Source organism: Vulpes vulpes, chromosome 5 (genome assembly GCF_048418805.1).
Source record: "Vulpes vulpes isolate BD-2025 chromosome 5, VulVul3, whole genome shotgun sequence".
NCBI classification, from domain to species: domain Eukaryota; kingdom Metazoa; phylum Chordata; class Mammalia; order Carnivora; family Canidae; genus Vulpes; species Vulpes vulpes.
In genome coordinates this window covers 97517412-97589500 of record NC_132784.1, presented here as the reverse complement: position 1 = coordinate 97589500, position 72089 = coordinate 97517412, and the positions used below count along the sequence as shown (strand labels likewise).

The 72089-nt window shown below is 36.5% G+C and overlaps 1 protein-coding gene across 1 annotated transcript; it reads left to right on the top strand.

Annotated features, from left to right (window-relative positions):
* The first annotated feature begins 27664 nt into the window (after positions 1–27664).
* On the top strand, positions 27665–45651 carry RGS13 (regulator of G protein signaling 13). Its single transcript, XM_025991683.2, has 4 exons — positions 27665–27729; positions 31247–31308; positions 43390–43556; positions 44772–45651. Exons 1-4 carry the CDS (start codon positions 27665–27667, stop codon positions 44955–44957), a joined length of 480 nt encoding a protein of 159 aa, XP_025847468.1. The 3' UTR covers positions 44958–45651.
* Positions 45652–72089: the final 26438 nt, after the last annotated feature.

The following is a 72089-nucleotide window of genomic DNA, read 5'->3' as shown; positions in this document are numbered from 1 at the left end:
ACACATACACAACCTAACCTTACACCTAATGGAGCTGAAAAAAGAACAGCCAAAAAAAAAAAAAGCCTAACACCAGCAGAAGGGAAATAATAAAGATTAGAGCTAAAATGAATTATATAGAAGTAAAAGAAACAGAAGAGCAGATCAACAAAACTAGGGTATGGTTGTTTGAAAAATTAACAAACTGATAAACCCCTAGCCAGACTTATCAAAAAGAAAAGAGAAAGGACCCAAATAAATAAAACTAGGCCTCAAAGAGGAGAGATCACAATCAACACCACAGAAATACAATTGTAAGAGAATATTATGAGCAATTATATGCCAACAAATTAGGTAATCTGGAAGAAATGGATAAATTCCTAGAAACATATAAATTACCAAAACTGAAACAGGAAGAAATAGAAAATTTGAAAAGACCTGTAATTAGCAAAGAAATTGAATCAGTAATCAAAAATGTCCCAACAAATAAGAGTCCAAGGCCAGATGGCTTCCCAAGGGAATTGTACCAAATCAATACCTACTCTTCTGAAGCTGTTCCAAAAAAAAAAAAAGAATTGGAGGGAAAACTTCCAAACTCATCCGATGAGGCCATCATTGCCTTGACTCCAAAACCAGACAAAGACTCCACTAAAAAGGAGAATTACAGACCAAAATTCCTGATGAACACGGTTGTAAAAATTCTCAAGAAGATACTAGCTAATCAAATCCAACAATATGTTAAAGGATTATTCATCATGATCAAGGGAGATTTATTCCTGAGTGTTAGGGGTGGTTTAATATCCACAAATCAATCAATGTGATGCACCACATTAATAAAAGAAAAGATAAAAACCATATGGTCCTCTCAATAGATGAAGAAAAATCATTTGACAAAATAGAGCATCCTTTCTTCATAAAAACTCTCAAGAGAGTATAACTAGAAGGAACATACTTCAACATCCTAAAGGTCATATATGAAAGACCCACAGCTAATATTATCCTCAATGAGAAAATAATGAGAGCTTTTCCCCTAAGGTCAGGAACATGACAGGCATATCTACTCTCATTACCGCTATTTGACTTAGTGCTGAAGGTCTTAACCTTAGCAGTCAGACAATAAAAAGAAATAAAAGGCATCCAAATCAGTATGTCACTCTTAGCAGACAACATGATACTGTATCTAGAAAACTCAAAAGACTCCACCAAAAATATTGCTAGAACTGATATATGAATTCAGCAAAGTCCCAGGATATAAAATCAACATACAGAAGTCTGTTGCAGTTCTACGCACAAATAATGAAGCAGCAGAAGGAGAAAATAGGGAATTGATCCCATTTACAATTGCACCAAAAATCTTAAGATACCTAGAAATAAATCTAACCAAAGAGGTGAAATATCTGTACACTGAAAACTATAGAACGCTTATGAGAGAAATTGAAGAAGATACAAAGAAATGGAAAATCATTCCATGCTCTTGGATTGGAAGATCAAACACTGTTAAAATATCTATACTACCCAGAGCAATCTACACAGTCAGTGTAATCCTTATCAAAATAACACACCATTTTTCACAGAGCTAAAACAAACAATTTTAAAATTTGTATGGAGCCAAAAAAGATTCTGAATAGCCAAAGTATGTTGAAAAAGAAGAGAAAAGCAGTAGGTATCATAATTCTGGGCTTCATACTGTATTACAAAGCTATAATCATTAGACAGAATAGTACTGGCACAAAAACAGACACATAGATCAATGGCAATGGACTCATAACTGTATGGCCAACTAATCTTTGGCAAAGCAGAAAAGAGGATTCAATGGAAAAAAGACAGTCTCTTCAATAAATGGTGTTGGGAAGATGAACAGCGACATGCAGAAGAATGAAATTGGACCACTTTCTTACATGATACACAATTCAAAATGGATGAAAGAACTAAATATAAGACAGGAAAACATCAAAATACTAGAGGAGAACACAGGCAGAAACCTCTTTGATCTTGGCCACAGCAACTTCTTACTAGACACATCTCAGGGCGAAAGGGAAACAAAAGCAAAAATGAACTATTGGGATCTCATCAATATAAAAAGGAAACTTTTGCTCAGTGAAGGAAATAATCAACAAAACAAAAAGGCAATGGACAGAATGGGAGAAGATATAAGCAAATGATATATCAGATAAAGGATTAGTATCCAAAATCCATAAAGAACTTATCAAACTCAACACCTCAAAAAGAAAAAAATCCAGTCAAGAAATGGGCAGAAGACATGACCAGACATTTCTCCAAAGAACACATATGAATGGCTAACAGACACATGAAAAATGTTCAGCATCACTCATCATTGGGGAAATACAAATCAAAACCACAATGAGACACCACTTCAAACCTGTCAGAATGGCTAAAATTAACAACTCAGGAAACAGCAGATGTTGGTGAGGATGCAGAGAAAGGGGAACTGTTTTTGCAGTTGGTGGGAATGCAAATTGGCGCGCTCTGGAAAATAGTATGGAGGTTCCTCAAAAAGTTAAAAGTAGAACTAGTCTATGACCCAGCAATTGTATTGCTAGGTATTTATCCAAAGGATACAAAAGTAATGATTTGAGGGGGCATGTGCACCTCAATGTTTATAGCAGCAGTATCAACAATAGCCAAAATTATGGAAAGAGCCTAAATGTCCATCAACTGAGAAGATGTTATATATATATCGTGGAATATTATTTGGAGATCAAAAAGAATGAAATCATGCCATTTGCCACAACATGGATGGAACTAGAATGTATTATGCTAAGCAAAATAAGTCAGCCAGATAAAGACAAATATTATATAATTTCATTCATATGTGGAACATTTTTTTGAGAATCACAGAATGAAGTGTTTATTTGGATGATCTAGAATATGACTACAATAATTTTTAGATTGTCATCAAAATAAAAATACAAAATTTAAAAATTCTCGCAGAACTTCTAGATCTCCATGAATGTAGTGATTGCTATAATTTGCAAAAAATTTATCTGCATAAATAATAATTAATATTACAAGTTATCTAAATTTTTGTGGACCATCTTGGAAACTAACCCTTCATATAAAAAGATTTGTCTAGGCAGCCCGGGTGGCTCAGCGGTTTAGCACCCTCTTCAGCCCCGGGTGTGATCCTGGAGACCGAAGATCGAGTCCCGCGTCTGGATCCCTGCATGGAGCCTGCTTCTCCCTCTGCCTGCGTCTCTGCCTCTGTGTGTGTGTGTGTGTGTCTCTCATGAATAAGTAAATAAAATCTTTTTTTAAAAAAGATTTGTCTGAAGATGTGCCAAATCCAAAATAATGGACTTGCAAGTAGGCCTTTAAATACGACCTACTGATGAATTTTCACTTCTAGATACTTTTTGGATAGTCAGTCGGATAAAAAGAAAAAAAAAATGTTCTAAAATAACTTTCTCAGACTATTCTAAAATCTACAGTGTCTCTTTGTCATCTATCAAAAAACAACATATGTGGAATTTAAGAAACAAAACAGATGAACATAAGGGAAAAGAAAGAAAAATAAAATAAGATAAAACCGACTCTTAAATATAGAGAACAAACCGGGTTGCTGAAGGGGAGGTGGGAGGAGGGATGTACTAATGGATGATGGGTATTAAGGGGGGCAGTTGTTGGGATGAGCACTGGGTGTTATATGTAAATGATTAATCACTAAATTCCATTCCTGAAGCCAATACTACACTAACTTGAATTTATAAATAAATAAATAAATAAATAAATAAATAAATAAATAAATATCAGTCAACAAATGCAAGTGTGCAAAAAACTTCATTTCTCCAAAAGTAAATTCTCCAAAGTAAATTTACTGTCTACACAAGTAAGTTTAGACTTAACTATGAAATAAGCCAATGAAATTTATTACCACAACATAGAGCATGTGGTCCCAGAACTATCTTGCTCTTTTCCACAGCACTAACTAAAAAATAGGACATAATTCTATCATCCTGTTAACCTCTTCCGGGATTGGCCCTGAGCAGATAGGCACAGCCTCTGCCCAGTAAATGACCCTCATTTCTTGCTGCTACTCAGACTTTTTTCCTTCTACAATAGAGTCTTTATTTATTTTATTATTTTTTAAGATTTTATCTATTTATTCATGAGAGACACAGAGAGAAAGGCAAAGACATAGGCAGAGAGAGAAGCAGGCTCTATGCAGGGAGCCCAATGTGGGACTTGATCCCAGAACTCCAGGATCACACCCTGAGCTGAAGGCAGGTACTCAACTGCTGAGCCACCCAGACGTCCATAGAATCTTTATTTAATCTAGGGACAGAGGTAGCATCTCTATTGCCCTCAAAATCTATATTTTATATTCTGATTTATGTGTTTGAACCTCAAAAGCCAAAAATCATATTTTTGTTGCTGTTTTTTTTTTCTGTGTTATGTAACATTCTTTTCTGAAGCGAAGAAAGCCACCAGTCTGACTTCTTAAATGTTTGAGACAGGTTGGGGTGGACAGCAAGGGTAAAAGAATTTCCCAAGAAATGAGATGATTTGCCTGCTTTATCAACAAAGAAGCGATAAGTCTTAGAAACCAACAAAAGTTGGCTTTAAGTATGAATAGAGATACTAGCTTGAATCACATAAAATTATTAATTTGCTGCCATCTTTTACCTCATAAAAAGAATTTCAGGGCACCTGGGTAGCTCAGTCTGTTAAATGTCCAACTCTTGATTTTGGCTCAGTTCATGATCTCAGAGTTGTGAGATTGAGCCCCATGTCAGGTTCCTCACTGGGTGTAGAGTCTGCTTAAGATTTTCTCTCTCACCCTCTCCCTCTGTCCCATACCTCCTCTCTCTTCCTCTCTCTAAAAAAAAATGCAATTCATACGGCTTAACCTAATATATATATATTAGGTTATATATATATATATATATAAAGAAAGGGTAATATATATATTATATATTAGTAAGGGTAATATAGATATTAATATATTAATATTAATATATTATTAATATATTAATTATATTAATATATTAATTTATATTATATTATATTAATGCATTAATATGTTAATATATTATTAATATAATAATTAATATATTAATAATTAATAATATAGAAAGGGTAAATATATATATATATATATATAAAGAAAGGGTAAATGTGAACACAGGGACAGACATGCACTCAGGAAGAACATTTTGTGAGGATGAAGGCAAAGATGTGGTATTGTTTCTTTAAGTCAAAAAATGGCAAAGATTGCCAGTAAACCACCAGAAGCTGAGTGAAAAGGCATGGAACAGATTCTTCCTCACACCCTCTGAAGGAGCCAGCTCCGCTGACAGCTTGATCTTGGATATCCAGCCTCCAGAACTGTGAGACAATATATTTCTGTTGTGTTAGCCACCCAGACTGTGGTATTTTGTTACAACAGCCCTCAGAAGCTATTAGATAAAACACGCTTGTCTAGAAATGTGATCAAGAAGCCTGAAAATAAATTTCCTTTATCTTTTATAAGACACCCTCTTTCCTTAAACATAGTACTGTTTGACAGAGAGTATCCTACCCAAGTATTGAGCACAGCAAGGGAGAATTCTGGCCTTGAACAGAGTGGATAACATACTCGGAGAGTGTAGTAGGACACTGGCAGCCTATGAATTCTCAATATTTGCTAAGCAGGTTTTCTACACTCATACGTACGGCCAGGATAGGTTTCACTGTGATATGTGTCGTATGCTCTCCCAACCCAGAAAATACCTGAGCCAACATGTCCAATACTGATTGATTGATTGATTGATTGATTGACTGAAGGAGCATGTGGGCAGGGGGAGGGGCACAAGGAGAGGAAGGGAGAGAACCTTAAGCAGGCTCCACATCCAGCCTGGAGCCCAATGCAGGACTTGATCTCAAAACTCTAAGATGATGATCTGAGCTAAAATCAAGAGTCAGATGCTTAACTGACTGAGCCACCCAGGCACCTCATCATGTCCAATATTTAAATTCAAGATCATGATGTTTGGGTGGCTCCACGGTTAAGCATCAGCCTTTGGCTCAGGTCGTGATCCTGGGGTCCCGGGATCAAGTCCCACATTGGGCTCCCCGCATGAAGCTTGCTTCTCCCTCTGCCTCTGTCTCTGCCTCTCTCTGTCTGTGTCTCTCATGAATAAATACATAAAATCTTTTAAAATAAATAAATAGATAAATTCAAGATCAACTACAACTCAAGGTTAACTTAAAATTATCATAATATATATTTCTTTCCTCATTGAAAAACGAAGAAGTGAAAGGACTATCACATTATTCAATCAAACACTTTCATCCAAACAAATGAGATATTTCTGGTGAAATGTCTTGATATCTAATTTATTTGTTTCATTTCTCATCTCTCTACACGTATGGCTCTTGTCCCGTTGTAGTTCTGTATCGGTGAGCCCCATACAGAATTTAACCCTTACCTTTATCATTCACCTCTAAAAAAGTAAGATATTAATATCACCTTTCCTAGTTATTTGTCAGGTTTTTGAAAACAGGAAACATGCTTTACTTTAAAAAAAAATACCCATTACAGTCACCAATTCATAGAAATTATTCAAGAATAAATTATTGTGAAATGTCCAGAAAAGTCAAATCTATAGAGACAGAAAGTAGACATACTGTCAGGAGCTGTGGATAGAATGCAAATATGCACAAAGAATCTTTTGGGAGTGATGGATATGTTCTAAAATTAGATTGTGGTGAAGGCTGCACAACTGCACATTTTTATGAAATCATTAAATCTTACAATCAAAATTGAGTGAACTTAATAGCATGTAAATTATTCCTCAACAAAGCTATTAAAAATAATAAGTTGTTGATCACTTTGAATAAAAATATTTCTCTATACTAGTTGTATATTCATAGCTAGCAAATGGAGCTGTACACATGAGAGATGAATGGAGAAGCTTAGGGTTGTAGAAAAAGCAGTTGCCACAGCACAGCTATGAACATCTTTAACATCCATTCCATTTTCCTTCTATTAGCAAAAGTGTCTCTCATCATCCTTACCATGAGAACAATCCTAGTGCTTGATTATGTGTGTTGCTTTATTATGTTTTACAGTCTTAACCTAAGGAAAAGCTAGTTGATCCCAAAAGGAACTGACTGCCGAATATTTAGGCAGCACGCACTATATTTTACATTCAAACTATTGTCATTTGAGAAAGATTATTTACCATGACAAATCTTAAATGGGAAATGAAACAACATTTAACTAGAAAAACGTTTCTGTGCCAGAGTCATATGTTCATTGTAAGAGGGAAAACAAACTTCTCTTTCAAGTGGTTTTAATTATTCAGTCTTTGACGTGATTTCAGTATAATCCAACCCAAATGCTGCCTGATTCTTCTTTGCCAACTTTGATGAGTAGTACATCCACAAACTCCACTGTTTAAAGAAGAATCCTTTCCCTTTCCAGACCTTGTGGATTCCATACTCAAAGCATTCTGACTTCCCAAGAAAACTGAGTCATTGAACCAGAACTTACGTTAACTGAGTTTCATACGTCTCTAAAAGCCCCTCTTAGATCCATTTTTAGAACAAATATTCAAGATCCAGATCAACATAACCTTAAGTCCCAGATTCCCAGGCCACCAACTACCCCTATTGGAAGTCTTTACTATACCCCTAGAAAAACACAAAATCTCACATTATTTTTTCAATGTTATCTTGCATAATTATTTAATTGCATTTTCCAGTTCACTGCTCTCTGGCCTATTGATACTCACTCAGTACTCATTTCCACCAAGGAGCCTTGGTTGCTCTTAAAGGCAGAGACCATGTCCTTATTCATATTCAAATGTCCAATACATGAAACTGTTCAATACCATCCATTTTTTAAGAGCCATCCCAATGCTACCCCTTCCATAATATATTTCTGTCACACCCAGATATAATTACCTACTCCTTTTATATCATCTCTATATTGCACCACTTTTACTACATATATTATGTTCTCTTTTGTTATGTTGAATTTTGATGATCCTTCTTATTCCCATCACACTGTAATCTTATAAAAATAAAAGGCTTATTTACTAACTTGGATTTTCCATTCTGCCTCCAAACACAATCTCACTCAGTGTCATTCTCAGAATTAGAAAGTGCTCAATAATATCAATTAAATCAAATAGTTTTGGTATGCCATTCTCACTTATAATATCCATGAGCATAGATTCAAATGGCAGAAACAATGAACAAACATGCTTTATCTAGTTTATTGTCTAAAGAGCAAGAAATATTTGTGGGTTTTTTTTAAAGATTTATTTATTTTCTTTAGAGAGAGAGAAAGAAAATATGCAAGTCAGGGGAGGGACAGGGGGAGAAGAAAGAGAGAATCTGAAGCATACCCTACATTGAGTGCAGAGCCCAACTTGGGGCTCGATCCCAAGACCGATGAGATCATGACCTGAGTTGAAATCAAGAATCAGACAATTAGCTGACTGAGTCACCCAGGTGCCTGGGGCAAGAAATATTTGTATTCTGTGAAAGGAACTCTGTAAAAAGTTTAAAGGGACTACATCTCTACCAATGTTTCTTTGCCAGAGCATCTTACAAAGCTCTCTATCTCTCTCATACTTTGCAAGTTTCCATTAGCATCTGAGATAATTTTTATATCACTCTACATTGTGATATAGAAAGCATTGTGGTGTAGTAAATAAGATGTGTTCTTGGCATTCATACAGATCCAGTTCCAAACCATATAGCTTAGCTGTATACGCCCAGAGCACATTACTTACCCTGAATTTCAGATTACTTATCTGTAATATGATAATATTCCCAAAAGAACAGCCTCATGTGGTTATTGTGAGGACTCTATGTGTTTTAGGCACTCTTTACCATGCTTGGCATAATAAAGATATTAAAAAATATTGAATGAAAAGTACCAATTCAATTAAATACCTATTGAGTACCTGATGAGGGCCATGCATTAATTTTTTCTGAGGACTCAATAGTGAATAAGACTGGCATAGGCTCTACTCTCCCAGAGCTTAGAGTCCAGTGAAGGAGACAGACACATGAACATGCAAATGTAGGCCTGTGACAAGCTCAGTAAAGCAGAAGCAAAGACAGTGCTTTAAGGCCCAAATGAGGGACACCTATGGAATCATAGCTGACTTTTTTTCACTCTTCTGACATCTTCAAATCTCAGTAGGAACTCTATACCTACCAAGTATAGTCATTATTAACAATAAAATCTATTTGATAGTCCAGTGCTGGGGCTCAGAGTAGTGCCAAGAACCTTACACCACATTCTAGAATCCACAAGCACAATCTCATGGAGAAACAGGAATCAAATCTACACGCAAACATCCATCCTTTAGATTTATAGAAGAGCCTCAAGACAAAAGCATAATCAATACACATGTCTTCCATTTGCATATTTTCCTATCTTGGGTAATAACTTCAAACTCAAAGTGAAGAGACAGGGACTCTGCAAAGCAGATGCCCTTGTTATGCTTCTAAAACCTTTATTTTCTAAAATAGCATGCTAATTTTAAAAGGCAAAATAATAAAAGACATACAGGGTGGTGAATGGAAAAGTTTCAAAGCTCACAAGACCAATTTCTCATTATAAGTGGCCCCTGGGGAGTGATGAGAAACTTGCACTCCACTTGTCAAACAGGAACCTGTGTGGCTATTTTACACTTCACTGTACTTACAGCGATGCCACCTGACCACGAATGTTCTGAGGAAGAAACAACACGAGTTTAGGTAAATGCAGTCTAGAGGCTTTGCTGTTTAATACAAATGACAGCTGTGATAGGAGGCTTCATTTCCAGGGGCCATGTCCTCTGCCTCTGAACAGGGTTGCAAAGGGCTTCAGGAAGGAGGGCATACCACCTCTACGAGCTCTTCCCCAGCCTGGCATCTACCACACTCTTCTCAATTCCGTCCACTCTCCCCTGCACCCAGTAGAGGGGCAAATGTGCACCTTCTGACCTGTAGCCTAATTCTAAATGTCTTGAGCAAGCACAGCCTGAGAAAACCTTGCACTTCCCTAGTCTCCTTCGATTTCAAAAATTGTTCTTTCTTATAATCAAAATGCTTTACTTGACTATGTCTTCCAGAGAGTTACAAATACACACAAGTCATCATTACGTTTCCATAAAGTGCCACATTCAGAACTCTTAGTCACCCCCATTTCTTTCAACTAGATTCTATGTAAAAATGAATATGCTTTCTAACTCAGAGGTTGGACAATGAAGAAAAATTTAAAGCTTCTATTTCATCAGCTGGAGAAAAAAAAACAGTGAAATGAAACATCATGAATTAATAATTTATGTAACAAAAGACTAAATACTGTAAGATAAACAAACATCCTTGTAATCAGTGCTCCGGTTCTTGCCTGGCAGTGAGAAATAGAATGGAAGATCTCCCACTAAATGCAGTGAAGTCTGAGACAAACAGCTTCTGAAAACTGCTTGAAGGTTGATGAAGTCCTAAAACCGATCTAATTAAGAGCCATGAGATACTGAGTCTCAATTTCCTCTTCTTGTGAAAATAGTAAAATCTGTCTCTTAAGGTTGTTAAAAGAATTAGGTCAAGTCCTGAGCTCACTATGCCCATTGCAGGACCTATATAACTGGTACTTACTAGTAGTAGCATTACCCTGATTAACAAACATCCCATAATAACCCTGCAACATCCATAAACACAGACTGCAACAGAGCTCCTCAAATATACCCATAATGGACCTGACTGCCTGCAAGATGTATGTGTTACAAGCGAAAAGCCCTAAACTAGAAGCTACAAGATCTAGTCACTATAGATCTACACACTTAGCTCTGAGACCTGAGATTTTCATACCCCTTTCTCTTTCAAGTTTGTCATTTAGAAATTCAAGGAGTCATCCTAAATTGTTTGTAATGCCCCTGACAGCTCACGGACTATCATTTTAATGGATCCTCTAGATTAAGCAAGGCCCACCTACAATATCTGAGAGATCTCTTGGTCTGACCCCATCCTTAACTTTATGAGGAAATATATATTAACTAGATAATATACTGGAGGTGTATATGGGGAGGTGGATGGCTATTACCTATAAGATATCTCCCTAGAGCACCTCAGTGGCTCAGTTGGTTAAACATCAGACTCCTGGTTTCTGCTCAGGTCGTGATCTCAGAGTCGTGAGATTGAGCCCTGCTTCTGGCTCCACACTCAGCACAGAGTGTACTTATGTTCCTTTCTTCCTCTCTTTCTGCCCCTCCCCACCTCTAGATCTCTCTCCTCTCTCTTTTTCTCTCCCTCTCAAATAAATTTATCAAAAAAGATATATATATTTATATATATATATATATATCCCTAGAGAACTGCTGACTAGAACAATTGAACTCCTAAATTTCTTTAAACCACATCCTCCTAGGCAACTCTACTAGACCCCAAATTTATTTCTGTTAGGAACAAGCTGCTGTGCTGATTGATAAAGAGCCTATCTCTCAGGAGCTTGGAGTGCTTGACAGATACTATCACATTAAAACTGTTAGTTGTTGCGGGACAGCTAGTATGAAAACTCATCCTACTGATAAGGAATCTGAAACACAGAAAGTCAAGTGACTTTCCCTTAAGCACCAAATGAGTCAAGGCACTCTAACTCTCCAAATTCTATGTACTCAACTGCAATTGCCCAGGCAACTGTGATGTCTCCTGTTATGGATCTCTTACGTATCAGCCACTGCTGTGCTTTTCCCTCTGAGACCCCAGCCCTGGCCCTGTTACCTTCCTACCCTTACCACTTCCCCCTGTACTCTGCCAGAAACATCACTATTGGCTCCACTAGCATCGCCTCTCCATTCTCAGCAACTCCGTGGTCAAATGCTCTCCTGATGCTTATCCAGCCATAACATTAGGAGGATCATTTAAATGCCTTCCCTCTAAACCCCATTAGAGAGAATAGAATTTTCCATAGCTCAAATTGAAATTTACATGAAATCTGCCTTTGGCATCTATTCCCCGGCCATGTTTGTGCCCTTAGCAAGATGAGCTAAATAATTTGTGTGCCCCAGTGCAAAATGAAAATGAAAGAACTTTTGTTAAAAAATAATTATTAGCAGAGCATTTAAACAAGGTTCCCAGGGAACTGTGGGCCATGTATCTCCTCTTGAGTTCTAAACATCTCCACAGATGCATTCTCCAGTATCTTCATCAACTCTGAACTATTTCCTCTCTCCTCACAGCAACCTCAAGCTTTTTTTTTTTTTTTTTTTTTTTTTTGCCAATCCCTCAGCTCCACAGGTTTCTCTTGTGCACCATTGACATTGCTATTCTCCTTTCTCAATCCCTCAGGGAGATTGTCAACTAATTAATTTACTAGATGAATAGCGTTATCTGGAAAATCATCCTCATGCTATCATTTCAAACATGGCTTCCAAAATCCTGGCTGCATTTTTATTGACTAATCCATCACTAATTGGCCAAAGGAAACTTGGGGTATGGACAGTGTGAGTCTCAGTCTCTGTCAGGTAACTTTGAATATGGTACACTTAGGAACAGGGCTTGACACCAGAGAAAGTTTCTTCAGTAGAATAATGGTGTCTTCTCTCAAGGATAACAGACAAAACATTTAATTTCCCATTATCTAAAGCCAATAAAGCATCTGTAGGCTAAGAGCAGCTCTGTCAATTAGCAGAGGCCACAGCCCGACTCAATAAACTGCAGCCTAAAAATAAAGCCACACAGTCCCTTTGGAACGCTGCTTGACTTAAAACAGACCTAAGTGGAATATTCCTTAATTACCAATGTTTCATAATACTTTTTTTTTGACCCTCTTTTCTCAGGCATGTTTGATTCTCCAGGGTATTTCTAGGCATTGCAATTTAGCATTTTAAATCTGTTTCCAATCTGCAGATAGGATCATTCAGCCAACCAAACAACCCTGGATCTTGGCAAAAAAGTAAAAATAAAATAATAAGAAATATATTAGTAAGCCTATTATAGTTTGCATTATCAGATGTAATCAGCATTTGAACGCTAGAGTTATTTAGAAAAGTTTGGGTGTTTTTCATTTATCATCAAAATTTAAAGACATGTTGCTTTATGTTATGTTCCTAAAATACTGGGCATCAACTAAATTTCAGAAATTCAAACCAGAGGAATTCACTAAAGGAATCCTTATGGAATTCTTTTGTGAAATAAATCACTATTCTCAGTATGATTAATAATTCCTCCTCAATCTATATTTTTCTGCCAGATATTTTATCATATTCTGGTGGCCGGCAGTGTAGACTCTGTTTCTTTAGAGAATGATCCCCAAACTGCATCACTTGAGACCAATAAATTAGACTTATTCAACTCAATAGAAACCATGTTAATAACAATCAAGTGGCAAGACCATCTTCTCAATATGAAATTAATTCATTATAATGACCATCATGTAGCAAGAATGGGGCAGAGTTGTGTAACTACAGCATCTGTGTCACATGTCCTTCTGGTAAAGAAAGAAAACAGCATAGATACGCAGACACATGTGCCTAAAAACTCGTGGTTGTTACATAATTTGAAATGAGACTGTAAGATATATATAATTGGTTGGTTTCCAAAGAAGCAAATCAGAAAGGGAATCAGAGATATTATAGTAAAAAGAGCACAAAATTTATGGGCCAGGGTTTTAGCCTCAATATCTCAGTTAGCTCTGATTTGGGGGGCAATGCACAGGAGATAAATGGAAATGCACAGTAAAATGGAAAAAGTTTTTCTTAATAAAATGAAATTTTTAATCTAGATTACCTCTAAAATTCCTTTAAACTTTACATTTCTCTGATAGGACTTCTATTTTAAAATGGGGTTGGAGAAGTGTGTCTCTGACACAAGTTTTTCAACTTCTTGCAGAGACCACCAAGATTTAAATATAGAAATACTTCCCTTATTGTAAAAGTCTCTTTCAGAAAGCTCTTCAGCCACGGTATTAAAAAAACAACTGACATAAATCTCATGCTCCTATTTATCTTTTGCCTACTCACTTAGAAAGGCAGTAAGATGGGATAAGTGCCTATCAACCTGGAAAAAAATCCTCAAAATGCTCTTTACTCTAAATTGCTATATTTGAAATTTTTCAGTAGACTTAAACAAGTTTCATGGTTTATTAAATACTATTTTCTGTCCTATTTGAACATGTATTTGGGGTTCCTGGGGGCTCTGTTGGTTAAGTGCCCAACTTTGGTTCGGGTAATGATCCCTGGGTCTTAGGATCGAGCCCTACCTCAAGCTCCATACTCAGCGTGGAGTCTGTCCTTCTCTCTCGACCCCTCCCCCTGCTTGTGCACTCTCTCTCTCTCTCTCTCTCTCTCAAATAAATAAATAAATAAAATATTTTTTTTTAGATTTTATTTATTTATTCATAAGAGACACACAGAGAGAGAGAGGCAGAGACACAGGCAGAGGGAGAAGCAGGCTCCATGCAGGGAGCCCTATGTGGACTCAATCCTGGGACCCCAGGATCACGCCCTGGGCTGAAGGCGGCGCCAACCACTGGGCCATGGGGGCTGCCCAATAAATAAAATCTTTAAAAAAGAAAATGTGATTGGGGAAAAGAACAATATTTGTAATTACTGCTCAGAAATGTTTCTTTTTAAAAATAAAGTCATACTTCTTGTGTCTTGGTCCCCTTCTGCTTCCTATCCTGCCCCTTTCCTTGGCTTCATCCATAAAAATAACTTAGACAATCTCTATTGGTCTGATGTCCTGCATTTAGGATGCCTTACAGGATTCTAGGCCCCCAAAATTATAACTCTCATAATGGCAATTACTTTCATTTCCCTTTTAATTTTCTTTGAGCCAAACTACTTTTCCTCTATGTAAAAAATGTTTTCAATATACGTTTTCAATTTCTGAAAAAAATTATTTGTTGTACTAGTTTTACAGATATGAAGGTGACCACCAGGTACTCAAACCTGAGGAGGAAATTTGAGTGTGTGTGTGTGTGTGTGTGTGTGTGTGTGTGTGTGTTTTATGTTGGAAACAATATTAAAGTGTATTTCTAAAGCTCTAGGATTACATTTTTTAAAATTCTTTGCCTTTCCTAAAATTTAACGTGTTTTAACTAGTCTTATTTACATATCATGTCCTTCCAAAGGTTCTACGGTATAGTTCTATTATGTTATTCTCAGATCCTAAAGACAAACGTTTGCTTTGTTTTATTCCAGTTCCTTATTCAATAGAAACACAAGGACTCCATTGTTCAAATTTGCATGCTTCATAAAAATATGTATTTCTGCAAATTATACTTACAAAGCTTGGCATTTCCAGATATATCTCATTAATTACTATACTAATTAGGGATTATAAAAAAAGCAGAGACACAGAACTATCTCTAATTTTGCAATGTGGGAAAACTTATACAATATGCTCCCTCCTCCAAGCTCCACTGAATGATTTTTGTATTAATGAAAATTGGTTAAAGGGACACTGAGGGTTCTTTTTATTTTGGATGAATCTTGTTATAAAGAGGATATATTCATTAATTGTTTAAATATTTATTGAGCATCCACTATGCCAGTCTCAGTATTATGCTCCCCCCCCCCATATGCTTGAAGCATGCATGAGAAAAATGGGAGATTCCCTTGGTAAAGGAGGGAGAAGCCATGACCGTGGAAGCCAACCCTAAGTTCTCTACCCTTTCTTATACCACCTACCAACTGACAGAAGGATCTACTCTTAAACTGCCTTGCATTGGAGCCACTACCTAGCCATCCAATTCCCTGAGTCCCTGGTTATCACTTAGACCTCCACCATGAATGGGTCAGATGGGACTATACATCACAATTGGCCTGGGGACAGATTTATTTCAAGATTGTTAACAAGTTTTTATTTTTTAATTTTTTAAATTTAATTTTTTTTAGATTTTAAGATTTTATTTATTTACTCATGAGAGACACACAAAGAGAAGCAGAAACATAGGCAGAGGGAGAAGCAGGCTCCCCATGGGGACCCTCATATGGGGATGTATCCCAGGATCCCAGGATCCCAGGATCATGACCTGAGCCAAAGGCAAACTCAGGAGCCACCCAGGTGCCCTTGTTAACAGGTTTTTAAATAATGATCTGCAGCAGAGCCATTTTAATCTCTGTGAAAGAAGAAACAAGACAAAACAGGAAACATTACCACGACACAGGTATGTTTGTTCTATCCTTCCACAGCAGGAAATTCAGATATCTTGCAGAAAGTAACACTCTCATATAAAGAATGGGGCAGTGACTTGTTTGGATGATGAGAAACCAGACAGACCTCAGATTTGCAACCACATGCCAGGAGGCCCAGTATATTTAAGGCAAACACTGTGCCTTAAAGGAACAAATAATGGTGCTTTACATCTGTGATAATAAAGAAATACTGAAGCTCCAGTTTCCTTGATACTTTATTACATTTGGTCTTCTTAAAAAAATGAATATAGCATATTATTTCATATAAAAGAAAGTATAGATTATGGTAGATAAGACATATCTTGAAATATCCTCTCACTACCAGAAACCTGGAAATGCTAGGAAAAATGTACAACAAATACCTCCCCATCCAATTTAAATGTACACTTAAGATCAAAAAAAGACAGGAAAGAAAATGGTCAAGGAAAAACAGAGAATCCTAAACCAGAGGATTTAACATATAGTTGGGCTCAGCATTTGCTAATATCAGTTAGCAAATATCAGAGTGCTGGTTTTTAGTTCTTTCCAAGTCAGAAAAAGAGCTCTTGGGCTGTACTAGGTAGCAATAATTTAAATTTATTCTATCTGTGTGGTCCAGGAACCACCCTCCCCCTCCTTCCCCATGCCAATAAGCCAAGAAAATAATAAAGTAGTACTGGGTTGAAGTGGTTGGGTTGCCTGACAAAGCCAATGCACATCTTCTTCTAAGGAGTGTACCCTCAACCTTGTTCTCAGAGGGTTCCACAGATAAACAACATGAACGTACAATAAAGCTGAAAGACATGTCCCAGTTCAAATTAAACAACTTGAGCTGTCTTCTCTTTTCCAGGAAAAGAACATCACTTTTCTACTTACCAATGTTGCCTTAAATACACTTACAAGGATGTGGGGAAGTGAAAATGAGATTTTAACTATTCCCCTAGAATCTATTTGGTTAAGACAGAATACGACCAACCACTAAGTGCTCAGGAGAAAATGGAAACCAAGTAGGGCTGCTGTTCCTTTTCAATTACACACAAGAGATCAGAAACCTAAAAGCATTACTGATTTCCTGGGAAAGCCAAGAGAATGGATTTAGAGCCACTCACCACCAAGTGGAGAAGCTATAATGATTGGGAATTAGTGACTGGACTTTATAGACTGGAGGAACCACAACTGTAATAAAAGCATCTTTAGAGCAATTCATTTGAACAAATGCAGACAAAATTGGTAGCTAGTTTTAACAGTTATTTAAGTGCATTTTTGTGCTGGCAGCAGTGTGGGGTGCTCAGTAATCTGTTTCTAATTTATGTTGTCACTATGTTTCTGGTTTACACAAGGCAAAAGCCAAAGTTAGATTGTTTTTAGTTGGCAGCAAGCCCAAGAAGACAAAAGGAAGGGATGAGTCAAGTCTGGGTTGCAGAATGTTCGATCACACTCTAAGATATGGACCTTGAGTCCAAAAGAGGTTGCTTTGCAAAGATACGACACGGGAAGGAAATGCAAGCTGAAGGGACAGAGTGGAAAGGCTAAGGAGGGTCAGATCCAGAGTTCAAGAAAAGCAGGGGCGACTTCCATTATTTGATGCAAAGGATGGATGTGGAACATGGGGAAGCGCACTAGATGGATATCTCAGGATCTGGGAAAGGCAATTGGGCCCCCACAAAAGACAGATCATGCCTATCTGCTCCCTCCAGGAGAAGGGTGATATCTCTTACTTGATGATAAAACAAGGAGTCTGGTTTAAAAAAAAATGCAAAACTAGTACTTTGAGTGGTTTCTTGAAGCAAGGTAGTATCTACAAATAGCACAGAACTCAAATGTTCCTTAACTTTTTATTAAAAACTCTGTATCGTTGTAAATAAAAACTCGAATAACATATTTTTTAAAAATGCTTTAAGGAATGTAGAGCTAGAATAATTGCTTTTTTAAAAAAACTTCTGTTAAAGACTAAGGAGGCAACATCTGACATATTCACAGCACACGTGGTCTTTAACAGATTGTTCCAGTATATATTTCTTGGCTTTTTTTCTCCTCTTAAATTTGTAAGCAGAAACTAACATTTTCATACTGTACTTCAGTCTGAAGCACTATAGTAAATGTTTTCATAATTTGTTATCTGAGTAATTTTCAGTTTATTTAAAGGATACAAAAATTTATTCTGAATTAGTTCACTTAAGTATCAGATGTACAGAGCCAGAAATAGTTCCTGAATACCATTATAAAATCTAGTTTGAAAGGAAATTCACTTCTGCAAGTGGGTAGAAAGTAAAACTATAAAGTCTGTGCTTCCATCTAAATAGAAAACTCTCCACAGGAGTTAAAGTAGTAGCTATTGGTCTCAGTGCAGATATTTGTACTTATGGACATATCAGATTGTCTCTCCTATGTGGGAATGAAGAACATTGGCACAACCTGCTGCCTATTGGGTACATTTAACTGAAGAACTCACCAGTGTCTATGAGTGAATTTACCAGTGGTTTATTTTGCTTCTAGAATATATTTTAAAGTATTATATAATAATTATATATTAAATATTTTATTATGATGTTAAAGTGTTATGTGTTAGTTATATATTTTAAGTACTGTATTATTAAAATATATAGAATATATTAACAAGTTCATAGGATACTGTGAACAAATGGCAACAACTGTAGAAGCTAACAGGATGCACTGTGAATATCTGATTTCTTAAACCACCACCAATAATGAATTTCTAACAGTTCATTCATGTAAAGAAGTTCATGGAGAATTTTAACCATACAAAATGAGTAAATATATTTTTAACTTTGCACATTTGAACTTGTGTTACTTCGGTCTTAGTTGGGCTGAAACAGAGTAAAAACGCACAAGAGTAAATAAATAGATCACAGTTTATCAAAGACCACCTTTTACAGGAAAGGGCTTTCCCACACTGCACCAGTGAAAGCTCCGTGATCCTGTTACCAGCCCTTCCCTGACATCTCTGAATCTGTCGGGTCCACCTACGTACTGAGGATTACATTACTCTGACCCCATTAATTCCTAGCCTGCCTTTTCCCAGAGAAGCCAAAAAAGCTTAGATATCTGCCACAAACATCTTGTTCTGGAATTCTTCTAGGACTGCCTTTTGCCCAACTATTGTGTGACTCTTCACTCTGTGGCTTTTTTGCTCTTCAGCCCTGTTGATACCCAATTTTCACTCCGTAAAAGATGCTCATGTTTTATTCTGTTCAGCAATCTTTCCACTGGCACGCTTACCGGGGGTGACTTTCAGAATCGTCCCTCCAGCTCCTTGTACCCAAACCAAGAGAAAGAGGAAGCATCCCTGAATCTCAGGCACAATGCACACAATGCCCGGAGAAACTCCCAAATGTCTCGACATAGGAAAGGAATTGGAGAACTAGAAGTCAATGAAAATGACTTCTATCAGCAACCAACCAACCTAGATCTTTCACAACTACTCCAAACCTCGCCCTCCACTTCCTTCAGCATTGCTGTATCTACTTAGCTTCTGATTTTCTGAAGCTTTTCTCATCCTAGACTTGGCCTTTTCTCATCCTAGACTTGGCCTCTAGATTTGATAGATTCAATTTCTCTGGGTTTGGATCTCAAAATCATGAAATACAAGTAAAAATAATCTACCTTATTAGGCTCTTAAATACTTTCAGAAATACTCTACCAACCATATTCTGATCCCCTTTCTTGCTGTTTTATTCTAGCTTTTCTTAATTCCCACCACTCTGTTTCTCTCTCTGTCTCTGTATGTGTGTGTGTGTGTGTTTGTGTGTGTGTGTGTCTCTCTCTCTCACACACACACACAGAAGTTAGATTAAACATAGGACAAGGGTATTAATCTCACCATACTCTGCATTCATTAATCCTCATCTGGAGCTCTGTGTTCAGTTCAGATTTGAACAGGTATATTAACTGAAGAAGAGTGGTGAATCCAGCAATCATCCTATGAGGATCAACTAAAGGAACTAGAAAGGTTTAACTAGAAAGGACACCTCTTTAGAACCTTCAGTTATTACAAGACTTAGGAATTTGACTAATCTAAACAGATTGATTTTAATAGTTCTCAAGAATTTAATAACAAGTACTTTCAGGCTTAGCTTGCTCCTTGATTTTCAGTTCTCTGTTTTGTAAAAGGCAGATTTTACTTTAAGCTAAACTAGAAAAAAAATTTTTCTAGTACCAGGAAAATTGATTATTTTGGAAAAAAATGTAATATTACATTGAAAATATCATGGAGCTACTGCTTCCAATCATCTGATCACTTTAGATGGGCTGATAGTGTTAGATAAAACCTCTATATCAGCAATGTGTTGGAGTCTCACAGCACTACTTTACATATTCAACAAAACCTCTCTTTGCATAGATACGTGTGTAAAAACAGAACATTCATAGAGAGGGCAGGGTGCCATCAAAGGTGATTATAGGGACAGTAAAGTTCTTTTATGCCAGGAAAAATAAAATACTGGGTGTCTAATGGAGTTTCAGAACCTGATATCAAAAGGATCATACAGATAGAAAATAAAATTTAGCATGCTGGATCGTTCTACAGAATATATTTGTAAGTATGAGATTCTATAGAAGAGTGGATGAATAACAATAATGTTGACTTGATATAAATGACTAGAGGATGTTTACTTTAAGAAAGGGGCTGCTAGAAGTGTTAGATTTCTTCTAAGGAAAACAAACTACTAAACACATGTTTGCCTGGCCTAGACTCTCTATACTTTAAAAATACTACAGTCATACATGCATAAATGAAACTTCTAAATTGTGCAGCAAAAGAAATATTACAGATTTAGAGTATGGTCTTTCATTTTATGTGGTTTTTGTGTGTGTGTGTGTGTATGAAAATGGATGTATATGTTTAGATAAGGATATATTATAAAATCAGATGTCTCAGAATTGTTTGCTTCAAAATCATGCATTTTCAAATAATTAGTTCCATCATTTAATTAGCTGTACTGATTCCGGGTATGGATTGTTGCAAGGCTTACATGAAGCAATGTGAATTTTGATTTTACAGAATTTCTTCATTCCTTAATGTTATGCCTAAGAACAACTACACACAAATTACTTGCTTTTTAAAAGGTAAGAATTTTACGTGTTTTGGCAAACAAAACCTCACTAAAATGTAAATTGCTCTAGGTTTTTCTAAATTTTATGTGCCATTCTATATAATAAATACATTTAAATGCAGATGTTATATTGAACAGAATGAATTTATCAACTCTTGTAAGAAAATAAAAACGTTTAAATATGTGGAAAGATGAAATTTAAGAAAATCCATTTATTTTCACATTGCTTTGAGAAAGATTTCATTTAAATGCTAGAGAAAATGTGGATCTATTCTGGCACAATATGTATCTAACTCAATTCATCACTAAAGCATTTATAATCACTCTAAAAATTAGTATAGATGAAATTATGGTTTCTTTAAAATAATCAAGAAAACATTGGAGGCAAAATCATTTTGGAGACCTAACTGTTCTAAATACTCTAAGCTTAGAGTATAAAGGTGCATTCTAGTTTTATCAAGAGGATATGGAGAAAATTTAAAAGGTAGGCAAATTAATGCATAATGCTAACATAAGATAAAAAATATTTAAAGAAAAACCAATGGAAAATACAAATAAGAAACAGGAATTTTTTACAATATCAACCCATGAAATTAATAAAATTTAGATAGGAAGTTAAACTAAAAATAAGGATAACCGTAATCCAGCACTTACAAAGTGAAAAAATTATTTACTTAGTATATAAGACAAAGTATTTATAGACATATTTTGCCAAATATGCATTCTCTGGGAAGTACACAGTAATATTTTTGGCTTTGTTATTATTTTCTTTTTAGGTCAATGGAATTTTTCCATAATCATACCACTAACATGAGAAAAAAATGATTACTATTGATTTGAAACTTGGTGAGTTTCTCCAACTTAAATCAATTCTATATCAAATCTATATCATTCTTCCCCAGAGAACTCTCTTTTTGCCAAAACAGAATTTTAATTCTGTGGAATATTTTGGGCTAATTTTTATTTTTGCCAGTAAATGACCACACATGATCTAATTCCAAGTAAATTTGTTAATTTACTTTTTTTTTGGAATTACCAAAAACATTTCTTAAAACTTCTCAATTATAAATGTGAAAATAATTCATTCTGCCACTCTAAATTTTGGTATTTTGATGCAGATCTATTACTTAATGATATATTCTGTTGAATGAAAGATTGCAGATATTTCTTTTCAAACCACTAGTTATTTTTGGAAACTCTTTGTCCTCAGACTTAAGTTTATTTTCTCCATTTTGCCAGACAAAATTCCAAAGGCTATCTTTTCTCTTTTCATTTTAGAGGCATAAGAATTTTAATTTCTATTCCTTCATCTACTTTCCATATTCCAAAATTAGTTTAAAAGATTTTGTTGGGTTTTGTCTCCTTGTTTAATTTCCTTTTTTTCTTCATGTTTAAGCCTTAACTATAATTTTCAGAAGTGTTTTGGCTAGAAGTCATAAGCTCAAGGGGCCAATCTGGTTTATTAGGAGCTAAGTTAAATATTTGTGAATTTATCTCTTGGTTTCAGTGTAGAAGGAAGCATTATGAGGACATGGAGAGTGTTCTGTGGTATTTTAACAAAGAGGTGGTGTATGGTGATAACGAATCCTGGAGTAAACAGAGAAGAGAGGTGCAGTGGACACTCGGTTTCTAAAATATTAGAAGATGGGTAATAGGGCTCCAGCCAGTGTGCAGGGACATGGATCAGAACTCCAGCACTGGGACAGCCCCCCAACAAGTTCCTTTTCTTTAATGGACTAGAAAACCAAAAAACTTTGTGAAACAAGACTGCTCTGTGATCTGGTTTCTGCATAATACATCCTTTACATAATTCTATCACTAAATACTTTATTTCATATTTTATGTCATCACAATCTATTGGCATTCTACAATTTAATCAATTTGTAAATGTTTGACTTAGAATAGTAAACAACAATTTACACATGATTATCAAATAGCATTGGAACATAACACTTCAAGGAATTTATTATCTACTAGGATTATAGAAGTCAGAAATATAAATAACATTATTTTCAGACATTTATATTTATATTATCCTCTTTTTCCAATCTCACTCAACTAAAGAGCCACTCGGGCTAGAGAACCTCCCTCAAAACCAGTCATGCTGCTGGACACAGGGCTGCTATTGGTCTATACAGAGCCTTTGCTGGAATTCTAAAAGATAGCCTTTCCACCACATGGATGAAGCCCCACTTGGAGGCTGACAGCTTGGCAAGGGCATTGTGGGTAGATCTAAGCCCCTTCTCTCCTCCAGACCAGATGTGTCCATAGAGGAGACAGCCTGCATACTCTAAGGAATAGCTCTGGCTGGGCTGTCCTCTCAGAGCTCTTCTGGTCAAACAAATCCTTGCTGGCAGCCTTGTCCCTTCAAAATGATACACACATCCAAAAGTGTCTGACTTGCTATAGGCGATCCAGCTACTTCTAAAGTTGGCAACTCAGCTATTAATATAATGTGTGAACAATAGAAATGTAGGAACACACAGTACAAATGAAAAGAAGGAAGATTTGCAGGAGAGCATGAGAACACACTGAAGAATGGATAAGGTGAATTGGAAGGCTTCTGACGTCTGAGTTGAAATTTAAAAAGAGGAAGGAATGCAGTCTGACAGAATGTGTGTTTCCTGTGCATACAAAAGAGTTTAGGAAATATTTCCTGAGTGACAGAGTGCAAGAAGCTGAAGGAAGATCAGATTATAACTAGAACAGAAAGGTTTTACATACAAGCATTTTTCTAATCCTTACAATTCCATTTGAGAGACAAGGTAATTAAGAATCTAAGAATATATTGACTATGCCCAAGGTCACGCAGCTAATAAGACCCTGTACTCACGGCCCTGTTTGTTTGGCTTCAGAGCCTAGAATGATTAATAAAATACTCGGTCACCTGTCAAGAGCTACGGGAACCCCCTAGACGCTAGTGCATCTGGAAATTACTTTACCTTTCTCATGCTTCTGACCTCAGTGGGTGTTGCATACTAAGACTGTCCTGCCTTTGCCAAAGAATTCCATCAGAGCTGTTTAAAAGTATTTATGATACCTTGTCAATAGACATGGATTGTAGTTACAGAAATCATTCATGTGTGCATGTAGCTCTAATATATTAAGAGAGTAGGTAATGAGATATAAAAAAAATAGTGTTAAATATAGTAGGGAGGGAAAAAGTCAAGCTACAGTGGAAGACAGGGATGACTAAACTGACACATGATGAAAGGGACTTCTTTACCAGCCTCCTACTTAGAAGAGAAGGGAGCCATTGGGTAACTGCATCTTAGAAGTGATTATAGGCATAAAGAATCTTACATTTTAATTCAGGGTCTAATTATGCACAAGATCAGTTATGAACAGCTAGTCAACATAAGAGGTTTCTTAGCTTCAATTATTTCAGTGTTAATCATCTTTGGTCAGATTTATCTTTCTAACAAAATATATGATTTTCATCACACTATTATTTAAAGACCACAGTGAATTATTATTACTACAACAGAATAGAATCCAACATTTAAAACCATCCAGATTCTAACTGCTCACATAGTTATTCTTATAATCAACTCTCTTTTTTGCTTAAATTAGTTTGAATCTATATTCGTAATCACAAGTGTCCTAACTTTTTTTTCCTGTAGATAGATAGACTTAACTACTCTGTCCTTTGTTCCTCCTTACAGTAAAGACTCATACAGAAAATGAAGTCCATCAGACCACAACACCCATAAATTCTTATACCCAAACCTGCAAATGTACTTATATCTACACCCATTCCAGTCACAAGGAAACATCCATTTCTTCCTCTATTTACACTTCTCTAACATTCTATCCCCCATAATCTGAATTCTAGTTCCTTTAAAAAAATTTTTTTTTCAAAAACCTGAGAATCTATCGATTTTCCTCCTTTCTCCTATTTCTGTAACATCCTCCCAAGGACACTCACACTGTAGACTTTATGAACCATACACTTAGAGATGTGCAGGTCAGAATGGCCAGAGAGCATAGTCCTGTCTCTCTGTTACACTGTTTGGTTCATGGCTTTCATCAGAAGGGAAGAAGGCAGGGATGAAGGGAGGGAAAAGTGGAGAAAGTGCAGGTAGCCCCACATTTGTCCAGGTCTCCATTTCCTCTTGTTTCCTTCCCTCTTGCTTCTGCCCAACCTGTTCCACCAAAACCCCTCTCACTGTTCTTGAATGGCCTTCTTGTTAGCAAATATGACAGATATTTTTCAGTCCTTTGTTCTCTCTCTCTCTGTCTCTTTCTTTTGAGAGGGAGAGTGCGTGCATGTGCATGGAGTGGGCATGAGGGTAGGGAGAGGGGCAAAGGGAGAAGGAGAGAGTGAGAGAGAGAGAGAGAGAGAGAGAGAACCTTAAGCAGGCTTCATTGCCCAGCATGGGATTCGATCTCATGACCCTGAGATCATGACAAACTGAAATCAAAAGTAGGAAGCTTAGCCTACTGATCCACTCAAATGCCTCCCCCCACTGCCTCCCCCATCCTTTTTTCCCTTCATCTCTTCCCAGAATTTTTGGGTTTTGTTTTGTTTTGTTTTTAAGATTTTATTTATTTATTCATGAGGGACACAGCGAGAGAGGCAGAGGGAGAAGCAGGCTCCATGCAGGGAGCCCAATGCGGGACTCGATCCCAGTACTCCGGGACCATGCCCTGAGCCAAAGGCAGATGCTCAACCACTGAGCCACCCAGGTGCCCCCATCTCTTCTTGGCTCTTAACACTCAATTGACTAGTCTTTGCTTTTGGAGAACTCATTCCTTGGTTTCTGTGATACCACATCACTCTGATTGTCCTCCTGCAGGCTCCACTTTTTCAGTGTGTCTCTGAGTCATCTGTCTTGGGCCATCTGCTTTTCTCAGTTCATATCCTCTTCCTGGACCATCTTATCTTTTCTTTTGGTTTCTCCTATGTGTTTTATAAAAACTGCCACCTTTATCTTGAGGTCAAATCTTTCATCCGAACTCGTTTCCTTCTTTTCTCCCACCTTTCATATCCAGTACATCAAGCTCTCCCCCACATCTGCAGTCTGTCCTGTTCCCTCCATCTCTCATGCCACCTTCCTAATCTAAACCTGTAACACCCTCACCTGCACTCCTGGAGGTATCCTGGAGGCTGTCTCCTAATTACTCTTCTGAAATCCATCCTTGCATCATTACAATCAATTCTCCTCACAAAACCAATCTCAAATGTTAGCATGTCTATTCCATATTTTAAAATCCTCGATGATTTTCCAGCTCCTAACTATGAAATTGATGATGTGTATGGCCTAACATGTTCAGCTTTTGCTATCTTCCAACTTCATCTCTCATCGCTTTCTTGTTGCCGTAAGCATTTTTTAACATGATTACTGGTCCTGTCTTAACTTTCTAGCCTATTCTCTCAGTTTCTCCCTGCCATATTCTAGATTCTTGTGATGACTACATTCCTTTCATTTCCTCAATTAGGACATGACCCATTGCCCAAGCTGCCCTTCATCCCCTTTGCTCAGCACATTCCTGCATGTCCTATAGGTTCCAACTCAGCTATTACTCTACTGGGATGACATCTTTAGCCACCCCCAAGTCTGGCTAGGTTCTCCTCCTGTGTGTACTTATGGGCCACTGAACTTCCTGTCTCAAAGTCCCCATCACATGGATTTTAACTGCTTGCTAATGAGGACAGGAAGAGGAAAAAGACAGGATCTACATAGATCACTGGCAGCCAGAACTTGACACATAACAAATGTTCAACAGATGTTTTGATTGAATCAATAAAGACTGATATAAAAACTCAGTTATCCTTAATAGTTCATTATGTGTAAGTGTGCATATATGTTTAGCAAAATATTTCCAGCTCTCATTATAAATTGAAGATTTAATTATTAATACATTTTTGAGTCATTTTCTCAAAATCCTGAAATTAAAACCTCTGTAATGTATATTGTTATATAAAGCCTGGGCTGAGTAAACTGTACCTGAATTTTAAGCCACGGTTATACTGCCAAGAGTGGAGAAAACCAGGTAAACAACACCCTTCTCAGAGCTCACCTTTACGGAATCTTATTCTTTATATAGCTACTTAGGCCATTGTGACTAATTACAAAGAAGTAAATTCTTGTTCGATATATTGAGAGATCTTTCTAAAACTAAGAATTACCCAAAAAAGAGAAGACTCAGGAGTTGAATTCATTGTCAGTAGGCCTTAAAGAGGAAGGTCTTTCTCAGTAAGCTGTATTTTTTTAAATACCACTTAAATGCCATGAATAAGTGGCCCAGATGGGTTCTAAAGTCATAACTCTAAGTACTTATATTTCCAGAAAATCTTTACAAGATGAGTTATTTTATTTTTCTCTCTCCTCCCCCACCCCCATGAGTGATAATATTCCATTAATTTCAAAAACCCAAGCTTATTTTTTCATGACTTATAATTTTGTGTGTTCCTGAGACATTGCTCTACCACATAATTATTTTAAATTATTAAATTATACTAAGATTATTCTGTATTGCTTTAGAAAAATGAGCAGGCAAAATTGTTGGATTTGCAAGATGTGCGGAGATGAATCTAAGAGGCTTCCTTCAAAGTAAGTAGCATTTACATTCTACAGCCATTCTCATGCATATTTATCACATGATAAATAGGTGTACATTTATGCAACTGTTAATTTAATATATTTTGTTCAGAGAGTAAAATTTGCATTTACACATGAGTAATTCCACCAGAAGAGCAATCATGTATTATGCTAAGGTTTCATTTTCATTATTTATGGTTTACACTTGAGAATTAAACAAGTTTAATGCTCGTACAGGGTCTATTCTGAATAACTACTGTTAAATTTTTTTTGAGGTTTTATATTTTTATGCTAAAATGAGATTCCTTATCCAAAATATTTTTGTGATTCAAACCCTCTGTCTACAAAGTGCCAGAAACTTCATGTCTAGTTGGAAGAAGGGAGATTGGTAGGGTCACTAAATGCTTACCAAGCTCCCGAGTTTCTTGGATATTTTGCCAAACTAAAAACGTAGCCATTTGGATGGGAACAGTGACTGCTAAAATGGAAAGCGTAATGCCTAAGAAGGGTAATAAACCATTTGATTGGTTTTTCCACCTCAAGGATTCCCCCACTGGGGATTGCTGTCTGTTGGCTTAACCAGACCTGGATTAACCAGGTCCATGTCAGAGTGCTCAATCCTGGCCACATCTCCCTTGCTCTGGTCAGAGCTGGATGCCAGCAGTACTAAAATGTCCAAAAATACTTACAAGCATTTGTGCGAGGTGGGGAGGTGGCTGCATTGGTGGTAGAAGAGACAGTAAGACCCAAAGTTCACCATTCTAAACAGGGGAAGCTGCTGTACTGAACGGGTGTGTGCAGGAAGGGAGATGAAACAGAATAATTTGGGAATAGCTTCTATCTCTTCTGCTGATGACTCCCAAGGAGAATCACCACTGGGGCTTGCATTTCTTTCTACTTGCCTTGCAGACCCACCATCAGGGAAAGGGGAAGCCAAGGAAAAAGAGAATTCACATTCATGGAAATCTGGTCATTTTATAGGTGCTTTACATTCATGACCTTCTCTAATTTTCAAGATAATTTTGAGAGATGGGTCTTATTCCCATTTTATGTATAATACAACTAGGGCTCAAAGATTTTAGGTAAAACCAAAAGCTATTAAATGCAGCACTGGAATTCAAACTCAGGACTATCAGACTCTGAGCACCCTACATTCTTATTTCCACAATGACATGAGGGTCTCAGAATGCTCCCCTATCTGGTATCCACTGCTTTTATTAGGAAATCTGGGTGGGTGAGGAGACAGAGACGTTTAGAACTACTCTCATATGGGCACCTGACTAGCCATGGGACAAGATGAACTTGAGAAAAATGTTACAAGCAAAATGGGGTTAAACCAAAACCAAATTTCATTTCACAACTTTAACTCCGACCGTAATCACTCCAATCATGATCTATCTTCACAAATCTCATGAATTTTAGAAAAAGAAGAATTCTCTCACCAACAAAGTACCAATGCTTTATTTTAAGGTAAAACAAGACAATGATAGCATCTTCGCTCATGTAGTAGATTTTATTTTTTCCTATATAATGGGAACAGGTGAACCAGAGAGACATGCCACATACCTTGCCTAGGACTTACCAATTCACTGGATGGAAAAGGTTACTTTAGGTTACTGTTTTTAAAGTTCTAATAAGAGAAAAGAACAGTGAGTCAGATACCATTTCATGGAAATGTTTTTTGCAAGCAACCCTAACAGCAGTATACTGTTAAGCCTCAGGACTGATGCACATAGTCTACCTAAAACTGGCAAGGGCCATCTGAATTTGTAGAAAACAAAAGATATTTGACCTTTTAAAGACTCCTGATATGTTTCCATGTTCTAGGTTATTTTTTAACCTCTTTAACTAATCTTCCTTCATTGTATGAAGTACCTCCTAATGCTGATGGCTGTTCCCTCAACACCAATTATGGAGCTACCGCCATACCAGGTGTAGCCAATGGACGATGCTAGTTTGTATCTATAGCTATCTGATTATTTGACATTATGGAAAACAGGAAAATTAAGAGTGAACCAAACATAAACTGAAACAATCACAAACAGAATGGCAATAAACACATGGAGTATTTTAAAGGCGAGAAAGTAAAATGATTTATATGTAAGAATACATAGTCACTTGCCAATTCACCTCACAAAGCCCTGAAAAATGAACAGAAATGAAGCCTCAAAAGCAGTATCTTTCATAGATATTTTTGAAATTGTAAACGTTTTTTTATACCATTTGTTCACATATTATTCACAGTAACAGACATTCAAACCCTCAGCATGTAAAAAAAAATTATAGCAACTAATAGAGAAAATATCTACATATAGTAGATATGGAGTTACTAACTTTATTATGTGAATGCATACAAATAGAGTTTGTGGATGAACTCTAAGATGTTAATAGTTAAATGGGAAAACACATTTGGTGTTAGCAGCACACAATGCAAACCCAAATGCGGTTTGACAATTTGAACCAAGAATCTTAAAAACGTACATTTCTTGACCCGCTTTAATTCTACTTCTACGAATCCCATAAGCAATTAGCAATCCTTAATCACAAATTTTTATGTTAAAAGCTGAAAAATAATCAAAATTCTCCTTGAGAATAATTATGTTAACTAAACAATGCCCTCTTGTAAAGGCACCTGGATGACTCAGTTGATTAAGCATCCCACTCTTGATTTCGGCTCAGGTCACGATCTCAGGGTCATGAGATCCAGCCCCACGTGCTCTCTGCTTAGAGGGAAGTCTGAAGATTCTCTCCTTCTGTACCCCACTAGCTTTCGAGGACTCTCCCTCTCTTTCTACCTCTCCCTCAAATAAATAAATCCTTAAAAAAAAAAGAATGGCCCCTTGTAGAATACTCCACAGTGACTATCAATGACTATCAAATTTATAATTGTCATAACACTATAAGTGGACTTTAAGACAATTGTGATGACATATAAAAAGCTTATTAGAAGTGAATATATACATATATATGTGTATACACACAAAGTGTGTACGCACACAAACAAACTTGCAGAGTATGGATACTTCTTGGTTAAAAACACACAAACATACATAACAAAATATTAACAGTAGTAATTTGGGAATAGGGAAATTATAGGACTATGGATATTTATCTTTTAAAAATGTATTTCATCATATTATCAAGTTTATACTACTGACATGATTTTTTAAATTTTTAACCATTTAGAAAGTAAAAATAAAATGTAGAATATCACAGAAAGATAAGTTTCCATCCAAAACCACACAAATAGTGGCTCAGTGGTTGAGTGTCTGCCCTCACTCAGCTCACGGCGTGATCCCAGAGTTCAGGGATCAAGTTCCACATCAGATTCCCTGCGAGGAAACTACTTCTCCCTCTGCCTATGTCTCGGTGTCTCTCATGAATAAATAAATAAAATTTTTTCTTAAAAAAATCACACAAATAGAGTACAACATTTTGGCATTATTTTCAAGATCATAGATTTCTATGTAGCTGAGTAAAACCTTGAGAATATTTTGGTGCAATAAGCACTTTTTGTTTCTTTTCAAAGCATTACTTTGGAGGAAGTACTACAGTGGGGCCAGTCTTTTGAAAAGCTGATGGCTACAAAATGTGAGTATTATGTATATTTCATCTTTGAATAGTCAGTTTTACTCCTAACAGGAAAAGGTGGCACTAGATGATGAATGCGTGCTCTCTTCTCACAGCCTTCTAAATGGCAACTGCCCCCTGTTAAAAAAAGAAAACCTGAAAATAGTTTGTCATGTCAACCACTATTCTTATCTTTGGTGTTAATTAAAACAAGATTAGTCACTGCGAATATTTAGTTTTCACAAGTATATGTGTAAAATCCCTTGGAAAATATGCTTAAATCGTAACACATACAGAAATATACTGCCTTAGCATGGCCTTCTAAAGTTAGCATTTTAGAAAACTCAACAATTTGCTGCTCTTAGTGCTTTCAAAAGTAAGAATAAATTTGAGTCTTAATGTTCTAAAACTCCGCAGAGTTAGTTTTCAACTTTTTCAGTGTCTGATTTAAGTGGAATGTTATAGAAGACTGCATATAGTTGTATATAAGTATCGACATTCACATGGTAATAAATGAAAGTTAACAAAAATGCGTATTAAGAGATAGAGTCATAGGCTCAATGCAAGCAACATGAAGAAGTATGTGCATTCATGGGAGCAGTCAGTTGTGTTTGGTTAGAAAACTGGGAAGTTGATAAACACCAGAAGGCAGATACACACACAAAAAAATGTAGTAGGTACTCAAAGAAAACTCTTGGTTGCTGAATTTCGTATTTTTTTTTAATGGAGTTTGCTCCCACCAAATGTTTCTTAATTTTTGCCTATAGACTTTTTTTTTTATTGAAGTTCGATTTGCCAACATATAGTATAACACCCAGTGCTCATCCTGTCAAGTGCCCCCTTCAGTGCCCGTCACCCAGTCACCCCATCCCTCTGCCCACCTCCCCTTTCACTACCCCTTGTTCGTTTCCCAGAGTTAGGAGGCCCCCATGACTTCTTTTTATTTGAGATTCCCTATTAGACTTTCTGTTAACATTTCCTCTGTTTACACCTATTGACTATGGAAAGGGAGTTAGCTGTGCTACTTGATTGATGGTTTGATTGATGGGATGTGCCAGTGGTAACTGGATAGAGTACTTCTTGTTACTTCTAGAGGTGGCCAGGCTTCTGGGACACTTCCTGCTCTCTGACCCAAGGGCCCCTCCTGGTATGGAGACAGCTGTGTCTGTCTAACTCAGAGGATAATGGCCAGAGATGTGGACCCCTGGCTTCTCCTATAGGAAAACCTTCATCAGCTATTCTGGGAGTTACTTCATGGCCCTTCTTAGTCCTGGGACCCACACCTCCAGACTTGGGTCACTACCTGAATTCCCATTGATCATAAAAGTCTTTCCAGTAAGCATCTGAGGCTATGGTTTTCTTGTGAATCTCCCCTGGATTTTATTCTCAAGCATTCCTCATAGTTTGTGATCCAGTTTGCCAGAGTGTGAATTTTTAAAAATATTTTTGGGTCAATTTTAGGACACTGGAATGAGAAGAAGAGACAAAAGCATATGTTCAGTCAGCTGGATTGACTGATCCTCTGCTAAATAATTTTAATTTCAGTCCCAACGCTCTGCAATCCATGTTTTGCAACATTGCAGGTTAATCTCCCTCTGGAAGTTTCAAATTCTCCATCTGTAGCATGGGAATACCACCCATCTTTTCAGCATTACTGTTCAGGTTAGCCATAAATGCAAATTAGGCACACAATAATTGGTAGTTATTTTAATTAGTAACAAAGTGCATGTCTCTGAATATCATTCCTTTTTCTTTGCCGCTTACCAAAAAGTTCAAAATCTCTAACTTGGCCTTCAAGACTGTACCAAAGCTCTAATGCATTTTCCATGATTTACTGCAGCTCCACGCCTTCACATGACGCACCCTTCCGCTGGGGTGACCCTTGATCCATTTGCTACACCTGTGACGCACCTGCTCCAGGCTTCTACACAAAGTCCTCTGTCTACTCTGTTATCTGCCCATCGTGGCTAGTAAAATTTAGCTTTCACCTTTTCCCTGAAACCTCTTGGAAATACTTGTGCTCTCTCTTCTGTTAGTATCATTATTTATTCTGCTTCTAAGTACAGTTATTTAGTGTGCTGGTTTTTTTCCACAGGCGGTTTCTCAGTAGATCTTAAATTCCCTGAGAACACAGATCGTTGTGCGTTCACTTTTCATCTCCCGACCCAGGGACTCAGAATGTGCTTTGTATCTAATGGGCATGCAATAAATGTTCAGTGAATATATACAAGACAAATATTGGTAAGAAAAGATCAAAATACCAAGCCATATTATGTAAAACTTTCTGTGCCGGTCCTGAAGGCCTCATAAACAAAGTGAATAAAGTTAATTTGTTTGGTAATGATCTCAAGTTAGAGCTTAGCTAGAATTAGCTATTTAGAGATCGAGTGTCATGAGAATAAGCAAAGTTTACAGAAAAGATGAGGACAGGAAGAGAGCATACCGCTCTTCATAAACATCGAAAAAGCAGCATAAGAATCTCTTGAGAAATTTAGTTACTGTGAAATTCATGTAAAAATTTAATAATCACATAATGAAAACAGGTGATAAAAACAATTCATTCTCTGGACCATCCAAACTAAAAAAAAACAAAAACAAAAAGCATTAAATGTGCCAGAGAATACAGTGTGTTTACGCTAACCAAGGAAACTAGTAAAATGCATTCTCTAGCTAAGATATGTAGATGTCTCTTTCTACATAGATTAAAAGACTGTTTCTAAGAACATGTAGTTTAAAAACCCATTTAGGAAGGAAATGTATTAAGCATGGTCTCAATGGATGAACAGGAATTGGTTTAAGAGATGTTTGCTGAATAGCCATTAAGTGCTAGCTATCACAATACAGTTAAATTCAACTTCCTCATGGGAAGAAGGGATCCAAGAAAATCATCAGTTTAAGAACAGAATCCCAGCAAAATTAAGACCTTTGCTAGAAACTAAGAATGCTAGTAATCTAGATGCTTTTTAATGATACATTATTGACAAGTTAACTTTTCAAAAACAGTCTGTGTGCTCAATATCAATTCACTAAATCTTAAACACTTGGATAGCAGCCAATGTGCTTGAAAAAAAATTCCATGTGTCCATGTACCACATGAAATAACATAACATTTTTCAAAACCTGAAAAATCTCCCAGAAGAGAACAAGGAAGCCTGCTATTGATAGCACATTAGGGTGAAGTGGAGAATGGTGATTGATGGAATTTCAAAGGCAAGGCAAACACAACACTTTTTAAAAATAGACTTTGACAACATTTCCACCAAAGGCTGTTTTAAGGGCTGACTAGCAAGATTTGGTTTGGTTTGGTTTGGTTTTTTGCTTCCAGATAAAGATGGTTTTATGAAGCTATCTATGCCTTTCCTGTGAAGAGCCTATTGTTAAATTCGACAGGCAGAAGGAAGCTCTAGATATAGAAAGAAAAACACAGACACATATTTCTTTGACATAAAATTACTTGTGAGGTCTAGTTAGGACAGCCTTATACAAGATCAGCACCCAAAATATATCAGCAAAGTGTGGCTTGTGACTGGAGGAAACTGTGTGGTTATGAAGTGCCCTATGTAAATATTGAGAATCTGAGGGCTGCACAGATTGCTCCAAGAACTGCTAGGAACAAACTGCTTTGAGTTTTAGCGTACACTGTGAAGTGTGATCCCTGAGCAGTGAAGTATCTATTGAGTTCCAGCTATGTATGACATAGGGACAGAGGAAGTGCTTTCTTGAAGGTATCCACAATTAAAGATAAATAAAATATAGGTGTACCATAAGCAGTTTGTGAACTACAAAGAAGGGAGACTGGAAATAGCAGATAACCTACTAAAAACCTAGTATGTACATGCTAAGGGGCGAAGATAATTGGGGAAAGATGGCAGGTCTCCTGGGAAAGCTTACAAGAGGCAAATCTCAGCTGGAACTTGATTCAGACTAGTGTAAAATGGTAAGGAAGTCTGACTGGCAGTATTTTAAAGATAGTCAACTGTTTTAGAAGCCCAGCAGAAATAAATGCTTCTTTGAAGAAGAGATATACTCTGTAGGATCCCTCAGGATTTAGTGTAAAAATTGGTCTCATTAAGAAATCTCCATAATGAATTAAGCAGAAAGTACCCTGCAAAATTTGCAAATCTGCAGATAATAGAAAGTCCTCCAAGTTTCGAAACACCCAAGTGTTTAGGAAAGAGTTACATTATTTGTAAATGGGCATAAATGCAGTAATAAGTTTTTTAATGGATCAGAAAAAAATTGTCAGAACTATTAGTTATTAACTAATAAAAATATCTGAGAATTACCAAAAATATTTCCTTAAGTGTTGCTGGCCCAGAATACAACACTGCACTTCGAAATATCATCAAAATGTTAAGCATCACCAAGATGAAAAACCTAGTAGAAATCTATAGTTCTGATGACTAAATTGAGTAGAACTAGACATGCATTTGAAATGACAAGGGGACCAACAATTGCCTTATACCCTCTCAGGTTTGACAAACTTTACATCTCTACAAAATGGAAAGATTGCATGAAAAATAATCAAATCAAAATTTTAACTAATCAGTTTTATTTTTAATTTTAATTAAAATGACAGCAAATGATGCCAGAAAAAATATATATGTAAGTATATGTATGCCCTAAATCTCAAAAGATGAAGATAGACGTCTCTCACTGATATTTGAGTAAAGTATGCTTAAAATAAATAGAAAGAAATTAAACTCCAACTAACTTGCCTGGATGATTCATTCAGTCCCTGCATGTGTCTGGTATACCTTCCCAGCCCCAGGACAGAGGTGACACAGATCCACAAGGTCACTTGTGCTCAACTCATCTGCTCCCTCTAGAGGGAAGAGATAGCCAAACAAGCAAATACATTGACGAATATATTAATTCCAGAAAGTGGTTAAGTGCTTTGAAGAAAATAAAACCAGGTAATATAGCAAAGAAAGGCAGGTATAAGAGGGCAGATCAACTGGGTGATTGGAGAACAATCATCAGAAGGGGTAAAATTTGACCTGAGAGCTGATTGATGAGAAGCAGCCAGCCAGTCTGGGATCTGGGAGCAGAGTGGCCCAAGCAGAGGAAAGCTATGTTCAAAAGGCCCTGAGATATGAGTGAGGTTAGTGTCTTCCAATAACCAAAGAAGTTCAGCATGACAGGAGTAAACAGCCTTATTGGCCACATGAGCAATTTTAGCCTACAGATTAACCGTAGATGTGCTTTTAAAAGTACCCTCCAGGGGGTGCCTGGTGCTTCGGTCATTTAAGCCTGGGACTCTTGGTTTCCACTCAGGTCATGATCTTGGGGTGGTCAAATCCAGCCCGGTGTTGGGCTCCACGCTGGGTTAAGATTCTCTCTCTCCCTATCATTTTGCTTCTGCTCCACTTTCAAAAAAAAAAAAAAAAAAAGTACCCTCCAGTTTTCTTCTGAAAAAAAGAAGCAGAGAGACCAGTTGGAACGCTATTGCAATAAACCATGAAAACACTAGAAATCAGCAAGGAAGACAAAGCCAAGAGAATATAGCATAAAGACTAATCAAAGCCGTTGGGCTATGAGATCACTTAGAGGGAGAGTTCAGAGAGAGGAGAGGAGAGATCCAGAGATGGAGCTTAGGTGCATGCTAATATTTCCAAATCCAGAGAAGAGGAGGAATCAGCAAAGGAGATGGAAAAAGAGCATCAGGTGAGTTGAGGGTGACCAAAACAATGCATCATCATTAAAGGCAAAGAAGAGCATGTTTCAGGAAGGGAGCTGTGAACTGTGTCAAAGACTGCTGAGAAGTCAGGTAAGATGAGGAAAGAACAGTGACTTTTGCTATGACAATATGGAAGTCAGTGGTGCCTTGACCGGAGTAGTTCCAGGGGTATGGGGAATGGATAGGACAAGAGGAAGCAAGGCAGAGAATGTAGGCAATTATTTACGTAAGTTTTGGGGCGAAGGTCAGCAGAGAAAACAAAAGAGACTAGAAGGAGACATGAGGTCAGTACTATGACTAGAGAGTCAATAGCCATTTTTTATTTTATTTGGGAAATACAGCAGCTTCCCTAGAAATGATGACAAACATTAGAAGAAAGTGATGACATAGAAGAGAGTGGGGATAATTTTAAGAGCAACAGAGAAATGAAAAGCCGTGGAGAAAGCATAATAAAACAGAAGCCAAAAAAGAAGTGCTTGGACATTGTTTTCCTTTCAGGAGGCAAATTAGAAAGGACAGGTACCAGTGGAGGTCGGATGGTTGATTTGGTGGCGAGAAGACAAGGGAATCTCTCCCGGATTAAATCAGTGTTCTCAGTGAAGTCTGAGACAAGGTCATCAGCAGAGAGCTGAGGAGAGATGGGGGAAGGAGAAGATATGAAATAGTTTCTGGAGAGTTAAAGAACCAGGATGTTATGGAAGGGTGGTAGATGACTGGGCGGTGTTGCATGCCCGCTTCAGATGTGCTGGGGTGATTTCAAGTGAGAAAGGCCAGGTACCTATTTTTCTGTGGCCTCTTCAGTTTGCTCCAGAGCAGACATTCTAGGTAGGCAGGTGTTCTGAATCACAGAGTTTGCATCAACATTGATTTTGGTCAAAATCATCCTTCAACATATTGTCTATTTTCCTGCCTTTCTCAGTTCTCACAATTACCTGCACACAGCCTTGGAAATGCCAGGTTGGATACTATAGGACTGTCACACTGCTGAAGGCAATGAAGAATCCAATTTACGCTGGCTGGAGCATCCGCATCCTGACACAAACCAGACATTAGAAGTTACTAATGGATCCTATCACTCATTCTACCCTCTGCTAACCAGCTGCTGGTGCTGTGGTTCCCTTCAGCAGCCCTCATGTTCCCTACACCATCGCCCATAGCCCCTCCACCCAGGACTGTCTTCTCCAACTCCTCATGCACTTGTTCACCTTGCAGGGAGAAAAGCACAACAGCAAAACCTGGCCTCTTATTCACATCACTGTTCAATTAGTACTGTTGCCTCATTGTCAAAAAAAAAAAAAAAAAGTAACAACATGCCAGAGAAAATCTCTGGTCTTTGGTGCTCCCTGGGTGCTAAATAATCAGGGCCCGCTTCTTCACTTCTCAAAACTTCTGGAGAATCACTTTCAAACACAGAAGCATGAGGAATCTGAAAGCCTTGATTGACAAACATTTGTTGAGTCAGCACTTACTGTAGGCTCTGGTGAAATGGAACCTTCCATATGAAGGTGGAACTGTGGTCCTGATTCACAAAGTGTGAGCCCATGGGTGGGAGAGTAATCAAAGTAAAGCGATGGATACAACAGACTGTGATGGAGGGTGAGGTGGAACTGTAATTAAAATAAGGTGAACCAGGTGCTATTTGTCAACTGACAGGAAACACTTATTTAGTGTGTGTGGGTGTGGGGGGCCCAGAGAAATTTTTCCAGGAATTGAGATACTTGGCCTGAGTCTTAGATCCGAGTAACAAAGCCCACCTCACAGAAGGAACTGCATATACAACAGCATGGGGATAGCACACAGCCTGGCCAGGAGCACAGCTCAGACAAAGAATGTTTCTAGAAGCGACAAGGGAAGAGAGGTAGAGAGCACCATATCCTCATGGGCCCTGTAGCCACTGCCAAGCTCTGGCTTTTCTTATTTAGGACAATAATGGGAAAAGATTGAAAGGTTACAAATATGGGTTGTGGCCAGATTTTTTACTTAGAAGTTCTTCTCTGCTAAAAGTGCAAAAAAGATTGAAAGCAGGTCAGATAGATGAACTGAGGCTTTTTCAGATTAGAGATAGTTTACAGATATTTCTCAAAAATTATAAACAAAAGTAATTTGTAAGAAGAGAACAGAAGATAATGCAATAAATGTAACAATGTCTTTCATATATGAAGAGATCTGAAAAAATCCAGAAAATACTAACAATGCAAAAAACATTACAAATGATTGCAATTCACAGAAAGAAAAGATAAGGTCGGTAAGAAAAAAAAATGCTTAGGCATTAACGTTTTAAAATTTTTAAATTAAACAATTACAAGTCACTGGTTTTACCCCATCAGATTGGAAAAGATGGAGTGAGCAGACACTTTGACAATGCTGTTAGTAATGAAAAATAAGGAAATATTTCTGAAAGCAATTTTACAACAGGTATCAAGAATCTCCAAAAACATCACATCTGTCAAACTAGGAATTCCATTCTTTTAAGTTAATTCTAAAGAAATAATTACAGATACAAAGATCTATACACCGAATTTTCAATGTTGGATAATTTATAACACAAAAATGGTAAATGATATAAGTATTGAATAATGGGAGGATAGCTAAATAAAATATTGAGTAGTCCTGCAATAGGGAAAGAGTGACACAAAATTGCTTTCAAGTATGATGCCAGGAGTTTATATGCGTATCTGTGTTTGTGTAGATGAATGAATATTAGTTAGGTAGAAAGTCAAACATTAACAAAGGATTGAAAGAATAAAGGGAAATATATCCAATTGTCAACAATCATTATTATCTTTGTTAGAAGTTTTCTGTATTTAAAAACAACTAGTACTTTGTTACTTTTAAAATAACACAGCAAAGAGAAGTTAAGAGAAAAATCTTAAGTGATTAATATCATAGAAGCCAAACTAGAGAATCCCGGTAAAGCAGATCTACTTTAAAACTTCACGTAGAGTCTAGTACAGTTATGGAATTTGTTATCCCAAGTGGTAGAGATTGAAAATGAAATAAATTTAAAAATTTTTTAGGCACATTTCTAATGAAAAACTGCAACATAGCGAAGCGTTCAGATTTAATTTACGGTGTAAGCTTTTTTCCCTCGCAGAAAACAGTCCTGGAACAGATGGGCCACTGTTCTGACTCAGCCAAGAGGAATGTCACATTTCCCTTCTGCATCAAGATACTGACACGTGTCACCTTGTGTGTCATAGAAATAGTAATTTCAGTGACTCACTTAAAGAGAACATCCTAGAGAGTCCCAAAAGCATCACTCTCATTCTTAAGAAAAAAACATGCGCTATATATGACATAAACCTATTTTTTCCATCTTCTCAATTTAATGAGCAATTCTGTTGTTTGTCCTTATTCACTCTGCTCAAGCAGAATCATGGTCTCTGGAGTGTAACACTCAGGAAGAAGTATCATTTACAACTTCAAAATGGGCTACTTTGGGCTACATTGCCTGATTTGGAAAAGGCTTTTCCACCTTTAAATTCACTTGCTGTCTGAGTCATTAGAAATTCTCAACTGAGCAATTCAGTTTCAACTTTAATAGCTACTCAGATTCCTGGAACACTTTTATACAAATGCGTTTTCAGCTGCTTACTTGACTAACTTACGAAAATTCTGGAAAATATACCAGCCATGTGAGTCTATTTGTTCTATGCACCAGAATCTTACCTGAAATATCAAAGAAGTTCAAGTGGCCCAGGTCAGCTTTCAGGTCCAGCTCAGGTTATGCTGCAGGAAAATACCACATTAAATTCCCACTATTACACAAGAAATGTTCATTTCTTGTTCATGTCACACAATGACTGGTTTCAGCTCCAGCTCTATTCCGTATCTTCATTTTGACCTTCAGACAAAAGGAGCAGTTCTTTTCTAGAATGTGACCTTCACATGACAGGTTGGAAGTGCAACAGCAGACCACCTGCTGAAACCTACCTAAAACCTTCTGCTTGCCCCTGTACATGGCACTTTGCATGTATTTCACTGGCTAAAACAAATCCAATGGCAAGGCTGATATAAATGGAACATGAAAGTATAATCCTCCTATAAGAAGGTAGGAAGTAACTAATATTAATACTACAATCTACCTTATCTAATATCTATATAAAATATAGACTGAAATGCATGGATGGCTTCATGAGCAAAGGACTTGAGTATATGGAGGATTATTTGGCCAGCCCTAAAAGATCCTTCCTCCACTCAATCTGGAGAGAAGCTAGAGAAAGTTGATACAGATGCAGGAAGGTTCTGAAATGAAAATCTCTAAATATTTTACTATACAATTAAGCTAAACATAAATATAAACACAAATGCAGAATACTATAACATAAAATCTAATATTGGTTTCCAAGTCATCCTCTTACCACCCACCCACCCATCTGCTAAAGCCATCTGAGAGTAGCCTGATGACTGACTCTCACTCCAGGATCTATAGATTTTATCTGGTATCTCATTTTTCCCTGTTCCATAGCTCATTTCTTTATTTTAGGACTCTTATTTTCTATTCTTAATGAAGCATCAGTCAAAATTCTATTAACTACAAAGTATATCAAATTGCTTTTTCTTTTTTATTTTCTTAAGCAGAACTCTATTTTTTTCAACACACACTGCAAATTATTGACTTTCAGCTTTACTCTTTAAGCCAGAAATGGCTTTTTGTTTTAATCTGGGGTTTTTTTTTGTTTTTTTGTTTGTTTGTTTGTTTTGTTTTTTGTTTTGTTTTTTGTTTTTTGTTTTTTGTTTTTGGTTTGCCTCTCCATTCAGCTACTTCTTTAATAGGAACTCCAATTGCTATGGACATTGTCTCTGGCCTCAGCTTTCTGTGCCTGTGATGAGGCAAGGTACAACTTAAAGTTCCTTAGGTGTGAAAATAAACTTCTTACTTGAAATCCATGGTCGAATATATTCCCCCATTGGGTAGAAATAACTAATTGATATCATTTTCTATGTTATATTTTTATACATGCTTTATCCCCAACTCATTGGTCCTCTCAACTCAAGTGATGTTCCTTTCAAATATTTCTCACCCAATATCATGAAGGCTAGCTACACTTACTGGTAATAATGAGACATGCTCTAATTTTGTGTATTCCTAGGATAGCACGTTTCTTGCAAATTGCCAGTTCACCATAGCCCTAATCCTCCTTAGAGGGAATTTACCTCTATTTGAGTTTTTCTCTTGAATAAAAATATCTTAATTGTTATCTTTATTTTCATATTACTGCTGACAGAGCCAGTAGAAGCCAAGGAGTCAAAGCTTTCTAGTGCTAGAAAACTCAATCTAATCTCTTATGTGAAGATCTAGAAAAATTTCATTTTACATTTCTATTCCATCCGATTACCATTATATCTTATGATGGTGATCCTATGCTTGGCCGCATATTCAATGTGCCTACACACACATTGCTATTACTATCAGTTAAAAGTTACATTGTTTCATCATTTAGCAATTTCATTTCTCAGATATGCCAGGAGACTTCCTAGTCACCAAATGAAGTTCTATGGCTGTTCATCTTCGATACTAAGAATATTTGGTCCTAAAAATTCACATTAATATGTTGGATTTGTGAGACTTTGCTTAACCCTCCTCTAAAAATAGTGACTCAATCAGAAAAGCTCCTTCCATATGTATATCTCATCTACCCACCCCAAAAATGCAGTTTAAGACCAAAATTAAGGATGACCATCTGTCAGCATCAAGTGTCATTTGATGTCATGCTGCATATACTCATTGTCCTGTTCTCAATTTTGAGATAATTTCCAACACCCCCCAAAAAAAATTTAAAAAAAATTTCCAACACCCCATCTGAATTTCATTCTTTGCCTGGTCCTTCATTTTTAATTTGAACCATAAAGCGTGAATATGAAGTTAAATTTGTATTCCATTCATGTTCTCCTGCTCTGATTGGATATTGAGGAAACACTCCAGGCTGTACAACCTGATCAGTGTACTACTTCTATATGACTTGTATATTTTTCTTTTTCTTTCTTTTTTTGACCTGCCTGTTTAGATTCTAAACCTTGTTCTGACCTTCCAGTTTAAGGTTGAGGCCTTAGATTTTTCAAGTCAGTTTCATGGTCAGAGCTCTGTCCACTGAAACAACTTAAGTCCTGTTTTGGGGTCCTTTGGACCTCTCCTACCCTAGACCCATATGCATCAGTGGACATTTTTCTCTGAATGATTCAGAAGAAAGAAATGAAGGGATGACCACATCACTGACTGGCATTGTCAAAGATGTTTCAGACGGATAGATCTAAATGTGTGTGTGTGTGTGTGTGCGCGCGTGTTTCATTATATAATATTCACTTGTTAAATAATTTTGAAGCTTTGATTCAGACTTTGGCTTTAACCTGTATTAAATATTGTTCAGATTTTGTAATGATATTGACCCACAAAAATAACCTGATTTCTCCATTACTTTTAGATGGTCCAGTAGTCTATGCTGCATACTTAAAAATGGAGCACAGTGACGAGAATATTAAATTCTGGATGGCATGTGAAACCTATAAGAAAATTGCCTCACGGTGGAGCAGAATTTCTAGGGCAAAAAAGCTTTATAAGACTTACATCCAGCCACAGTCCCCTAGAGAGGTAACTATGTGACAGTGATGGCTAATGGAAATGAGTACATCCCGGGAAGGGCTCCAATATCTGTGAAGCACACATATGTGCCAGCACTCCATATCCAGGATCTCCTACTACGCTACAAAGTCAATCTTGTTGACTTATTTTACAGATAAGAAACCTGAGAATCTGAGGAGTTAATTAGCTTTTTCAGTGTCACATAGCAGTCAAGTCAGAGAGTTAGGATTCAAAGTTAGGCCTGTCTAGCTCTAGAGCCTCTTCTCATTAAATTATCTTAAGTCCAATAAATAAATAAATAAATAAATAAATAAATAATCTTAATTCCTTGAAAATTTTCTTAAAGAAGAAGAAGAAGAAGAAGAAGAAGAAGAAGAAGAAGAAGAAGAAGAAGAAGAAGAAGTCCTTGTAAGAAGAATTGATTTTGCTAGAAGGAACTACAGATACCATACATGGGCAAGTTGACAGTACCAGTGGTGTTGGAAAAGTCTGTGACATCTCACTAAACTTACTGCTCACCTCATTTCCTAACCAGCAAATACAGCAAACATTCATATTGATATTACTGCCAATTACTTACAACTGCCTAACAGAATAAGTAATGAAAATTCTTGTCAAGGGGATAAGGGTAGATGATGATATATGAGATTCTTATCATGCAGGACAGTCCTACATTATTAACTTTTTCCTCAAAACTCTTATCTGGAAAATACTTGGTTTATTGAAATAACCACTTCTCTCCTTCATTTCTCCACTTCTTTTCACTCTCTTCCCATTTCAGGGCATATTCAGTGAAATCAACATTCATGACTACTAAGAAAGATAAACTTTAAAAATAGCACTAACTTCCCTTTTCCTTAAAAGAGGCCTTCACCTCATAAACTTCCTTGTTTGTAGACTCCACTAACAAACCAGTTGCATCTGCCTAAATAAGCAAGAGTTTCTGAGATTTTCCTGGTCTCGGGCTGTGCGTTTTTTTTGTTTTGTTTTGTTTTGTTTTGTTTTTTAAACTGAGATATGTAGGTGGATGTTTGGTTTTTAAAAAGCCACGTTTGTTTCTCATAAATCTTTTTAGATACCTATGAAATTCCAGACAAAATTACCCTTTCCACTAAAAGAAAAAAAAAGAAGAAAGAAAAAGGAGAGGGGGAAATAAATTAAACCTTTCCATTATCTATCTTCAATTATGCCTACTTATGTTCTACATGTAATTTCACTTTTCAGATTAACATTGACAGTTCAACAAGAGAAACTATCATCCGGAATATTCAAGAACCCACTCAAATGTGTTTTGAAGAGGCTCAAAAGATAGTGTATATGCACATGGAAAGGGATTCCTATCCCAGATTTCTAAAGTCAGAAATGTACCAGAAACTTTTGAAGACTATCCAGCCCAACAACAATTCCTAACTACCACTCAAAAGTTTAAATTGAAGATGGTGTATTGAAAGTACTGGCTTTGTTTTTTTAATTAATACACAAATACACACACAATCAGAAATAGAATAGGAATGAAATAGAAGAAATCAAACTATGAATTAATTTTTTCTAATTCTCAAAGAGAAACAGATTCCCAAAGGGATGGCCCTTAGAACAGTTATAACATGAAAAACACAATTTATGGGCATGCCTGTGTAGCTCAGTTAACATATAAGAAAAAGGAAGGTCTTCATGACACCAATATTATAAGGCTTGTACTGAGTAGTCAACTAATGGATATTTTCTTATTAATGAAATTTTGCTGTAATAATGCACAGATCAGTTCTTTTAAAAGTGGACTATACGAGTTGTCTCTAGCATGAGTGTATTCTAGAAATGGAGTGCTTGTAATAACCTTAATTAGTAGAGAGACTTAGTATTTGAAGTACAATCAGTGGTATAATATCATGAGCAATGAAAGATGTGTTCTTGAGATAGATTTTATCTGTAAAAATTTCCTACTATTATATTAACAATTGAACTTCCATATCACAAATATCTTCTACATATGAAAAATTCCTGATGATTCTAAGCTATTAAGAATGTATAAAATTCTTTTTTATTCTTATGTTGATATAAGGGTAGAAAATGGTTCATACATTTTAAGTATTGTTTCTTCACAAGGTGAATTTATCGTGGTCCCAACAATCAATAAATCCAAATGTAAACTAAAAACTTACAAATCTATGCTTTTTTTCAAAGACAAAGTGAGGTTACTATTCCAGCAAAAGAGTTTTTTATCCGTACTGTCATAGCAGCTTCTTAGAGTTTGCTAGGAGATTCCAGAGGAAACAACTCATATCTATTTCATTGTTTTGTTTAGCATATAGCATAGCGTATAACATCCTATACAGATGGATAAATATTCTATGGCATATAACATTCTATACAGATGGATAAATATTCTATGTTTTTGATGAAGAATAAAATGCACAAAATATTTAATATCATTTTGTCAAAGATTTAACTATAGGAAAATTGTGTCCAAGACTTTTAGTTTTACTATGAAAAGTGTTTCTCAGGTCTCATATTTGATTGGAATGGCATTACTATTTTAAATGCCTATAAACCTATGCTGTATGACATGAAAATGAATATCAACTGTAATTCTTCTCCAACAGCAAAGGGATATTATAACATAGAAAAAAATATTTGAGGGTTTATTTCTGAGAAAATACTTGAGATATTTTCATGAAAAAATATATCATTAATTAATGTGGATTCTAGTTAAAGTAGAAAGTATTACCACAGAGGTCCAATTTTATTTTCTTTTAAAAACAAAAACATCAATATAAAATACAGATTGACATTTTAGACATCTGAAGTTGATGGTGATCCCTAGCCATAATAAACAAAAAAAATGTTTCCACATATTTCAGATAGTTTCATATCACTCTGACAGTGAATGAGTATATTTATAGACATATGTTTAGGAAGTGTTATACATATATGGTCACAATACACATGGTTAAAGCAGTTTCAGAAAACCTTGAGCCCTTACTATTCAAATCGTGCTAAATCAGCCACTGATATAATGAATAAATGGAATAATCAGCATTCTTTACTACTTATCTCTCCCCTCCAGTGGATGAATATTTGTGCTCCAATACAGGATAAGTCTAGAACTTTCAGTTTTGCTTATTCACTGATTTTACTTCCCAAATAGAGTCCCTCTGTTTAGCTATCCCAGCACCTTCACTCATGTTGGGTAAACAAGGTGCCACATGGTAACATGAAACAAAAAGCTTTGGACTGAGGTACAAGGCAACTGGATTAGTGCCTGTTCGCTCACCTGATGTCCTTGTACCTATAGTACCAATAGGTCTCATTTTCCTCATCTATCAAATAAAAGGATGGGACGAGTTTATTGGACTGAGCCACACACACAGAGCCTGTGCTTTATTACATACCATTACTAATAAATTAATTATTATTTTTTCTCCGTAACAAGCTTGAATTCATTTTAGAATTCCTCCAAAAATCAATGTTTTCGTTAGAAAATGGATAATACTATTTTGCATTTAACACTGTTTGAGGGAGTGCTGAAATTTTTTGCTTCAAAACAGAGAATTTAAACTGCCATCTTTTCAAGAATTCTACATGGCAGCATGCATTTTATGTTAGTAGCAGTTAAAATAGCTTTCAGATCATTTTTACCTAATAACATACTAAATCTTATTCATTTTCCATAGGATAGTAAAACAATTCAAAAATTGATGATACTTGTCAAATGGCTATAAGGGTATGCCCACATCAACACATTTTTACATGGTATTTGTTTTATCATAAGTGCTTTGAGATTAATAAGTTAAAAACGTATTGTTAGATTTCTGATGTCAGAACCTGGATATATTTATGATTTTTTTCTTTTTTTAGATATACATTTTCAAACTCTGAAGATGTATGAGATAAGCCTTCATTGTATCTGCATAAAAATAAAATCTTATCTTCTCCAAAGAAGATAGTGACAGAAATTTATACGGTTCAGATTCAAATATCTTGGCAGAGATGAACACTTTCCTATTTATAATTCATCAGTCACACCATAGTTTCATCAACTGCAAAAGACTTTTTACCAATTTGGGAAGAATGATTACAGAAAAGAGATATGTAAAGCTTTCTCCAAATACATAATAGAGTGCGATTTGAAGAAAATCATAAGATACCACTGCCCAAAAATATCTTCTCCCATATCTAGGACCTGAAATTCCCATCACTGGTCATAAAAGGTGAAAAATGGGGTTGAAATTCAAGCTGTAAGTGAAGAATGAAACACTAGTGCTGACACATTACCTGTTGCCTAGCAGAAAGTAAAACTTAGGAAAATAGAATGTGGGCCTATAGGATGGCAAAGGGAAAGAGGTTGAGAGAACAAAGATATTAGGGTAACCAGAAGTCACCAGATACCAATAGGACACAAATGGAAAGAGACTGCTTATTAACATCTTCCTATACTGTTAAGTAGAAAACCAAAGGACAGGGGAGCTTTGCTTAAAAAGCAAGTATTCTAAAATGCTAATAATACATTTTTGTGGAAAATAATAGCATTCCTATAGAAATAAAAGAGCAAGTATTAAATTCCTCAGCAAATAATGGTCAAGTTTGATCCAAAGTTTCTAATCTGAGCATCAGAGTAAGTATAGGATGTTATTAACTAAAAAAAATTAAAAAAAAAAAAAACCAGCTCAGAAGGAGGAGCAGGTTTGGGAAACAAGTTGAGTATGAGGTGCCTAGATGCCATAAGTGGGTTCCAGAGTAGAAATGTAGATCTGGGAATTGTTAGCATGGCTGACTCAATGATCAGAAGAGATCTTTTAGTGCAGCTGTGCCGGACAGAGAGCAAACCCCAAATGACCCAAACATACCTTAATGAACAAGATAATATATTAGTAACTCTTAAGTTCTCATTGAGAGCTCATCACATCATTTATAGTAATGATAGGGATTATTTACTGAATTTTACTATGTAGTGGATACTATGCTAAGTTTTTGGATATGTTATTCACTCATTCAATAAATAGAGAATCTACCATATAGCAAAATGGTTGTTAGAGAAAAGGAGCCACCAATAAACCAAGCAGAAAATATGTCTGCTTTCAAGGAGCTTACATCGTCTTTATGTGATAAAACAGTAATCAATCATATTGGCTACAAAACAAAAAAACAAAATAATAGGATAAAGAGTAGCACGGTGGAGGAGATAGGGGTGCTCTGGAGAAAATAGGCAAGGAATCCTCACATAATTCATATGCTCCTCCCCCCCCCCTTTTTTTAAGATTTTATTTATTTATTTATCAGAGACACAGAGAGAGGCAGAGACATAGGCAGAGGAAGAAGCAGGCTCCATGCAGGGAGCCCGATGTGGGACTCCATCCTGGGACTCGATCCTGGGACTCCAGGATCATGCCCTGGGCCAAAGGCAGATGCTCAATCGTTGAGCCACTTAGGCGTCCCTACTCTTCCCTTTTGATAACTCTAAACGAGGATGAATCCAAGGTTTTGAGAGGTGAAATAACTTTTTCAGTATCTCTCACTAGAACCAAGATTTTTCTAACTCTAATACCTTAATCATTTTAAGTTGAGCCTCCCATAAACAAGCCGAATAGGAAAGCAAACGTACAATGATCTAATATATAAAAATATTCATTCAAATTTAAAATGCCATTACTATGCAGACCATTTTAATATGGAAGATCACTATTAAAACTATCTCTAGTTACTGCTAATAAACTCATGAAAATTGGTTTAAAATACCATCAATGCTTGGGTCTCTGCTAGAAAAAAGAATTACTAGGGAACTGATGTAATGATGCTCAGGTTCCAGTAGTAGGATGAAACATCTGTTTAATTGGTAAATATGTTGCTTAAACCAGGTATTTAAACACACCTATTGTTATCGAATAGAGGGAAGGCGATCGTAGAGGAACCAAACTAGGAACCTGCCAAGAGGTTGAAGGTCATGGTCCCCACCATGCAGCAACCCACAGCTGTTATCCTGGATGAAAAATGAGCGGGAGATCCAAGACCAGGGCCAAAGCCATAGGCAGTCAGTACTAACTGTCTGCATCTTCAGTTTGAGATCCTGAAGGAACAGGTATGGGCAAATAGTGAAAAATGTCATTAGAAGCACTAAGGTCAAAGAGATACAATGCTGAAAGAATCTATAATATATGGCCAAAGAATCTGGAGAAAATAGGAAATCATAAGATCTTTTTATTTAATTTTAATAAACAACACCTTTCTCATCTGAGGTAGTTTTTATCTGCTAGCCATACACACACAGCCACTTTATAAAGACACTACCCAACGTCTAGTGCCTGCCATTGTCACCTTGCCCCACAGTTTTGCTAAAGATGTGGAACCAGCCACTTAGGGCTTAGATCATTTATCCAAGTATAAACTAGTATGTTTATAAAAAGGATTTGATCAGTGGCACCTTCAAATTTCAGCAGTTCACAGGACTTAGAATAATTCATTTTCACTATTTTACTGGAGCTTCAATACATAGAGGGGAAGAGGAGCAGAGCCCAAAGAGCAGGGCATTGAGGGTGTAGGCTACTCCATGGGCCAGTGCTTGGGTGGTGAGATTCAGGCAGGCAACTAAAAGTCCAGTAGCAGGAAGGTAATGGAAACTTTCCTGCTGGAGTGCTGCATAAATAAGTGAACTGATGGATTCAGATGTTCAGACCACAGTACCCAGCAGATTGTCGTGATCCTAAAAAGGGAGTTACGAAGACCGGGATTGTGCTTTTAGAAAGTAGTGGCCTATAAGAATCAAAAAGGATGAAAGAATCCACATGCAAGACAAAAACAAAATAAAATCTGTAACGGGGAAACAGAGGGCTAGGAGTGTAACCCGAAGGGGCAGCAGTCACAGGTGTCAAACGCTAGAACCGGGGAAAGTGAAATGAAGAAAGAAGCACCATACCGAGAGCACCAGGATAGTAAATAAGCAGCACTTGTATGATAAACATCCTTCATTAGACAGCTTCCATTCTTAATAAGGAAAGGAAAGTTTTCAATGCAAGAAAGGAATATGCCAGATCTATAAACATACTTAGTTTGAAACTTATACTTTAAAAGGAAAGGCATACAGAAAGAGGTGGGAAAATCTACTGGATACTTTGACTTCTTGATGGGACTACAGCTCATCTTGCTGCTTCTAATTAATAATGTGTTTAGCTGTGTCGGACCCTTCGATGTGCTTCTCTGACAGCACTTGTAAGTGAGTTCTTTCTCATGGGCCTCTACTAGTGAGAAGAATGATAGAAGACGTGTAAGGTAAATATAGTCTGTTCGCATGCCATAACACCATCTGATAGCACCCCAGACGCCAGGTGATTCAAACGTAAGTTGCATCCCAAGCAACTAAATCTAAAATTGGAGTGTATGTGCTAGCTAGGTTTTTATGTTTCAGTTTGGCAGTTTGTTTCTAGCGTTGCCACAAATGAATGTTATTATTAACTTCAAGCTTTGGTGGAAAGTGTCATCAATGCTTATTCTTTGAGAAAAAAAAAAAAAAGGATTCTGAGGTTCTGTTTTCAGGCATAAAACTTGGAAGCTACTAAGTGCCAGGCACCGGGATCATCATTTTACATTTCTTGTCTCATTCAAGTCTCACAATAAATGTGCAAAGAAGTTATTATTAACTACATTTTAAACTTGAGAAAACTGAAATTCAGAGTGATTAAGAACTTGTCTAAGCTCACTCAAGGAACCAAGAAACAAAGAAACCAAGCCAGCAGTAAATTAAGAATTTTCTAACTCACATCCATGCTCTTCCCATTAATCAAATGAAGTTTTGCTTATTAAAGACCAAAAGTACAACTTTTTTAGTCACATGCTTGCATATCAGCTTCTGACATTGAGGGGCTCTCATGTTACTAAGTTATGACTGATCTTCTTGACAGATCTCAAATTAGCTATTGTCATCATTCAAATAATGTCATAATGCCAGCTGTGGGCAACATCCTAGAGATACACAAGTTTGAAAATCCCTTCTATGTAATAAGCAACAGGTATTGCAATGTACACTCCTTTGTGCACTTTAAGGGGAAAAAAATCATGAAGACCTAATTTTAAAAGAGATTACTGGGGCACCTGGGTGACTCAGTGGTTGAGCATCTGCCTTTCACTCAGGTCATGATCCTGGAGTCCTGGGATCAAGTCCCACATCAGGATCCCCACGGGGAGCCTACTTCTCCCTCCGCCTATGTCTCTGCCCCTCTCTCTGTGTCTTTCGTGAATAAATAAAATCTTTTTAAAAAATAAAAGAGATTACTCTTTTCCATAATTCCCTGTCTTCCCAAAGGCAGGGAAATCCTTCAGACAAACTGAAGTGAATAATCTGAATATTCTGAACTGAATAATCAATCTGATAACAGAAAGATGTTGAGAAATCATCGAGGCCCTTCTTGCTGAGCTAGATGTGTCCAGAACAGTTTCCTCTCTCCCCGTGAAGCATCATCGATCATGTATATCCCCCCAGCCTAGATCTCTTACCTGAGCTCCACATCTTCTTTATGCAATGCTACCTCATTTGGGGGCCATTTATGGTGCACCCTTTTATCATTACTCATACTCAATGACTCAGAAAGGTGGGGGATCCAAATCTCATTTTTGAGATGAATAAATCATTACTTCCCTGAAATCACAAATCTAACAATTGATGGAGACAGGCAACAGTTCAAGTCGTCTTCCTGATTCTTGTTTATTCTTTCTCTAGCCCTCAGTGCCTCTCAGCATAATCCCCAATGCCTGCATGTGGTTCCAGAGCTCTTTCAATTTTTTGCATCTAGAACTGAATGCATCATTCTCCTTGTAATCTATCTCTGCTTCCTTTCCTTCCTGTATTCTTTATCAGAATGGATGGCACCACTTATCACCTGTAATATAATTATATGTTCACTTGTCTACCCTGCCATTAAATTCCCACTTACCTTTATGTGCCAAGAATCTGTCAGCTCAGCAAAGAGTTTAATACACACCTAATATGTAAATATTTGCTAAATAGATGATGCTCCCCAGCCACCTTCGTCAGAATCTAGGGAGTCACCCAAGACTCTTTCCTTTCCTTTGGCCACCAAGGCCAGTAACCAAGTTTTGTCTCCACAATGGTTCATGTCTCTTCAAAATGTTTACTGTAGCTCACCAGTCCAGTCTCATCATTTGCTTGCTCTCTCATGCTTTCTTGTGCTGGCTCTGTCTGTCTGTCCGTCTGTCTGTCTCTCTCTCTCTCTCTCACACACCTCCCCCCCACACACACAAACAACACACAACACACACCTATTAGAAACTGCTTACAAGCCCCTCAAACCCACGTGCCTTCCCCCATGGTGTCATTTCCCGTACATGAAATGCACTTTTCTCATTTACTTGCCTCATAAATTCCAAATTATAAGACCAAGGTTAATCAGTTGTCATCCCTTTAAAGTCACAGTCTTTTAACATGCATTTTCTCACATAGAACTTCTAACCATTAAAATATGTACATCTAATTTTATATGTTCAAAATATGGAAACTTTCTGCTTCCATTAAAGATCACCAAATATGTTATCTTATCTGTTATTATTTTTAAATTTCAGTCAGTCTCATCCTCCATCCTTAGTGGCAACAAGAAAACAAATGTGAGATACTAACCAAGATGTTTTACATGCATTTCTATGGCTCTCCCTATTTTGTGAGCAACAAACAGTAGCTTAAGGGAGCATTTAGAAAGACCACGGAAAGCAAATGGTCAGTCTTGGCTTTTGAATTTTAAAATAAAGACCTAAAAAAAATAATAATAAAAATAAAATATAAAATAAAATAAAATAAAATAAAATAAAATAAAATAAATAAAGACCTGAGGGAGGCCTGGGTGCCTCAGTGGTTAAGGGTCTGCCTTTGGCTCAGGACATGATCCTGGAGTCCCGGGATCGATTTCCCCATCAAGGTCCCTGTGAGGAGCCTGCTTCTCCCTCTGCCTATGTCTCTGCCTCTGTCTCTCTGTGTCTCTCATGAATAAATAAATAAAACCTTTAAAAAATTAAAAATAAAATAAAGACCTGAAACTCATAGCAATAACAAAGATCTTAACAGTTTTTTATTTGCAAGCACAGACTTTTCTCTGCTTTCAAATGGTTATCTTGAAAGCCCAGGCATAATAGTTATGCCATTAGAAAAATAAATTTTAAAATTTCAAATATAGAGTGCTTGGAATCCTGCTTTACTTAAGTTTTTGAAACTTTTTATCTTTAGTGTGAAAACGTTTTATTCAAGTTTACATCCTGTATGTTATATCTATTCATTTATTTACCTTTCTAGTATTTATACTTTATTTTGCTAATAAAATTTTAGAAAAATGACTCCTCAAAAAATCTGCTTTACTTAATAGGAGTCATAGCATTCTTACCAACACTAGCCTATACACACCCTTGCCTTTCCCAGTTTTACCCTATTCCCTATTAAATTTTACCTGCCTGAAATTTCTGCCCCCTTTCTCTTTGCTTTAAATAATTCCTATTCCTCCTCAATACCCAGTTCGAATCTCACCATATTTTCCCAAAGTCTTCCATGATCACATCGGTCTAAAAAACCATCTCTCTCTCCAAACGTCCACAGCAACAATTATCAATGAAATTGATAGGCTACAAATCGTGCACTATTTTGTCATATTTTTCTCTTGAACTACTTTTTAATATTTTATTATTATATTCTTTTCAACAATAGTACTCTATTTCTGCAACTAGATTATAAAATTTTGGAGAGAATTGACCATGTTCTCCATCTTTATCTCCATCAAAAACCACGTCAATGGTTTGCAAAGAATAAATACTAAAACACATTTGATACGGTATTTTATCCTTTGGTTATGATGATAAACATAATAGTAGTAATATTTATTAAGCATTTACCAGGTGCCAAGTGCTGTGCCAATCACTGCATGTGTATTATCTCCAGTAATTCTCACAATCTTATGAGTTTGGTTCCATTGCTACCTTTATTGTACAGCAGGTAAAACTGAGACTTTAGAGGTGTTAAGTAATTTATTCTAACCACACAACCACAAGTGGAAAAACCAGAAATTATTTTTATCCTTTATGCTAAGTTTCTGCTTGTAGAAACCCACATTTAGTAGCAGGCATACAAAATGTTATTATATATTTCTTGATGTCATTGTTTTAGGAAAAGTATTCTTATCAGTAACAAATCTCCTTTCAAGTGTATTTATCCCCTAAGAACAACAAGAAAGCACTCTGAAATAGGCACCATCACTAAGAAGTGGATGGTGTTGAAGTTGCTTCATGGTTGTAATGAAGTAATACGAATTTTCAAGGGAGAAAACTAAATCACATGAATAGAAAACATAATGAACCAGAACTCTACAATAAATAATGATAAATAGTAGACAAGGATTTCTAAATATTTTACAAATAGTAGACAAGGATTTCTAAATATCAGAGCTAGTGATAATTCTGAAAAACAATTAGGCAATTTAAAAGCACAATCTGGAGTAAAAGAATTGTTGTCAACTAAATCACTGTGAGAAAGAAAAGCGTTTTTTAAACAACCTCTTAATAGGACCTGGAATTGGTGAAATCATTTACATGTGAATCATAACTAAAGAAAATAAAGACAAAGAGATTATAAAGTACTTTGAGCACAGTACTGTCTGTTCTTGGTTTCTGCTTCTGACAAACAACTCTTACAAATAAAAGGAGCATGAAATGTTTGAGGAACTTTAAATAGTTTGGGTATCTAATAAGAACTTCCAAAACTAATGTATCCAAAAATGAATTCTTGATCTTCCTCCAAAGTCTATTCCTCCTCAATTTTCTTCATTTCAGGAACCATCATTACCTCTTCCATGCTCTGCAATTTTCCCTGTTAACATTTCACCAGCCTGAAATGTCTGACCCCTTCCTCTTAGCTATAAAACAAATCCTGCTTCTCAATATCCAGCTCAGATCCTACCATATTTTCCCAAAGACCTCCATGATCACCCCAGGTTAGAACATCATCTCGCTCTCACTTCTGAATGTTCACAGCAACTGTTGTCAATGCAATGCATGAATCACAAACATTTAGGACAAACCCTGGAATCTTCCTGAACTCGCTCTTTCTGTCACATCCCCCAAGTAATGCATCAGTCAATCCCATCATCTGAAAAGTATCCAGAAGTCTATCACTACTCATCACCTTCACAACTTTGATCTACTCCAAACCATTCCATACTGTGCCTAGACTATTACAATAGGCTCCTAATTGGCCTTCCAGCTTCTACTTCTCCATTCTTATCACTTTCCCCTACACATACAGACACACACACACACGCACACAAACACAGAGCCAGAGTGTTCATTTGAAAACGTGCTGGATTATATCACTCTTCAAAAGTTCTTCAGTGATCTCAATTACTCTCAAGGGAAAAAAATCCAAAATACTTGACATGGACTATGAGGCCCACCACCACATCTATCTAATCTTCCTTTACATTTGCTGTGAACCTAAAATTGCCCCCCAAAAAGTAAGGTCCTTTTTTTAAAAAAAAAAAGTAGTATCAGTAGATAAAAGTTATCTCACAGAGTTGCTGTGAAGGTTATATTATTCTCAACAATAAATGTAAAGTATCTAATAAACTGACTATTATAGGCCTTCAATAAGTGTTCACAAATATGTTTTTTTCTATTGTTATATTTTTTAAATTTTATACAAATAGAAAAATATGGCTGCCTAGAGTGTGATCATTTTTTTTAAATAGTATTGTTAAATGGATTTTTTTAAGATTTTATTTATTCATGAGAGACACAGAGAGAGACAGAGAGAGAGAGAGAGAGAGGCAGAGGAAGAAGCAGCCTCCATGCAAGGACCCTGATGTGGGACTGGATCCCAGGGCTCCAGGATCACGCCCCAGGCCAAAGTCAGGCACCAAACCACTGAGCAACCCAGGGATCCCCTAATCATTTAATATTGTAATCCAAGAGGTAGGAAACACAACAATTGTTAGTTTACACACTGAAAGAGAGACAAATGTAGGTCTATTAGTTTGCATTGTTTAAAATAATAATCTACATCTGAGATTCTGCAAAAAAAAAGGAAAAAACCTCAAAAAACCCTCAAATTATTATGATCTTTATCACATTATAAACTAAGTCTTTTCTCTGGTATCACACTTACACAAAGTCAAGGTACTTGAAGGATCACTTTTCAGTATAATTTTATTTTAGTAAAATATGCTTATGTAGATGGTATCTATTTTAGTATCTCATATTTCCTGGAAATTAATTATGTAGAAAGAAATGAGTAGATTCTATGTCAATAAGTACAGGCTAGCCTTTTTTTGCCATTTAATGTTTTAAGAATATGTGAGCATTTTCTGACTACAATCTAAATTAAATGCAAACAGTCAAGTAGTACACAGAGATCCCATTATCAAGTCTTTCTACTAGCTGAGAGGGTGAATAATATAATGAGACATGTTAATTATTTGCTGTCCTGCAGCTGTGATTGATTAGTTTTGACTGGTACATCTTGCTAGTGTGTTAGAGTACAGTAAATATTGGGGCTTGTTATTTTTTCCAGGGCAAGGAAGCCATGGTCTCTAATGACTTCATTGTAGCTTTCTCTACAATCTGCCAAAATGTTGGTATATCCAGGTTAATCTCTTTACCAAATAAATTTCTGTGAATTTCATGTTACCAGACCCATCATAAAGGGCCTTTTCAGAACCTTCTGTCTTAGAAAAGTTGACATCTGTCATTCTCTCTCTCTCTCTGTCTCTTATACACATACACACAACCACACACACACACACACACACACACACACACACACACACAAACTGCAGTTTATGACTTAAAATACATAACCAAACCTAGGGAGGTACTAAGAAATCTTAGCTACCATATGTATATTCTTTCTTTATACTTAAGAATATCTTTTTAAAAACATGTTCAGTTTTTTTTTAAACAACCAAATGCCTTTTGTGGGTCCATGCATAATTGCTCCAGACCCAGTATTAGATTTGAAAACTTTGAACTGAATGTGAAGAGTTTTTAATCATGGCCATCTAAAAGAAATTGTCACTGGAGCAGTGCTTCTCAATCTTTTTTTTATTGTCATCCCCCTAAGGCTCCTTCTTAGACATTTTTGTTTTCCTAATTGCCCCTTCCCATGAAATATTGATACTTCAGATACTTATCTGGTTATTTCTGGTTATTTCTGGTTATTACCATAGCCCTTTATTAGGGCCTCAAGCCATTGTAATAGCCGAGAAGTTTTGATTCTCCAAGAACCAATTTTCACCCCTTGGGAGCAATATCACTCCTGGTGAAAATGCATTCACTTGAGTCTTCATTGCATTTCCTCTTTACCATATTCTCATATTCCATATTTCATTTCTCTATATGGACACATGAACTTCTCTATATCTTATGCTTCCCATACAAATTGGTGAAATAGTAATAGGCATATCCCTCCCAAGTCTAGGTTTACTCCCTAAAGAAGGTAGTCAAGACAATGCACATACTTATTCCCTTTCTCCACCCCACAAATAACACATGATGATCCAGGCTTAAGAAACCTTAAGGCAATCTTGAAGAAAGAAAGAAATCTCAAAAGAGCCACAGGCAAATTGTGCTTTGCAGAAAGTCTGAATAAGCTTGAATCTATAGTCCATTTACTTTTTTTTTTTTTCTTTTTTTTTTTTTTTTTATTTATTTATGATAGTCACAGAGAGAGAGAGAGAGGCAGAGACACAGGCGGAGGGAGAAGCAGGCTCCACGCACCGGGAGCCCGATGTGGGATTCGATCCCGGGTCTCCAGGATCGCGCCCTGGGCCAAAGGCAGGCGCCAAACCGCTGCGCCACCCAGGGATCCCTATAGTCCATTTACTTTAATGAAGCTTTAGTGTCCACATCTATTAAACGGAAATACCTTCGGTTATCTCTTGTCCATTCATTCATTTAACAAATATTTGTTAGCGTGGTCAAAAGCCCCAATGAAGATAATCAAAAATACCTATTGATCAAAAAAAGATAAGTTTCCTGAACTTCTGCAGCAAGCAAGAATGCCACCTTTGCAGTCTTAAAATCTCCAAAGGTAGAAAATTAGGGAAGGATATTTATAGGATTGTAGGTTATATAGGTTATAGGGTTATAAGATGCATCCTGAATGATTTTGAGGTAGTTCTTGAGAAGCAGAGAACCAGTGGGGATTGGGCAGAGTTAATGACATAACTTTGGGTTGGTGGTCACAGGGAAGTTGAGTTCTTGAAATAGTGTGGTAAGCAAGCTATTTTTCAAAGCAGTCCAGAGGAGGGACGTCCTCATTTTTATATGTCAACTGTCTTAGTTTGTGGTTTTAAGCTTCCTGGAACAAAAGAAAAAACAAAAATTTTGCTTGGTCACAGTATTACATAACACAGGAAACTAGGATTTGTTTCATTTCTTACCTCCTGCAATATGTCAGATGTTAATTTAGGCACTGAAAATATAGCTGTGAACAAGATGAATTCCCTGCCTTCAAGAAGCTTCTGCTCTACTAAAAAAATAGCTTTGAATATGACATCACATGGAACAAATCTTTTGAAGAAGTGTAAGTTTCTAGGGAAATAAATATCAGAGCAAATCCATTAATAAGGGCATTATAAGAAAATGTCGTTTTGTAAATTGTCAGGAAGTCTCTAAAGAAGGATCCCTGAAAATGTCCACTAGCTTTTCAGTGTCTGGGCTTGAAACATGAAAGACAAGATGGGGTAGTTTACTTTATTTTTCCATTGTGCCTTTGGAGTGATCTACAACTCACTGTAGATCACTATAATCTATAGATTAAATTATTTCATTTAATTTTGCCGCAGATACTTTAAAGCCCCCAGATAAGAATTGCAACAGTCTTTCACAAAATTCTAGGAAGGCCCTGCCTCACCTTCTGAGTTTGAGAGGACATGCATAACGGGAGGAATAGGGCAGCCCGGGTAGCTCAGCAGTTTGGGGCGGCCTTCCTCCCAGGTCGTGATCCTGGAGACCTGGGATCAAGTCCCATGTTGGGCTCCCTGCATGGAGCCTGCTTCTCCCTCTGCCTGTGTCTCTGCCTCTGTGTGTGTGTGTGTGTGTGTGTGTGTGTGTCTGTCATGAATAAATAAATAAAATCTAAAAAAAAAAAAAAAGGAAGGAATAGAAGCTTGATCAATACTATAATCTAAAAACTATTAGTTCTAGTTAACCCAAACTGCCTGGGATTAAAATCTATAGAAGACTATGCCCTGGTTTCCATAAATGTTGGATCTTAGTAGGTCTGAATATAAGACATGCATGTTTAAGAATCATCCCTAAGTGGTTTTCTTGATAGAAGTCTTTGGAGTCCAAAGGGCTTAATTCCCATACTGTCCATACAGGAAAGCAAATCTCACTGGCAATTGCAATCGAGAATTACTGAAGCTCTAAAAGTTAAATAAATCTACCCAAGAAATTCAAATCCAGGAAAATAGGACAATTTAACTTCCTGAAATTATTGCTTTGGCTCTATTTGGCTCAGCTTTGACATATCCTCTGGACAGATCATCCATGAACTAACAACTCCCACTACATTCTGTCCTTTCCAATCTGGCAGGCCCGCTTGTACCCTTCTCTCTTCCCCCACTAAAATTGGCTTCATCTCCAGCATACCCATTTTGGAAATAGCCATCACACCAGGCCCAGCAGGCATACCTTCACTAATCTGTCTCCAAATGTCCTGGTCCGTCACTTACTAATATTGTGACCCTATGTAAGCCGCTCAAATTCTTGTGCTTGACATTTCTCACCCATAAAATGGGGGTACTATCTAGTTTGGGAGTTGTTCTGAGGTTTAAGTAAGATAATGCATGAAAAGTGGTTACACAGTAATTAGGAAACAAATAACTACAAATTTTCGTTGTGATTATCATTCATATCTCCAACATGACTCTCCAATTTTGTCTTTTCTTAAATGCAGCTGAATCCAACAGACTCTTGACTCTTGTCACCTCATACCTCACACCTTAATCTTTTAACAGGTTTCTCATTTATTTTCTTATCAATTTTTCCTTTTCATTCATTTTAGACATGAGTAATTAATCATCTCTTACCCTCAAATGCCCATTACATCAAGTTCCTGGCTTGTACACATTCTTGTGCCTTGCTTTGAGGTTTTCTGTAACCTGATTCTACTAAACCAACCTAGATTTTTCTTAATTCATGGTGAGTGGATTCTTTTTGGCAGTTTTTAGTTACAATCAATGGTTAGAGAAAGACAAAACCTATAGATCTTCTCTCTCACAGCCTTGGCAATCCAAGTACCTCAAAATGAAAGCAAGATTGAGAGTTGATTTTAGGATGCCTGGCTCAGCAGTTGAGTCTCTGCCTTCTGCTCAGGGCATGATCCTGGAGTACCAAGATTGAGTCCCACATCAGGCTCCCTGCAGGGAGTCTGCTTCTCCCTCTTCCTGTGTCTCTGCTTCTATCTCTGTCTCTCATGAATAAATAAATAAAATCTTTAAAAAGAGAGAGAAAGACTTGGTTCGACATCTATGCAAATAGACATTTGACCCTGAAACAACCATATCACCTACTCTGTAAGTTCATTGAAGGCCCATCTCTCTTTCCTTTCTGATGTTCCAGCAAAGTTCTATATGGAAATTTTACCTGAATTAGATTCCATGCTATTTTGTTTCTTCCCTGACCTCATAGAGACATAACTGACATAAAACATTGTATAAGTCTGTGTATAACGTGTTGATCTAGTACATTTATATATTGCAAAATTATTACCACCACAGCACTGACTAAAACCTCTGTCACAACCCCTAATTGCCATTCTTTTTTGTGGTGAGAACATTTAAGATCTATTCTCCTTGCAACTTTCAAGTATATAATATGGTATGATCAACTATCATTGCCATCCTATACATTAGATCCTCAGAACTTATTCATCTTATAATTGGAAGTTTGTACCCTTTGACCACCATCTTCCCATCTCCCCACCCTCTACTCTATTCTAATGGCAAGACTCAATAACCTTTTGCCCGAGTCAGGCAACAACATCTTCTTCTAAACAACTGAACATAGGACAAGTTCAGAATCCTAAGCCTACAAGGCCTTTCCAAGGCATGTGGTCTGCTGGACTCACTAGGTCTTCATGCCTTCTTTATGTACCAGCTGCCATGCTTATACAAAATTTCCAGCCTGCTAAATCCTCATTTAATGGACTAAAAAATAATCTATATTATCCATTATACTAATTAATAAAGCAACTGATATTATTGAAATAAGGAGGGGCGCCTGGGTGGCTCAGCGGTTGAGTGTCTGCCTTTGGCTCAAGGTGTGATCCCGGAGTCCCGGGATCAAGTTCCACATCAGGATCCTTGTATGGAGCCTGTTTCTCCCTCTGCTTGTGTCTTTGCCTCCCTCTCTCTTTCTCTCTCTGTCATGAATAAATAAATAAAATCCTAAAAAAAAAGAAAAGAAAGGAAAGGAAAGGAAAGGAAAGGAAAGGAAAGGAAAGAAAAAAGAAAAAAAAAGAAAAGAAAAAGAAAAAAGAAAAGAAAAGAAAGAAAAGAAAAAAAGAAAAGAAAAGAAAAGAAAAGAAAAAAAAGAAAAGAAAAGAAAAGAAAAGAAAAGAAAAGAAAAGAAAAGAAAAGAAAAGAAAAGAAAAGAAAAGAAAAGAAAAGAAAGAAGGAGAGTGAAGTTCTCTCTCTGCCTGGGGCTCTAAATTTGGGGCCTCTGCATGGAATCTTACATATACTGACAAACAACCTCTGGCATGGATGTTTCTAATATACTTTCCCCCTGCTCCCCAACACACACATTTATCTAGAGCATGGTTTTTCAACCTTGTCCCTACTGACATTTTGACCTAGATAATTCTCTGTTGTAGGGGATGACATGTGCATTTTATGATATTCAGCACACACCTGGCACCTACCCAAGAAATGCCAGTAGCACCCTTCTCCAACTGTGATAAGCAAAAATGTCCACAAACATCATCAAATGTCCCAGAGAGAGAAAACCACCCCTAGTTGAGCACTACTGCTCTAAGCTAGACTTACTTCTTAAGGCCATCCCTGGCCACCAGGCTAGTTTTCTTTCTTTACTTTTGCTTATATAACCCCCAGTCTTAGAAGTTACCTTCTCAACTCTACTACTCAAATATGACCCATCCTCTAAGACAATAAGCACCTTAAAAAACCACATGAAGCTCTCATAAGTGATTTGCTTGGTCTGGTGATGCAGTTTCCACATCACTTTGGTCCCCACAACTCTGGTTATCTTATAGTTCCCTACTCTTTCTACTTACCTCATTTATGTGACCTGCCTGGCCCTGTAAGAATTTGCTGTGCCATCTTTACCTTAATGTTAAGTGCAAGTCATTCTTCCATGAAATTTCCCACTCACTATGTCCATAGTTAGGCTCTTCCTTCTATGAGAAGCTTTACACTCTGAAGAAGAAAAATTCAACACATTCTGGTACTAACATTTCCTGCAACATTAAGTTAAGTAAACTCCTGTTAACAGAGGTAAACTATTAAACCACTATACACAAAAGCCATTTATTTTGTAAAATAGTCACAGAAATCACAAGTTGGTAGGCTGGCTAAAAAATTGTTAATCTAGGTTAATACAGAGTATAAGCAGGCCTGCAGTTTTTAGAGGACCAATACCCATAGAAGACAGAGTTCTTAATAAAAATCCATTTACATAGCAACCTATGAAGCTGCTTGTATTAGGTGAAAGGTACAGGTAATTTGTGAACACCTAGCTAAAAAAAAAAAAAAAAATTAACTCTCTTGTTTCTAAAAATAACCCCTATCATATCACATCAAGAACATCATAAAAGCAAATGTTTACAAAATACAACATTAGGTGAACCATGGCTGTTTTCAGTAAGGCTTAATAAACATAGCAGGAGTTACAACAAATTAATGATTAATAAAGTGCTGTGAAGATGCAGTGATATATCTGTGCATATATTATAAATGTAGGTTAAATCATGTAAAAGTTGTCCTATTTCAATTCAGTTTATAATATGTAAAGAAGGTTTTACAGTTTTCCCTAAAATACAAATAAGAAAAATTTTGCAACATTATATGGATGTATCTTTAACAATGCAAAAAGAATTCTCAAACTGAGATAATGGGTTATGATCTTTAAGAATTATCTACTTTTTGTAAATATAAATGACGTCCTTTGATTATCTCACCCCTCACCTTTTCCAACTGAAGTCATTCTACATCTCCTTTTTTTATTCTTAGATCAAACATTTTACAATGTTACAGCACAGCCAGATACTCCTCCTCCAAGAAAACCCCTTCTTAGATAATATGGCATTTGCTGATTCTTACAACCACATTTGGAGTTAGTTATATTCAGTTTATAGATGAGAAGATGAAATCTCAGAGAATTTTAGAATATTGTCTAAATATTTAGGTAGAAAATGTAGAACCCAAACTCAGGCATGACCTGAGGCATGCCTCAGGCAAGTTTCTCTGCAAAGAAGCTTTGGGATTCCAAATGTATAGTCTTTAAGCTACTGATGCTGCTCATCAGTTTTCTCACTCTCAACAAAGGAATCTTGACTATAGAGGTCAGTAGAGTCCACCTGACTCAGTTATCTGTATATTATCATTCCACACAAAATTTGTGTGAAATTTTCTGGCATTTTATGAGATAACCAGAACTTTAATTGAGAACAGGATATGGATAGGTATAGAGATATTACTATAAATGTTGGAATGCATTAAATAAATGAATAGCATCCATCATATACAAAGCATTTCTAAGTATTCAATAGATGAAAATGAGGATTTGAATAAACCTCCATGCCCTTGTTATATGGAACTGGTAAAACACTTTAATTAATGTGGCTAGTCTCCATTCTGGTCTGGATTATTCTTTTTTGCATCTTCTTTTTCTGGCCGTGCTGGTCTGTTATAGAATGTGAGTTTATTGAGCATCAGGATCTTTATTTTTCACACACTGAAAGTTCAGTTATAAGTTCTATCGTTGTATCCTAATAATATTTACTCATAATGAACTATTCAGTATTTGCCAATCACTATGTTAAATATGTTACGTTTATAATCTTGTATCATATTTATAGAACCGTGGAAGGTAAGTCTTTGTACTATCATTTTGTAGTTGAGGAAATTGAAGCTTACGGGTATTGTATGATTCTAACGTCACACAGCTGGGAAATGGTAGACTGGAATGCAGATGTGGAACTGTGTAATTCCAAGCTGTACACTCAACCACCTTGTGGTACCGCTGAGGAGGGAATGTTTCTCTGCAAAGAAGCTTTGCAAAATGCCAGCTGCATGCTTCACATGCTAACCAAGACTTATTCCCTTCCTCTGTTTATATGGTGTTCTGGGTTCTGTGTGAGGCAACCACTCTGTGCCAAAGGAAAGAGTGATTTAGTCAGTTCCCTATAAAGGAAGGAGAGCTGATGTTTTTCTATGGAGAAAAATATAACTTCCAGATTAATGATCAACATGAAAACAAATTATCATTGGGCAAACATTTCCTAGGCATTAAATGTTTTCCAGTTACAGTGTTCAGGGGATGTTGTTGGTTATTCTATCTAAATGGAGGTTACATTTTAATCAATTTATCAATTTTAACATTATATGCAATTTACGTGTCTAATTAAGTTCTACAATTTAGTTAGTATCACTTTAAATGAATAATGTAAAATGATTTTAGCTATATAAAATATATTAATTAAATTACATAGAACTTGATTCACCTTAAGTCTAACTTTTCATAGATTCAAGGATATTAAAGGTCCTTAAAAATGCTTCAAGTGGAAAACTGAACTTCTAACGGGAATGTTATAATTCACATACTGAAACATGCCTTCTCACATACAGATGAAACCTGTGACATCTTTTCGGTATGCTTTGCTAAAACCAACTGTACTATCTGTTTTTTTTTACCCAAGAAAAGTTTATTCTGCTAGTCTAAGGCCTAGAGGAATCATTACGTAGTAATTTTTCAAGGTTTTTTTTTTTTTTTTAAAGATTTTATTTATTCACTTGAGAGAAAGAGCACAAGTAGAGGGAGAGGGACAAGTAGACTCTGAGCTGATTGCTGAGCTGGACATGGGGCTCGATCCCATGACTCTGAGATCATGACCTGAGCTAAAATCACGACTTGGAGGCTTAACTGACTTAAACAACCAAACCAGGTGCCCCTCAGGGTTTTTCTTTTTGTTGTTGTTGTAAAGCCTAATTAAATGTTGTTCTAAAGTTTATACTGAGAAATTTATTTTGCAGTGGAAATTTACCTACTGGATACTTAATCAAGTTTTTTTTTTCCTAAATATTTATAAAGCAGTGTCCTAGAGGTCACATATCAGATTTACTACAATACAACTTTTAATAGACAAGAGAGTGGATTTTCGCCAAAATCCGCATACTTGGCATGGGATGAGTACATATACTATTTTTAGTTAAATACTTCCTCTACCTGGAGAGATTTCTGTCCTGCGGCATTTTAAAACATGAAGTGCTAATATCTTTCTTTTTTTAATTGAGTGAGTGAGTGACAATCTTCTGAAATCCTTGCCAGGACGAAGAGAAACACTAAACATAGATTGAGAAAATCCATCTTATTTGGGAGATTAAATCAGACCTGTATAAACACCTGCAGTCATAGCAACATTCCACTACAAACCAGTAAATGGTTACATTTTCAAAATTCTGTAATTCCAGTTGTCTCATCATATGCTTTTGTAATCATTGTATCCCTTTTCAACCATTCAACAGGTCCCCAAATTATTGCTCTTTACACAAATTGAGAAAGCTCAGAAAAACTGATTCCCTAGCTAAAAGGGGTAATCATGGAGTACACACAAAACAGGGTTTAAAAAAAAAATCAGGATATTCTAGTGAAAAAGAAAATAGTAAATATTTTCATTTAAGTTTCAAAACACTAAATTCTAGTGTCATATAGCATTAATTCTAACACTCCATGATCCTCTGTAACATTACATCATCTTTCTCATACACAAAAATGATCCTTATAGTCATTCCTTGAGGAAACTGTCATTATTATAATCTCTATTTTATAAATGAGTAAACAATCACTCAGAAAGCTGATGTGTTTCCTGGGAATTAAACTCATCAGACTAGATCTGTGTTTTCTAAGGTGGGCAAGCCCTTTTAATGAGGTTTAGGGAGCCTCATTAAAGAAGAGTGAGGATTAGGGTCATATTGCACTTTGGGAAACCCACCTGTTATACTATGTATAATGACTTTTCTGTGGGTTCCATCAAACAAGACCATTTCCACAGTCTTTCATAAGCTAGTATTTTAGTAACAAAAAGCTTAGTTTGTCTGATTATAATGAACTTTATTAAATCACACACTCCTCTTAAACTTCTACCTCAATAGTAAAGAAGTTACCCTCATATTTGGAAGTTTTTAACTGCAGAGCAATAGTCATTGCCCAAGGAAGAAACCAAAAGGATATGACTTAAGTTTCTTAGTTAATATGTTTTTTTAAAATATGTGCAATGTGTTTTCATTTGTAAGCAATTCTACTTCCCCCATCACTAGGTATATTTTAGCAATAATGATAACTTAAATCTGAATCCATCGATAAGATTGAAACAGGATTTTACCTGCATTTTTATTTTATGAACCCGACATAATGGAATTTAGCCCTTACACAGAGATTTCCAGAGCTTCCTGGACCTAAAAATGTACACTTTAGTTAGTACCAACTATCTATCATTGCAGTAGAATGCAGCACGGCTGACTACTCACTTTACGCTGAAAATGGATCTGATGGACCTATTGTCTTTCACACATTCAACTATGGGTTTGACTAGGCTACAAATTAGTACTTTGAAAGTATACATTGATTGCTCCTTTTTAACCTTTTCTGTATTAATTGCCTGATGTGTACTACTACCCACCAAATGCATGCACACACATAAACACATGCACATGCACACAGCACAGTTTGATCAATTGCCTGACTTAACTATTTTAAATATTTTAAAAGTTCAATGCTTTTCTCTTTAACTCTCTGAACAATTTCATCTCCAATTATCCACATTCATGGTCAAATTCTAAATCTATATCTCTCATTTTGTGTATTCTCCTTAACTCCAAGCCCACATACCCAGTTTTTGGGGGGACCATGGCAATATGAATCAGTCCAATCAGTGTCTTCTAATCATTGCTTTGGGTTCCACAGTGCCCCCTTCATTAATTTCCTCAGTGTCCCCACCCTCCCTTTCCTAGCCTAGTTCTCAATACTTTCTGCCTGGTTTCACCAAGTTTTCTACCATTCATCCCACCAGGAACCCAGGCATCTTCTCCATCCCTTTATCCCTCAGAGTCACAGTTACCTTCCCAAAATTTAGATCTGGCCCTTTCGTGACTCGTCCCAAACTTTGCACGTCTCTGACCATCCAAAAAATAAGATTCAAATATCTGGCATGGGTATTCAAGAGCTTTCTCTATGTGGCCCAACACAACTTTTCAGTTATAACTCCCAGCCTACTGTTTTTCTCTGGTCTCTACTATGACTAATCATTATTCCAACTCTAATTACACATTTCCTATTACCTAAGTACTTTTCATCTTTTCAGCGATCGCCATTGATTGCTTCCGCCCTTAACTTCCATCTTTAAATCTTAGCTACTCTAATATCCTCTAGCTTGAAATGCTTCTCAGTTTCCTCTTCAGAATGGTTGCCTTTCTCATCTCATCTTCATTACTCTTTGTTTGCATCTCTGCCATGGTACCTATTACATATCACTTTAAATTATATTAGGTTTTATTCAATCAAATACACATCTATTGAGGGTCTCTCCTGTACTGGCCAGTACTAGGAAAAATAAAATGAGTCAGACAGCATCACTCCTCAAAAATTTAAAATCTAAACCATCAACTAGACACTCAAATTTTGTATCACAAGAAAGATACAAACAAGGTACTGTGAAGGCTTAAATGAGGTAAATCTTTATGTCTTTCTTTCCCAAAAAGGTCAAGAACTACCTCTCTCTCTCTCTCTCTCTCTCTCTCTCTCTATATATATATATATATATATATATATATATATATATATATATATATAGGAGAGGCTCATTGATGGTGTGTACAAACTCATTGAAAGAGATTTTTTTTTAGACAGATTTTCATGACCTGTTTCCACCCACTCCATCACCTCTTTTACACCAAAAGTAGTCTGCAGGGCGTGATAGCTGTTTCTTTTGTGCCATTTTGGGGTGGAGAAGGTGGATGTGATGAAGCCAATAATTCAGGACTTAATTTCCTCTCATGTTGTGGTTTTCTATATATACATATATATATAGGCTACTGGGGAGGCAAAAGTTAAACATGGATTTTTGACTGGGTGAGATCAGAGGTAGTCGACACCCCTAATTTCTAATTGCTCAAGGGTCAATTGTAAATACAAATCCACTGTTTTATGGCACAACCTATGCTATAATGTATGCCATAGAAAGAATGTTGAGCAACTTTTATATATCTACAGCGAACAAAATAACGAATTCTTGTGTAACAAATTAATTATAACGTAACTTAGCAAATTGGTGGTGGAATTATAATGTAAGATTCATTGGACAAACTAACTAGGCGTAAGTACTTATTGTCTATGACTGTTAAAAATAATGATGTCCACCCACTCATATGAAGTTCAAAAGAAGCCAAATATCATTGGCACCATGTTCTGGTGACACCAGGTTGGATGTTTATGAGTAACTTTACCATTGTCAAAATTCTCAGTCTTTATAGAATTCATTAGCTGATGAAATATATTATTAAAGGGAAAGCAAAACAAAATCTAGACCACTAAATTAACATTTTCTGTTCATTCACTTCCTTTATTATAATAGTTGTGTAAAAGCAAATGATTTAATCGTCACATAATTTATCTTAAACATGCAAATAGTGCAAGTAAAATTGTGGTAAAGTTTGAAGCAGTTTGTTCAAATGATGATCATCCTTCTGATGAAGCAGCCAACTAATAGTGAGAACATTTATGGGACTTTAATTTCTCCATTTCTAAATGAAGCTGATCGGGGCTACTCCAAGAGTTCTGTCCGTTGTTCTTTGTACAAAGGGACAATGCCAATGGGGGGAGGGGTGGCTGAAAGCCAGCCTGAGCCAATTGCCCAAGCCATGAATTTACAGGCCTCCAGAAGCCAGGGGGCATCACCTTGGACTAATTCACATACAAGGGCCTTTTATGCCCTAGGAGCCCTGAGGCTGTCACTTTCATCAATGCTAAAATTTCCACATATTCTTAGAATCCATTCTAACAAATATCTAAATAGAACATGACTCATGAACCAATTAAACCTCTGAAACATGATTTGAACTTAAGCAATTGTAAATAGTCTTAAAATTGTGCATGACTTTTTTTCCACAAAAGATAAATATTATATTTTAAATAGTTTTGAAACTTTAAACTGCCACCACTTGATTCAGCACACTAATAGAAGACAAAGACTATTTGTAACCTCTACCCTACATTTTTTAGCATTTTGCAACAAACTGATCTTCTCAACAAATGAAGCAAGTAAAGTAATAGAGTATCTAATTATTGAATCCCACCATCCTTCTATGACCTCTGTAAGAAGAAGCTAACCATGAGCACAACAATTAGGACCACAAAAATATAATACCATAACCATATGCCCAGATGAATATTAAGACAATTTAGAAGTAAGTCCTCATGAAAAAAGCAAATATATTTCTTTTTAGTCATTCCTTATTTCAAAATTCTTTTTTTTTTTAAGTTTCAACCAGGTTAACGATCTAAAAAAGTTTGCAACTCCTTCTTGGAAAGTGGGGTCTTCTGTGAGGTGGGGAGAAAAGGTGGAGGATGGTATCTAAATTGCTGCCTTTCACTTATTCAAGAGGCATGTATTTTATGAGCATTTTTTATATGCTTTGGAGCAAGTCAAGATCAAAAGCACATAAAGATTAAGATTAAGCATGTAAAGACTAAGTGACCTTAATCCTTTAGCAACACCTTATTCTACTGGAAACTGAAATTCTTATCATATATAAAAAATTTTACAAGACTAGTAGAATAACATTTTGTTTCTTTTTAATCACCCTCCCCACTGAATTTTGCTGACAAGTTGAGTCTTTGAGTTATTTTTGCTCAAAGGTTATCTTTTCAGGAGGTAAGTGTTGCCTATTGTCCTTTTATTTCTTCAATTTGCTCTTGGGCTTCCTAATCAAAACACATTGATTTCACTAGCATTCTCCTCATCTTTAACTGCTCAAGTAGATTTACAAACTCTTGTGTACGTAAACAAAGGAGATGTGGTCATTGTGGGCACATGAACATATATTTCAGCATATGAAACTCCATCAAACAGTACCAGGAATAAAGTGCGGATTGTGGACTAAATGTCAGAGTTTAACTGAGAATTCAGTCAGTCAACCACATTATACTAATTAAGAATGAATAAACTCATCTGTAATAAAATGCTTGTATTCATATACTTTTAGCACCCCCCCAAAGCCAAATTCCTCTTAATTAAAGCAAAAATTCTAATAAAGTACATATTCATAAAATGATGTTCCTTACATAGTAACAGTACACTGATATTTGTTTGATGTTTATTATAACAATTAGCTTAATAAACTGTGCTGTAATTCACTGATAACATCAGGTCCTTCTGACATAGGTAAAACCATTTGCTAATAATTGGCATGATGTTTTATACTTAAATTAGTGCTTTCAAATGTCTTATTTTTTAGCATGTATGTTAAATAACACCTTCCTTGGGGCACCTGTGTGGCTCAGTCAGTTAAGCATCTACCTTTGGCTCAGGTCATGATCCCAGGGTCCTGGGAGCAAGTCCCAAGTCTGGCTCTCTGCTCAGCAGGAAACCTGCTTCTCCCTCTCCCTCGGCCTGCTGCTCCACCTGCTTGTGCTTGTGCTCGTGCTCTCTCTCTCTCTCTCTCTCTCTCTCTCTCATTCCCTGTCAAATAAATAAACAAAATCTTTTAAAAATAATACCTTCCCAAGACTCTTTTTAGGTTTCTATGACTACTATAAATACTAGATAGATAGAGGATAGAGAAATAGATGATAGATAGATAGATAGATAGATAGATAGATAGATAGATAGATAATAGATTTGTTAGGGTTCTCCAGAAAAACAGAACCAATAGGATGTGTGTCGAAATACACAGAGAGAGACTGAGATTTATTTTAAGGCTCATGTGATTGTAGAGATTTCTCTCTTCTAAATAATACCTTCACAGCAACATCTACACAGTGTTTGATTAAATATCTGAGTTCCATGGCCTGGCCAATTGATACATAAATTTATCAAAGATATATTAGATGATTGAGAGAGAGAGAGAGAGATGCCATCAAGGTAGATAATTATTATTATTATTATTATTATTATTTATTATTATTGCTATCATGTCCTTCTTTTCCTGCTTAGCTCTTGGTATTGCTTTCTTACTAAAGGCATTTTATGTGCCTCTCTCACCTCTCATTCCCCTCTGCTTTGATTTCTCATTTCTAACCTTCTGAGAGAGGGATAAAAAAGAGAAGGGT

What these genes read in the sequence shown, in the direction of transcription:
- RGS13 (XM_025991683.2), top strand. Translation starts at nt 27,665, where the DNA reads ATGAGCAGGCAAAATTGTTGGATTTGCAAGATGTGCGGAGATGAATCT. An exon ending in TCTAAGAGGCTTCCTTCAAA is followed by an intron (nt 27,730 to 31,246) that starts GTAAGTAGCATT and finishes TTCTTTTCAAAG; the next exon opens with CATTACTTTGGAGGAAGTAC. An exon ending in AAAGCTGATGGCTACAAAAT is followed by an intron (nt 31,309 to 43,389) that starts GTGAGTATTATG and finishes CATTACTTTTAG; the next exon opens with ATGGTCCAGTAGTCTATGCT.